This window comes from Elaeis guineensis, chromosome 6 (genome assembly GCF_000442705.2).
Source record: "Elaeis guineensis isolate ETL-2024a chromosome 6, EG11, whole genome shotgun sequence".
NCBI lineage: Eukaryota > Viridiplantae > Streptophyta > Magnoliopsida > Arecales > Arecaceae > Elaeis > Elaeis guineensis.
Window position 1 is genome coordinate 89,453,907 of NC_025998.2, and position 72,089 is coordinate 89,525,995.

General features: G+C 37.4%; 1 non-coding gene across 1 annotated transcript; it reads right to left on the reverse strand.

Moving 5' to 3' along the window:
• Positions 1 to 13,849: 13,849 nt before the first annotated feature.
• Positions 13,850 to 13,956, reverse strand: LOC140858931 (small nucleolar RNA R71). The gene has a single exon (XR_012142335.1). It is a non-coding gene; the product is annotated as a small nucleolar RNA R71 (small nucleolar RNA).
• Between the last annotated feature and the right edge of the window lie 58,133 nt (positions 13,957 to 72,089).

Here is a 72,089-nt window from a genome sequence, read left to right on the forward strand (position 1 = left end):
CACACGCCCCATCCTTCTCCTCTTTTTAAAACAACGTCGAACGTGTCTTATCCGCGTGAGAGGATAAAGACAAGTGGTTACACATTTGAATTCAAATCAAATTTGAATTCAAACTAAAACCAACTCATCCCTATCCACTTATGGCATGAGAAAAGAAGGGTGTGGAGTCTTTGTGCATGGAAAGGTTTCATGAGAAACCTTTTCTCGTGTAAAATGTGGGGCGCTAAAGTGGATAATGTCATGTAGGCGCAAGAGATAAGTTATCCATTCAAATTCAAACATGCTTTGAATTTGAATGGCTAACTAATCATCTTTACCCAAATATTAGTGCACAAGAATGGGTGTGAGAAGGGCTTTGCATGAGAAAAAATATATGAGAAGTTTCTTCTCATGAATTCAAATGAGCGTAGAGATTTAAGGTGGTGCAGGGATTCAAATTCAAATGGTAGTTTGATCTTAATTGAACCAACCTAATCAAAATAGGTTAAGCACAATTAGACTAAATTAAACCCAACTTAATTAGGCTTAATTAAGCTCAATAAAATCTTAATCAAATCAGAAATTGACTAAGCCCAATCCCTGATCAAATCAGGGACCAAACCATCTCGATGATTAGGTCAACTGTTAACCTAATCGGGTCAAACCCAACTGAATCCAATTCAATTGGACTTGATCCAAAAATAATTACTCAATCAAATTGAGTTAATTAGCGATCAAATCACTAATAAAATCTCTCATAAATATTGAGTCCAAATCTGATGGGCAATCGGGCATCAAAATTCATCGATATGAAATTCTGATTGAAAAGTCCCAAACCAGTGGGACTCTTGATCCCGATACCCAAAATGTGTGGGACTCATGATCAAAGAATCCTGATTCTCGATCACAGAGTCTCAGACACGTAGGACTCATAATCCATAAATATTAGGACTCTTCATCAGCCATCAGATCAGATAGGAACCTCTAATGTGTGTGACCCTGCAGGTTCGAACCTAAGCCGGTAGCACAGGAATCAATTCCTGTACTAATCGAAGTGACCATCTAGCAATGGTACCCGATATTCGGATAGGTCGAATAATCACAATCGTAACACTCAGAACCTACGTGAATATGGTTACTGTATAATTCATTCCTTTTGACCCCTATGTTTAGGATGACTCAAGGTTAAACTGTCAACCCTGATTAGATCATCCGAGTCGTGCTCAACTCAATCAGTCCTGTGACTCCTCACTAGGACTACCCTAGCCAAGGTTTTGCTAAATTAAAACATGACTGTACACAGCTTATGAACTAGAGTGGTCAATCCCATCTTGACACATGCACCGACAAGTCAAGTACTTGACTACACCCAGCAACCTTCCGTCACTGAATTAGAAATTCAGGTAGTCCAGTGCCTAAGTGCAATGAGTTGCTTGTAAGTCACCGTGGCGGTCTCAGGTCGGACGGACAGTTATACCCATATCCCATTGGAGCAAACTTTGACAGCAGAAAAAGCTTCAGAGTCGGTCACGTTCAGTGCAGATGTATCTTTACATCTCACCTGTATGCCATACCAGTGTCTCCACACTCTTTGGTTAAGAGGACAACCAACCTATATGGCACACAATGACCTATGCTCGATAAACATTATTGTCCTTGGTAACAATGTATCATTTGGTCATGAACAAATTTAAGGACTAAATGACAAATCCTCCTTTGTCGAGTCTAAATAGTCCTAAGGACTGCACCACAACACAGGAGTTCATTAGAAGATGATAATTTGTGATGAAAAATACCAAAATAATTTTTATTTATTTATAATTTATGTACTAATACAACAAAGAGTACAACCGTCAACAGACTGACGATTGGCTTTGGGATACTATTCCCAACAATCTTCCACTTGGCCTAAAGCCAATCGGTGCAGTATCTAATACCCATCTTCGACTTGAAGTCGTCGAACTCCTTTACCGCAATGGCTTTAGTGAATGGGTCAGTCAAGTTCTCCTTCCTGTCAATCTTCTGAAGGTCGACGTCTCCTCGATCCATGATTTTTTGGATGAGATGGTAGCGGCGTAGAATATGCTTCGTCCGCTGGTGTGCATTTGGTTCCTTCGCCTGAGCAATAGCTCCAGAGCTGTCACAGTAGAGCAGAACTGGACCAACAAGGGAGGGTGCTACTCCGAGCTCGGTGATGAATTTTCTCAGCCACACCGCTTTTTTGGTAGCATCTGATGCAGCGACATACTCCACCTCGCAAACTGAATCAGCCACTGTGTGCTGCTTGGAACTTTTTCAGTAGACAACCCCACCATTAAGGATAAAAATAAATCCCGACACACTCTTGCTGTCATCGTGATCAGACTGAAAATTAGAGTCTGTAAACCCTATAAGTCCCAAGTCTGATTCACCATAAACAAGCCACTGGTCCTTAGTATTTCTTAAATACTTCAGGATGATTTTAACAACCTTCCAGTGATTCTCCCCTGGATCAGATTGGTATCTACTCACTACCCCTAGTGAGTATGCCACATCTGGTCGTGTACATGTCATGGGGTACATGATAGATCTCACTGTCGAAGCATATGAAATCCTACCCATACGCTCTCTCTCTTGAGGTGTTGTCGGACAATCCCTCTTCGAGAGAGAAATTCCATGGCCTATCGGAAGATAGCCTTTCTTAGAATTCTTAATGCTGAACCTCTTCAGCATAGTATCAATATACGTGGACTGAGATAAATCAAGCAACCTTTTAGATCTATCCCTATAGATCCTCATCCCTAGGATATAGGAAGCTTCTCCCAGATCCTTCATGGAGAATTATGACGACAGCCAAATCTTTATTCCCTGTAATGCAGAGATATCATTTTCGATTAAGAGAATGTCATCCACATACAATACAAGAAATACTACTACTGGATCATTAGCCCACTTATAAATGCAGAGCTCTTCTCCGTTCTTAACGAAGCCATACGTCTTGATCCTCTTATCAAAATGTATGTTCCAACTTCGGGATGCCTGCTTAAGTTCATAAATGGACCTCTGTAGCCTACACACCTTAGACTCATCTGTGGATGTGAATCCTTCAGGTTGTATCATATACACCTCTTCGTCCAGCTCTCCATTTAGGAAAGCTGTCTTCATATCCATCTACCAGATTTCATAGTCCAGATGGACAGCTATCGCAAGCATAATCCGAATGGATTTGAGTATTGCCACAGGAAAAAATGTCTCATCATAGTCTATACCATAACGTTGACGATATCCCTTGGCAACCAGATGGGCTTCATAGGTTTCCACCTTTTCATCTGCGCCCCTCTTCCTCTTGAAAACCCACTTACACCCTATAAGTTTTACTCCTTCGGGTGGGACAATCAATGTCCATACATCGTTGACCTTCATGGACTCCATTTCAGATTTCATGGCCTCTAGCCATTTCTCAGAGTTAGGTCTCTGTATTGCATCCATGTAGGTGATCGGATCCTCATCATTTTCATCAAGTTCGATAGGATCGCCATCCCGGATCAAGAAACCATAGTATCTGTCCGATTGACGTGGTACTCTACCAAATCGCCTTAAGGGTGCAGGAATAATGGGCTCCGGATCTGATCTAATCAAATTCGGTTCAGGTTCAGCTACTTGTGTCAATTTTTCCACCTGTCGAACTTCCTCAAGTTCGACCTTGAGGCAACAGTTCCTTCACCAAAAAACTCCTTTTCTAGAAAGATTGCCTTAAGGCTGACAAACACCTTTTGCTCATCAGTTAGGTAGAAATAATGCCCTTTGATCTCTTTTGGATACCCTATAAAATTACACTTGTCAGACCTAGGTCCAAGCTTGTCCGTAATTAAATGTTTAACATAAGACGGACACCCCCAAACCCTAAGGTGCGAGAGTACTGACTTACGTCCTATCCATAACTCATATGGCGTTTTGGTTATAGACTTACTCGGAACCCTATTTAGAAGGTAACAAGCCAATTCGAGTGCATATCCCTAGAGGGAGATCGACAGACTAGCAAACCCCATCATGGATCGGACCATGTCTAACAAGGTCTGATTCCTCCTTTCTGACATATTATTATGCTGTGGTGTTTCAGGAGGAGTCTACTGAGAGAGAATCCTATTCTCTCCTAAATATGTCAAAAACTCATTGGAAAGATATTCACCTCCTCGATCAGATCGAAGAGTTTTAATATACTTTTCAGTTTATTTTTCTACCTCATTTTGAAATAGTTTGAACATTTCAAACGACTCCGACTTATGCTTCATTAAATAGACATACCCATACCTCGATAGGTTGTCTGTGAAGGTTATGAAGTAGAAATATCCACCTCTTGCACTTGAGCTCATGGGTCTAAATACATCAGAATGTATCAGACCCAAGAGTTCACTTGCTCTCTCACCTTTTTCAGTAAAAGGTGACTTGGTCATTTTTCTAAGAAGACAGGACTCACAGGTTGGAAGTGATTCACAATCACCAACTTCAAAAATTCCTTCTTGAGCTAACCTGTTGATCCTGTTCTTATTGATATGACCTAGCCTACAGTGCCAAAAGTAGACTTCTGACACATTATCTATTCTAGAGCATTTACCGGAGGATTGAACCACATTAACAGGCTGTGACAGTAAGTAAATTCTATTATTTATTTGTCCAACAGACATTGTAACACCATTCAAAATGATATTGCAAAATTTTTTTTATTAAAAATTGATAACCGTACATGGCCAAAAGGCCTACAGAAATAATATTTAATAAAAAGCTTGGACAAAAGTGACATTCACTTAGAATTACATTACGAGAATTGATTACAAGGTTTATGATTCTTAAAGCTGGAACTGGAACTTTGCTTCCATCTCCAATGTTCAGGAACCTCTCACCATCATCAAATCTCCTACTGACCTGCAGACCCTGCATTGAATTGCAAATATGATAAGGGCTTCCGATATCCAATACCCAGGCAGTAGTATCATAAATGAAAAAGTTACAAGGTGTTATCATATAATTACCTTGCTTCTTCTTCAGCCTGTTTGGGTCCAGGGAGGTAATGTATAGAGGATAGTTCCTCTTCCAGTACGCCTGCTTCTTACAAAAGAAGCACTCCGCCTGACTCTGGTCGGGCTTGTGCTTCTTAGTCTGACCCTGTGCAGACGTCCCAGCATGCGGCTGCACCTTCTTGTTCTTTTTCTTCTTGTTCTTCTTCCCCTTCTTAAAGGGTCGACGACCAGAAGAAGACCCTCTCACAACATTCACCGACTCCTTATGGAGCTGGTGGTCCTTCTCAAAATTCTGCAGCAACCCCAACAAGCCGTGGTAGTTCACTGCAGGCTTTGTCATTCGAAAATGAGTAAGGAAGGGGAGGAAGGACTTAGGCAATGAATTAAGGATCGCATCCTTATCGAGCTGCTCGTGCAGGGAAAAACTCAGTTTACTTAGGTGCTCAATCATTTCGATCATGTACAGTACATGATCAGTGACTGAGGCCCCATCCCTCATCCGAGCATTGAAAATCGCACAACTAGTTTTGTGCCTTTCAATGTCGTCAGGCGTGCCAAAGGAGTCGCTCAACATTTGAAGCATCTCCTGTGGTTGGGCGTTCTCAAACCTGTGGCTGAACTCATCATTCATTACCGCTAGCATTATGCACCGAACGGTGGTGCGGTCATTGAGCCACTTCTAGTAAGTGTCTCGGACCGTCCCTCTAGCGTTCGGAGCTGGCTCCTCAGGTGTCGGATCCGTTACTACATAAAGGATCCACTCATACTGAAGGACGATTTTTAATTTTTGATACCAACTATCAAAATTAGGTCCCATGAGCTTGTCATTATCTAATTATGACCGAAGCGACAGGGTAGTGGCCATAGCTGCATAAAGGAAAACCAGACCTCTATTAGTACATAAATTATTAATACTAAAGACTTGGACTTTAGTCTAAAGTTTCTCCCAATATTTTTACGAACTGGTAGCCTCAACCTCCAATTTGAGGAATTATTTTAATTCCTTAGTGGGTACTAGAATCCACACAGACTACACACGAGCCCAACTTTGGTTGGTCAACCCACGTGCATCTATGGGTAGGTTCATAACCAGTTGTTTCTCTAAACAACTTCTAGTAATCAATTTTGCCCCAGAACCAAATCATTAGGCTTTGGCCTCCACTGAAAAGATCTGGTTAGGTCCAACCATTAACATGACTTGATTTGGTGAATCGAACCAATAAATGACCAGGCCCGACTTTGGCCGACCAACCTGACCACCATCAGAAAGACTCAAACCAAATTATCATACTATGAATGATAATTTCATTAGTCAATAAGCACCAGGCCTTTGGGCCTCCAATGATTATTAAACTAATGGACTCATTATCACTCACTTAATGGGAGGCTATGACTTAGTTATCACTATAACTTAATCATTTTAGGGACCTAATAATTTTAAAGATTTTATTAAAGGATAGAAAAAAATAAATTAACCAGCCAATTTCAATCTTCCCACTGACTTCACCAAGTCAGATTAAAAAGGATTTAATTAAAGCCGACATTAGGAGCACCTAAATCAGTCACACTGATTTACCAATGACATGGGTGAGCCCTAATCACCAAGTGATCTAATCAAAACCTAACTCACCAGGTTGGCCAGGTAAGTGAGATCAGTGGTGGGGATATGCCATTAACTCGTCAGAGATCAAATCAATGCGAGTAGCTCCCACTTAAGAACCACTGGTCAAACTGCCGAACTTACCTTAGACACCAACCAGTTCATTAGTTTTAATTTGATCAACTTAGTAAATAGGGTTCCACCACATAGCCATGAATTAAGTCCATCTTGGTCTAGTTAAAGACATGGACCCATTCAACTACAACTATTGGAGTTGAGTCTAGAGTGTCCTTGACCTAATCTAATTCAACTTTTGATTAGATTTGACCAATTACTCTATTTTAGTCCATTTCTTTAAGCTAACCTTAGGTCTAACCCAATTATGGACCTAATCCATCTAACCCATTGACCCACTAGTTTATGCAATTATTTTAGGTCTTAATTCACAATTCTAGACCAACTTGACAACACTTAATTCTTTTAATTTAGTATTTTGGGCTGATGGGTCAGGGTTTGGCTTTTCGAAAGTAATTTTCAAATTTGAAAGGTTTTATTTTTTGTTCACCAAACATGTTGACTCATTTCACAAATAGATCAGCACATTTCATAAATAGCAATCCTATTGCTAATTACATAACAGAAAATAACTCAATCAAAATAAATCATGAATATTACTTTAGATCTAATCTAACACATTCATGATAAATTTTACAATTGAACCTTTACAATTAAGTCTTTTTGCTGCTTCATCTGCATGGGATATAATTGTAGTGGCACCCCTACCGCCAAAGGAGACCCCATCGAATGGGAGGAGAGGGCCTTTAAACCCTACTTTTCTCCTATGATCGGACGGCCATGGCAACCAACCCAATTCGATTACTTGCTACTTGGATCAAGTATATCTAAATATACCAATTTCAAAATTTAAATTTCAAATTTTAAATTTTAAATTTTTAAATTTCAAATTTTAAACAAATTTCAAATTTCAAATTTCAAATTTTTGAATTTCAAATTTTAAATTTTAAATTTTGAATTTCAAATTTGAAATTTCAACCAAATTTAAAATTTTAAATTTTAAAATTTGAATTTCAAATTTTTGAATTTTGAGTTTTGAATTTCAAATTTCAAATTTCAAATTTTAAATTTTGAATTTCAAACTTTTGAATTTTGAATTTCGAACAACTTTCAAAATTCAAATTTTAAATTTTAAATTTTAAATTTTAAATTTTAAATTTAAACTTTTAGATTACAACTTAATCTACGTATGCAAATTTATATATCATATCTTAGAACCTGCTCTGATACCATTTCATAGCGAAATTCAATGTAGGGGTAAAATGGTAATTTTAAAACTTTTTCAAAATTATGATTTTATAGTAAAAGATATTAATTAATCTAATTAATTAACATATATTTACCCTACACTAGGATCTAAATATGATATACAGCATGCATGCATTTAAATTTGAAATTCGAATTTAAACAGTAAACACTTTACTGTAATGTGTTCAGAACACATTACCTTTGTGTGGGTAGTAGATCACCGCAATCTGATCACTGTCAGAAGAGTCTGATCATCATGACATAGCCACACAGCACGTCTGACCTCTGTGGATCATCTACACGAGGCTCTCGGTCTGATCGGCTCCTCACGGGTGCTAGCTCGTTGTAGAGCCCTTTTGATGGCTGATGCTGATTGAACTCCTTCGATCGATATCTTTTGATTCATTGGATACTCTGGATCGTCAGCAGACGTGCTTGAGAGGATGTTAAAGATCTCCTTGAATTTTGGTGGGCTCACGATGTGGGAAAATTCAGTGCAGGGGTAAAATGGTAATTTTAAAACTTTTTCAAAATCATGATTTTATAGTGAAAAAATATTAATTAATCTAATTAATTAATATAAATTTATCCTACACTAGGATCTAAATATGATATATAGCATGCATGCATTTAAATTTGAAATTCAAATTTGAACAATAAACACTTTATTGTAATGTGTTCAGAACACAATACCTTTGTGCGGGTAGTAGATCGCCGCAATCTGATCACTGTCGGGAGAGTCTGATCATCGTGATGCAGCCACACAGTGTGTCTGACCTCTGCGGATTATCCACACGAAGCTCCCGATCTGATCGACTCCTCACGAGTGCTAGCTCATTGTAGAGCCCTTTTGACGGTCGATGCTGATCGAACTCCTTCGATCGATGTCTGTCGATTCTTTGGACACTCTGGATTATCAACAGATGTGCTTGAGAGGATGTCGAAGATCTCTCTGAGATTTTGTGGGCTCACAACACTCATAGCTCACTTTCTCACTTCTCGAACCCCAGGCTAAAACTCTAGGGAACTCACCGAAAACTTTGCACCCACTTTTCTTTCTTTTCTTTCTTTTTCTCTTGGAAGGATATGGACTTCCTTCTCATGCACAAGACTTCTCATGCCCCAAAATTTTTCTCCAAAAATCTTCTTCTTGCACGCCCCACTCTTCTCCTCCTTTTATAACAACATCAAACGTCTTATCCAAAAGAAGGGATAAAGATGAGTAATCGCACATTTGAATTCAAATCAAATTTTGAATTCAAATGGACACCAACACATCCCTTATCCACTAAAGATGTGAGGCATGGCTTAAATTATGCATGGAGTGATTTCATGACAAAACTTTTCTCATGTAATAAATGGGGCGTAAAAAAAGGGATAAGGCGCAAAGATTGATTGCCCATTCAAATTCAAACTTTATTTTGAATTTTGAATGGCCAACCAATCATCCTTATCCATTCATATGGCACATTAAAGTGGGGCATGGAGAGGGCTTGGCGTGAGGAAAAAATTCATGAGAAGTTCCTTCTCATGAATTCAAATGGGTGCAATGGAAGTGAGGTGGCGCATGGAGATTGGGTCAAGATGGTTTAATTATTTAAACCAACCTAATTGAACCAAATAAGTTAGGTCCAATTAGACTAATTTAAATCTAACTTAATTTGGCTTAATTAGGCTCAATAAAATTCTAATCAAATCAGGAATTGACTAAGCCCAACCCCTGATCAAATCAGGGACCAAACCATCTGGACGATTAGGTCAACTCTTAACCTAATCGGGTCAAACCCAACTGAATCCAATTTAATTGGACTTGATCCAAAAATAATTACTCAATCAAATTGAGTTAATTAGTGATCAAATCACTAATTAAAGCTCTCATAAATACTGAGTCCAAATCCGATGGACAATCGGGCATCAGAATTCATCGATATGTAACCCTGATCGAAAAGTCCCAACCAGTGGGACTCTTGACCCCGATACCCATAATGTGTGGAACTCGTGATCAGAGAATCTTGATTCTCGATCATCGAGTTCCAAATATGTAAGATTCTACATCAGCCATCAGATCAGATAGGAATCTCTAATGTGTGTGACCCTGCAGGTTCGAACCTAAGCCGGTAGCACAGGAATCAATTCCTGTACTAATCGAAGTGACCATCTAGCAATGGTACCCGACGTTCGGATAGGTCGAAGAGTCGCAATCACAACACTCAAAACCTATATGAATATGGTTACTGTATAATTCATCCTTTTGACCCCTGTGTTTAGGATGACTCAGGGTTAAACTGTCAACCCTGATCAGATCATCCGAATCGTGCTCAACTCAAACAGTCCTGTGACTCCTCAGAAGGACTACCCTGGCCAAGGTTTTGCTAAATTGAAACATGACTGTACACAGCTCCTAAACTAGAGTGGTCAATCTCATCTTGACACATGCATCGACAAGTCAAGTACTTAACTACACCCAGCAGCCTTCCATCACTGAATTAAAAATTCAGGTAGTCCAGTGCCTAAGTGCAGTGAGTTGCTTGCAAGTCACCGTGGCGGTCTCTGATCGAAGGGATATTTATACCCATATTCCATTGGAGCAAATCTTGACAGCAAAAATAGCTCCAGAGTTGGTCACGTTCAGTGCAGATGTACCCTTATATCTCACCTGTATGCCATACCAGTGTCTCCACACTCATTGGTTAAGAGGACAACCAACCTATATGGCACACAATGACTGATTTATGTCACAAATTGACATAAAAAGTATCAATTAATATCTAAATTATCTAACTTTATTAGGAAATTGATACTTGTTATTATATTTTAAAGAAGAAGAGGTCATCAATAGAAAGAACAAGGAAAGAGGATTTCAATGGCGTAAATTTTACGTAAAACGGAGTTAAATTGACCCAAGAATTGAAGAATGAAGAAAGAAAACTCAATTGAGTCAAACCCGAGTCAAATCAGGTCAAAATTGATTAAAAATCAACTGATTTGGTAATCTGGTTAGCCGCCTAATCCACAGCAACAGGCGCTTGGACCATGGACCCATCGGCGTACCATAAACCAGCCAATCAATGAGTCTCGGCTCACCGCAACGCATCGCGAGCCCGATCCATGCACGCGGTCCAGGGCTCATGAGGAGAGAGAAGAAGGTCCGAAGGGCAACCTGGTAACTTCACATCACTCGATGGTCCGATCTTCTCTGATCAAGATCCAATGCTCCACATTTTTGTGCCATCGGATGGCCACCATCGCTGCCAGTCAAGATCCAACCGTAATCAAGGCAATTGCAAGAATCAATAAACACTAGGACAACACGGGATCCTTCTGCAGCGCGATCCAATGGACGAAATCTTCCAGCGCCTTGATCGGACGGTCCGCGATGCATCTGACCTGATCCCATCTCTGCAGCACGATCCAACGGCAGCGCTTCACCCAGATCATGATCCGACAGCCCAGAATCGCTTCCGACTTGATTTGTTAGATGAATTGGGTCCTTTAGATGAAGATCGGATGGCTGAAACAATTTCTAGGATTTCTTGATGGATTTAAGTACTTTTTGAGCGAGATTTGAGCCCTTAAACCCCCTTAACAGCCCTCTAAAACCTCTTAGTCCCACATCTAAAGTTTTGAAAACCTTATAACCCCCAAATGCCTATAAAAAGCCCCCAAAGGCCCTTATTTTTTTGGGAGGGATTCTGGCCTTCCGATCAGGCTTGTAACCCTAGATAGTGGGGTTTTTAGCTTTCTTCTCAAGCCTCGAGCTTTGAAGTTTTTGTAATAATTTTTTTTTTATATAAAATCTTATTTTTATGTAATTTTATCTCTTTACATTATGCAATTTATTTTTCTTGTAATTAGGATAGTTTAATTTATGCAATTTAATTTTATGCAATTAGGTTAGTTTAAATTATGCAGTTTAAATTTATGCAATTAGGATAGTTTAATTTATGAAATTAGGGTAGTTTATTTTTCTACATTTAAATTTTGCAAGTAGATTTAGATCATGTCTAGCTAAGCATCCCTTCTAGGGTTTGCGGTGAAGCTAGATCATGAGTAGGGGTTTTACATAGGGTTCTTTCTTTTTCTTAGGGTTTCTTTTTCTTCCTCTTTTGCCAAAAATTTTTGGTGAACTACAATTGGGTCAGTGTCCCTTTATAGTTCATGCTTGATTCAGTGCATAGGAGGAGAAAACCCTAAGGGATCCTAGTTACTACTCCCCTGTAAAGAATCTTGATGGGTTATCGTTGGGCCTTAGTCCCTTCATAATCTATGCTTGGGAAAGACAAGAGGAGTAGTCGTTAGGATCAATAAAAAAAATTCTAGGTAGAATTTTCTAATCTAGATCTAGTGGATTCAAAAACCCTAGATCCTTAGTCTTATTGTCTTTAGCAAACAACTTTCGATTTTCGATTTTCGTTAAAGCTCGCTTGAGCATAGATTTGAAAATCATTTTTTAAACCAAATCTCTATGGGATCGACCCGTACTCGCTGGTCGTGCTACTCTGCACACTGTGCGCTTGCAGTTTTATTTATAAATTTTAAGATTTGCACATCAAGCTTTTGGCGCCATTGTCGGGGATTTGGCGTTTTAAATTGTTTTCAAATATTTGTTCTTCGTGCTTTATAACTCTCTTTCTTTTTCCTTTAGGTTTCTAGATTTAGTTGGTGATTGCTGAAAAACTTAGGTACGCTTCTAATTTCTCTTTTATTATTTTTAGTTAATTACTTTTCCTTTTAGACCTAATCATTTGAATTTACTTAATCACAAAAAATAAATAAATAAATAAATAAATAAATAAAACAAAACAAAAGACATTTCATAATCGTGAAGTAAAATATCAAAATAAAAAAAAATTCTAAATTAAAATCTTTTACATTCTTGGTCATCTTGTTTATTTGCATTTGTATTTTCATAATTAATCTAAGAGCATCAACCCATTAACAAGATAAGGTGGGGATTTCATTACCCTTTCTTAGCCCAAAAACCATCTCCATCATATTGCATTACCTAGACCTTTAATCTTAAAATCAATTAGACGTCAACCTTAAGGAATTCGAGCTCAATAGGACAAGGAACCCTAAGAGTTCTACCAAGTTTGAGTTGTTTGATTAGTTGGTGTCTAGGCAAGTCCCTGAGGGTGGTTTGTTAAATTGGTTCAGTTGCTGGCCTGGCCAACTCGTTTGGTGTCTAGAAAGGCAACGATGAGTGAACCTCCCACCTCTTATACTTACCTGGCTAACTAGTTGATCAATCTCCACTTGGAAGGCTTGAAGGGTCATCTTGGAACAGTTAGGAGCTGTCTAGATTTAGGTTAACCCTAGGATAGATTGAGTTTAATTTATTGTTTCACTTGTTTGAAAAATAAAAAAAAAATTATTAAAATTTAAATTAATTTGGTTACTTTTCCTTAGATTTAGGACTCCTTAGGATCTTTTCTTTAGAACTTTTTTTCTTTTCTTTCTTTTTCTTATACATAAAAATTATATAAAAAAAAATTGTATAAACATCAAGAACTGTACACCTCGTGTGTGGAGAAGAGTGTCGGGTCGTCTAGTTAGAATGGAGTCAATTTCTGTTGTTCCAATGGCTGAACCAATCCAACCCATGACCCTTAAGGATTTGTGTTATCCAGTTGGCTCCATCCAACCATCTTGTATCAGGTTGCCACAACCCACAGCTAACAATTTTGAAATCAAACCTCAAATCATAAATATGCTTCCAAAATTCACAGGATTAGAGGATGCTTATATATTTATTAGAGAATTTGAGGAGGTATGTGCAACCATGAAACTGCAATTAATAGAGGATGAGGTCAAACTTAGATTAATCAACTTTGCCCTTAAGGATAATGCTAAGAAGTGGCTTTATAGTCTGCCAAACCATTCTGTCACTACCTGGGAGGGCTTTGTGAGAATATTTTTGAAAAAGTATTTCTCCCATCATAAAACAGCTAGGATTAGGAATGAAATAAATCAATTTTACCAACTAGCTGGTGAATCATTTTGGAAGTACTTTGATCGTTTCAAGAATCTTTTGACCCAATGCCCACACCATGGAATAGAAACTTGGAGACTATGCCAGATCATCTATGAGGGGTTAGATTCAAACTCAAGAACCATACTAGAGTCCATGTGCCAAGGCCAATTTATGGACAAAAAAACTACTGAAGCTTGGCAATTCTTAGAAGACCTAGCCGAGAAAAATTTACAGTGGGAAACAACTAGGGAACCTGATAAAGCTACACCTTCAAGAGGAGGAATGCATCAAATTCAACCAACCCTAGCATCAGAGGCCAAGATTGCAACCTTAACACGTAGATTGGAAGCCTTAGAATTACAGAGACCAGCCAATGTAAATCAAATATCTGCACCCATGTGTAAAGGGTGCAATGCACCAGACCATGTTTTAGAAGAATGTTCCTACTCGAATGAGTGTGCACAGGTGAATGCCACCTATCAAGGATCATTGAACAATCCTTATGCACCCACATATAACCCAGGTTGGAGGAATCACCTGAATTTCTCATGGTCCCAGAATCCTAATGTAGGCAATCCAAATTTCAATCAGCAAAATCTAAGGTCCAACCCAGTGATAAACAACCCGCCAGGCTTCCATGATAATGACAAGAAAATTACCTCTTTAGAGAAAAGCCTAGAAGCCATGATGAAAACACATACCAGCTTTATGCAAACCACGGGTCAATTCATAAATAATAACACCCAAGCTATAGCCCGTCTGAAAATGCAAGTAAGTCAGCTGGCTTCGACCATTAGTGAACGAGAACATGGTAGGTTACCTAGCCAACCTGAGCCAAATCCTAGGAACCAAAATGGTCCACGACCCCAACAAGGAAACCAAGTTAATGGTGTAAATGCCATTCATACCTTAAGATCGAGAAAACAAATAGACAATAAGGTAGTTGCACTTGATGATATAGAGGACTCATCTGCCGAGTCACCTTCTAAAACTACTACCTTTCAACCTCAAGCACCAGAAACTGAAAATTCACCTAGTCCAGTACTTAAAAGTCCTAGAGCTCCTTTTCCAAACAGACTAAAATCCAATAAATCTGAATATTTAGACAAAATTTTAGAGGTATTTAAACAAGTCCAAGTTAATATTCCTCTTTTAGATATAATCCATCAGGTTCCAACTTATGCCAAATTTTTAAAAGATCTTTGCACTAGGAAAAGGACCACTAATGTACCAAAGAAAATATTTTTGGCTGCAAGTGTCAGTTCATACCTATCTAGCCATGTGCCAATTAAATATAAGGACCCTGGAGCTCCAACAATTTCTTATGTTATTGGAGAAACCAATATAAAAAAGGCCTTGCTAGATCTAGGAGCTAGTGTGAATATCCTTCCATATTCGGTGTATGAGCAACTAGGATTAGAAAAACTTCAACCTACTGGGATCACATTATAGCTAGCCGATAGATCTCTCAAGATCCCTAAGGGAATGGTCGAGGATGTTCTGATAAAGGTTGAAATTTTTATTTTCCCTATAGATTTTATTGTTTTAGAGACTGAGCCAGTTGCGAATCCTAAATGACATATACCTGTCATTTTAGGAAGACCATTCTTAGCTACGGCCAATGCTGAAATCAATTGTCGAAATGGTCTAATAAAGTTATCCTTTGGGAATATGACCATTGAGCTTAATGTTTTTAACTTAGAACAGGAATCCTCTTCTCATGCTGATGTCAATGTAGTCCAAGATAGTATTTATGAATCCATTGACATTAGTGATGATGAAGTCGATCTAGAGTCTAACCCCTGGTTAATCCATGAGTCTGAGGATGTCAATGAAATACTTAAAGAAAATCAGATTAATCAGGAATCGACACTTTCTACTGAACCAATCATTGAGATGGTGAAATCATCACCTAAACCATCGATAGAGGAAGCACCCATTTTAGAACTGAAACCCCTCCCAGAACATCTCAAGTATGCATATCTAGGACCCAAAGAAACTTTGCCTGTAATTATTGCATCAGACCTAGATCCCAAGCAAGAGGAGGAGTTAGTGTCAGTTCTAAAAGCAAATCAAGAAGCAATAGGTTCGACCATAGCAGATATCAAAGGAATAAGTCCTTCTATAGTTCAACATAGAATATACTTAGAGGAAGAGGCTAAACCAACAAGAGAAGCCCAAAGAAGGCTTAATCCAGCTATGAAGGATGTAGTTAAAAAGGAGATTCTGAAACTCCTAGATAGTGGAATAATTTATCCTATTTCTGATAGCTCTTGGGTAAGCCCAGTTGAAGTAGTACCCAAGAAATCTGGGGTAACAGTGGTCCAAAATGATGCAAACGAACTTATCCCAACTAGGACCCAAACGGGATGGAGGGTCTGTATAGACTATAGAAAGTTGAATGCTGCGACAAGGAAAGATCACTTTTCTTTGTCATTTATTGATCAAATGTTGGAAAGACTAGCCGGACAAGAGTTTTACTGTTTTCTTGATGGATACTCTGGTTACAACCAGATCTCCATAGCCGTTGAAGATCAAGAAAAGACTACATTCACCTGTCCATTTGGTACTTTTGCCTATAGACGAATGCCCTTTGGACTATGTAATGCACCGACAACCTTCCAGAGATGCATGATCAGCATGTTTTCAGATATGATAGAACGATTTCTAGAAATTTTTATGGATGACTTTTCTGTTTTTGGCCTAACCTTCTCCGAGTGTCTGAATCACCTGCAATTAGTTCTAAAATGATGTAAGGAGAAGCACTTAGTTCTCAACTGAGAAAAATGTCAGTTTATGATCAAACAAGGAATAGTTCTTGGCCATGTCATTTCTAAAAAGGAGATTGAAGTAGACAAGGCCAAAATAGATCTAATTGCAAGTCTTCCACCACCTAAATCTGTGAAAGAAATACGTTCATTTTTAGGACATGCTGGATTCTATAGAAGGTTTATTGCCAACTTTAGCAAAGTAGCACGTCCACTGACTAATCTTTTGGCAAAGGATACCAAATTTGAATTTACTCATGAGTGCTTGGAATCTTTTGAATTTCTAAAAAAAGCACTTGTATCAGCTCCAATCATTCATCCTCCTGTCTGGTCTGACCCATTTGAATTAATGTGTGATGCGTCCGATCATGTTGTGGGTGCAATCTTAGGTCAACAGATAAATAAGCTGCCTAGAGTGATATATTATGCAAGTAAAATCTTAAATGATGCGCAGCTTAACTACACCACAACTGAGAAGGAGTTCCTTGCCGTTGTCTTTGCTTTAGAGAAATTTAGATCTTATTTGGTTGGGACCCACACCATTGTTTACACCGATCACTCAGCCATTAGACATCTCCTAGCAAAGAAGGATGCCAAGGCATGCTTAATCAGATGGATTTTGCTCCTTCAAGAATTTGACCTAGAAATTAGGGACAAGAAAGGCACTGAGAACGTTGCAGCAGATCATTTGTCCCGAATTTCAGTCGCACCATCTAGTGAACCACCCATCAATGAATCTTTCTCAGATGAGCAACTCATGTCTGTGTCTACTGAACCTTGGTTTGCTGATATTGTAAATTATTTAGCCATAGGTAAGATACCTTCTCATTGGACTAAGCAGGATAAATATAAATTCTTTGCCCAAGTGAAGTATTTCATTTGGGATGATCCTTATCTTTTTAAATAATATTCTGATCAAATTATTAGAAGGTGTATCCCAGATAACGAAGTCATGAATATTTTATCTTTTTGTCATGATCAAGCATGTGGGGGTCACTTCGCATCTAAGAAAACTGCTGCTAAGGTTCTCCAATGTAGTTTTTATTGGCCCAATTTATTTAAGGATGCTCATGAATATTGTAAAAGTTGTGCTCAATATCAGAAAATGGGTCGAATCACTAAGCGACACATGATGCCACTCAACCCAATCTTGGTAGTTGAAGTTTTTGATGTTTGGGGGATCGATTTCATGGGACCATTTCCAAATTCCTTTGGAAATGAATATATTCTAGTAGCAGTTGATTATGTTTCAAAATAGGTAGAAGCAATTGCATGTAGAACACCCGATAGCAAAATGGTCATTAAGTTTCTTAAAGAAAATATTCTCTCCCATTTCGGTATTCCTAGGGCAATCATTAGTGATCGGGAAACCCATTTTTGTAACCGACCTTTTGCAACATTGATGAAAAAGTATAATGTCACCCACAAATTGGCCACACCATATCATCCTCAAACTAGTGGGCAAGTTGAAGTGTCAAACCGACAAATCAAACAGATCCTGAAAAAAACTGTTAGTGCCAATAGAAAAGATTGGTCTTTGAAATTAATTGATGCACTTTGGGCATACCGAACCACTTTCAAGACCAATCTAGGAATGTCTCCTTATAGGATTGTGTTTGGTAAACCATGTCACTTGCCTATTGAGATAGAACACAAAGCCATGTGGGCCATCAAACAACTAAATACAAATTTGAACGATGCTGGAAACCATAGGAAGCTTCAGTTGAATGAATTAGAAGAACTTAAAAATGAAGTCTATGAAAATGCAAGGATATACAAGGAATGAACCAAAACATTTCATGATCAATCAATTATGAGAAAAACTTTCAATATCGGACAAAAGGTGCTCTTATATAACTCTAGATTACATCTGTTTCCAGGAAAGCTTAGGTCTAAATGGACAAGACCATTTTTAGTAAAGGAAGTCTTTTCACACGGAGCTGTTGAGATAGAAAATCCAAGTAATGGTGTTATCTTTAAAGTTAATGGTCAACGATTAAAACCATTCTTGGAATTATCTGTCGAGACTGTTGAAGATGCCATGGTTCTTTATGAACCAACTTATTCTAATTAAATTGCTTCGAGGTTTGGTCTGGCTGAAGACATAAAACTTAGCGCTTCTGGGAGGCAACCCAGCTTATTTAATTTCTAATGCTTTCTTTATTTTCAGTTTGCTTAGGACAAATAAATTAGATAAACTCTATTGGGGACAATGTCGGTCAAGTTGGGGGTGGCTCCCTGATCAGAAGACTGCAGAGATTTGTCAAGAAGCTGCTACTCCAGTGAACAAAATCAGGTGTTATCATTTCTTTTTCCTTCCACTATGAGTTATTTCTTGCATTTAATATATTAAAAAAATAAAAATAAATTAAAATAAATTAATCTAGAAAAGAAATAAGAGTAAGTTAGAAAGTATTTGCTAATAAATGTAGTGAGTCATGGAGAAGATTAGCTGGTTGGACTCTTGGTGGCCTAGGTCATTTAAAGACTATTAGCACTTCCAATTGCACATGCACACTAACAAGGTAAAGTAGGTGTTAATTATAAGGCCAATTAAGGATTTGAGTATTATTTAAATTAGATAATTTTTTCTACACCCCAATTGAAGAAATTTGAATTTAAGGAAAGAGCTACCTGCCTAAAATAAAATGCAAAACACAGAGTAAATGTGGATTGCCCTAAGCCTAGTAACTGGGTCTCTTCACCTAAGTCAAGTGTTGAGATTCGCGTCAAATGGTGGTGGGAAGGCCAGGATGCTCAGCAAAAAAAAAAAAAAAAACAGTGTGAAAGCTACCTTAGTTCTTTGTTTAATTTGGGGTGTATAGAAAATTAATCGAACTAAGTTATGAAAAATGATACAATTGGCCTGTACAAGTTAATACTGAAATACTAAGTTAGTTATCACTCACACAAGTACTATAAAACTTTAAGTGTACTCTAAGAAAGCTCCTAAGTAGACTGACTACCGATTCTAATTCGAAGCTCATTACTTAGTAATACTAGAAAACTTCTTGAATTTTGATCTTAAATTAATTTGCAAAGGAAGGATCTTTTTGGAATATGATCTTATTTTGGTACATTGCTAAGGGACTAGCAATGATTAAGTTGGGGGGTGTGATTTATGTCACAAATTGACATAAAAAGTATCAATTAATATCTAAATTATCTAACTTTATTAGGAAATTGATACTTGTTATTATATTTTGCAGAAGAAGAGGTCATCAATAGAAAGAACAAGGAAAGAGGATTCCAACAGCGCAAATTTTACGCAAAACGGAGTTAAATTGACCCAGGAATTGAAGAATGAAGAAAGAAGACTCAATTGGGTCAAACCCGAGTCAAATCAGGTCAAAATTGATCAAAAATCAACTGATTTGGTGATCTGGTTAGCCGCCTGATCCACAGCAACAGGCGCTTGGACCATGGACCCATCGGCGTACCATAAACCAGCCAATCAGCGAGTCTCGGCTCACCGCAACGCATCGCGAGCCCGATCCACGTGCGCGGTCCAGGGCTCATGAGGAGAGAGAAGAAGGTCCGAAGGGCAACCTGGTAACCTCACATCACTCGATGGTTCGATCTTCTCTGATCAAGATCCAACGCTCCATATTTTTGTGCCATCGGATGGCCGCCATCGCAGCCGGTCAAGATCCAACCGTAATCAAGGCAATTGCAAGAATCAATAAACACTAGGACAACATGGGATCCTTTTGTAGCGCGATCCAACGGACGAAATCTTCCAGCACCTTGATCAGACGGTCCGCGATGCATCCGACCTGATCCCATCTCTGCAGCGTGATCCAACGGCAGTGCTTCACCCAGATCGTGATCCGACTGCCCAGAATCGCTTTCGGCTTGATTTATTAGATGAATTGGGTCCTTTAGATGAAGATCGGATGGCTGAAAAATTTCTAGGGTTTCTTGATGGATTTAAGTGCTTTTTGAGCGAGATTTGAGCCCCTAAACCCCCCTAACAGCCCTCTAAAATCTCTTAGTCCCACATCTAAAGTTTTGAAAACCTTATAACCCCCAAATGCCTATAAAAAGCCCCCAAAGGCCCTTATTTTTTTGGGAGAGATTCTGGCCTTCCGATCAGGCTTGTAATCCTAGATAGTGGGGTTTTTAGCTTTCTTCTCAAGCCTCGAGCTTTGAAGTTTTTGTAATAAATTTTTTTTTATATAAAATCTTATTTTTATGCAATTTTATCTCTTTACATTATGCAATTTATTTTTTTTGTAATTAGGATAGTTTAATTTATGTAATTTAATTTTATGCAATTAGGTTAGTTTAAATTATGCAGTTTAAATTTATGCAATTAGGATAGTTTAATTTATGAAATTAGGGTAGTTTATTTTTTTGCATTTAAATTTTGCAAGTAGATTTAGATCATGTCTAGCTAAGCATCCCTTCTAGGGTTTGCGATGAAGCTAAATCATGAGTAGGGGTTTTACATAGGGTTCTTTCTTTTTCTTCCTCTTTTGCCAAGAATTTTTAATGAACTACAGTTGGGTCAGAGTCCCTTCATAGTTCATGCTTGATTCAGTCATAGGAGGAGAAAATCCTAAGGGATCCTAGTTACTACTCCCCTGTAAAGAATCTTGGTGGGTTATCGTTGGGCCTTAGTCCCTTCATAATCTATGCTTGAGAAAGATAAGAGGAGTAGTCGTTAGGATCAATAAGAAAAATTTTAGGTAGAATTCTCTAATCTAGATCTAGTGGATTCAAAAACCCTAGATCCTTAGTCTTATTGTCTTTAGCAAACAACTTTCGATTTTCGATTTTCGTTAAAGCTCGCTTGAGCATAGATTTGAAAATTATTTTTTAAACCAAGTCTCTGTGGGATCGACCCATACTCGCTGGTCGTGCTACTCTGCACACTGTGCGCTTGCGATTTTATTTACAAATTTTAAGATTTGCGCATCAATGACCTATGCTTGATAAACGTTGTCGTCCTTGGTAACAACGTATCATTTGGTCGCGAACAGATTTAAGGACTAAACGATAAATCCTCCTTTGTCGAGTCTAAATAGTCCTAAGGACTTCACCACAACATAGGAGTTCATTAGAAGATGAAATATTTTGTGATGAAAAATATCAAAATAATTTTTATTAATTCATAATTCATGTACAAATATAAAAATGAGCACAACTGTCAATAGGCTGACGATTGGCTTTGGGACACTATTTCCAATAATCTCCCACTTGGCCTAAAGCCAATCGGTGCAGTATCTAATACCCATCTTCGACTTGTAGTTGTCAAACTCTTTCACTGCAATGGCTTTAGTGAATGGGTCAGCCAGGTTCTCCTTTCCGTCGATCTTCTGAAGAACGACGTCACCTCGATCCATAATTTCTCGGATGAGATGGTAGCAGCACAGAATATGCTTCATCCGCTGGTGTGCCTTTGGTTCCTTCGCCTGAGCAATGGCTCTAGAGCTGTCACAGTAGAGTAGAACTGGACCAACAAAGGAGGGTGCTACTCCGAGCTCGGTGATGAATTTTCTCAGCCACACCACTTCTTTGGCAGCATCTGATGCGGCGACATACTCTGCCTCACAAACTGAATCAGCCACTGTGTGTTGCTTGAAACTTTTCCAGCAGATAGCCCCACCATTAAGGGTAAAAATAAATCTTGACACACTTTTGCTGTCATCGTGATCAGACTGGAAACTAGAGTCTGTAAACCCTATAAGTCTCAAGTCCGATTCACCATAAACAAGCCACTGGTCCTTAGTATTTCTTAAATACTTCAGGATGGTTTTAACAACCTTCAAGTGATTCTTCCCTGGATCAGATTGGTATCTACTCACTATTCCTAGTGAGTATGCCACATCTGGTCGTGTACATGTCATGGCGTACATGATAGATCCCACTGCCGAAGCATATGGAATCCTACCCATACGCTCTCTCTCTTGTGGTATTATAAGACAATTCCTCTTCGAGAGAGAAATTTTATGGCCTATCGGTAGATAGCCTTTTTTGGAATTCTCCATGCTGAACCTCTTCAGCATAGTATCTATGTACGTAGACTGGGATAGACCAAGCAACCTTTTAGACCTATCCCTATAGATCCTCATCCCTAGGATGTAGGAAGCTTCTCCCAGATCCTTCATGGAGAACTGTGACGACAGCCAAATCTTTATTCTCTATAATGTAGGGACATCATTCTCGATTAAGAGAATATCATCCACATACAATACAAGAAATATCACTACTGGACCATTAGCCCACTTATAAATGCAGGGCTCTTCTCCATTCTTAACGAAGCCATACGTCTTGATCGTCCTATCAAAACGTAAGTTCCAACTCCGAGATGTCTGCTTAAGTCCATAAATGGACCTCTGTAGTCTGCACACCTTAGACTCATCAATGGATGTGAATCCTTCAGGTTGTATCATATACACCTCTTCATCCAGCTCTCCATTTAGGAAAGCTGTCTTCACATCCATCTGCCAGATTTCATAGTCCAGATGGGCAGCTATCGCAAGCATAATTCGAATGGATTTGAGCATTGCCACAGGAGAAAATGTCTCGTCATAGTCTATACCATAACATTGACGATATCCCTTGGCAACCAGATGGGCTTTATAGGTTTCCACCTTTCCGTCTGTGCTCCTCTTCCTCTTGAAGACCCACTTACACCCTATGGGTTTTACTCCTTCGGGTGGGTCAACCAATGTCCACACATCATTGACCTTCATGGACTCCATTTCGGATTTCATGGCTTCTAGCCATTTTTCAGAATCGGGTCTCCGCATTGCATCTATGTAGGTGATCGGATCCTCATCATTTTCATCAAGTTTGATAGGATTGTCGTTCCGGACCAAAAAATCATAGTATCTGTTCGGTTGACGTGGTACTCTACTAGATCGCCTTAAGGGTGCTTGAACAATGGTCTCCGGATCTGATCTAATCAAATCCGATTCAGGTTCAGCAACTTGTGTCAATTTTTCTACCTGTCGAACTTCATCAAGTTCGACCTTAGAGGCAACAGTCACTTCATCAAGAAACTCTTTTTCCAAAAAGATTGCCTTAAGTCTGACAAATACCTTTTGCTCATCAGTCAGGTAGAAATAATATCCTTTGGTATCTTTTGGGTATCCTATAAAATTACACTTGTCAGACCTAGGTCTTAGCTTGTCCGTAATTAAACGTTTAACATAAGTCGGACACCCCCAAACCCTAAAGTGTGAGAGTACTGGCTTACATCCTATCCATATCTCATATGGAATTTTGGTTACAGACTTACTCGGAACTCTATTTAGAAGGTAATAAGTCGATTCGAACGTATATTCCCAGAGGAAGATCGGTAGACCAGCAAACCCCATCATGGATCGAACCATGTCCAACAAGGTCCGATTCCTCCTTTCAGATACACCATTATGCTGTGGTGTTCCAGGAGGAGTCCATTTAGAGAGAATCCCATTCTCTCTAAGATATGTCAGAAACTCATTGGAAAGGTATTCACCTCCTCGATCAGATCGAAGAGTTTTAATATACTTTTCAGTTTATTTTTCTACCTCATTTTGAAATAGTTTGAACAATTCAAACGACTCCGACTTATACTTCATTAAATAGACATACCCATACCTCGATAGGTCGTCTGTGAAGGTTATGAAGTAGAAATATCCACCTCTTGCACTTGAGCTCATGGGTCCATATACATCAGAATGTACCAGACCCAAGAGTTCACTGGCTCGCTCATCTTTTTCAGTAAAAGGTGACTTGATCATTTTACCAAGAAGACAGGACTCATAGGTTAGAAGTGATTCACAATCACCTACTTCAAGAATTTCTTCTTGAGCCAACCTGTTTATCCTGTTCTTATTGATATGACCTAGCCTACAGTGCCAAAGGTAGACTTCTGACATATTATCTATTCTAGGGTATTTACCGGAGGTTTGAACCACATTAACAAGTTGTGATAGAAAGTAAATTCCATTATAAAGTTGTCCAATAAATATTGTAACACCATTCAAAATGATATTGCAAACATTTTCTTTTATTAAAAATTGATAACCGTTCATGGCCAAAAGGCCTACAAAAATAATATTTAATAAAAAGCTTGGATGATAGTGACATTCACTCAGAATTATATTTCGAGAATTGATTACAAGGTTCATAATTCCTAATGCTAGAACTGGAACTTTGCTTCCATCTCCAACATTCAGGAACCTCTCGCCTTCATCAAATCTCTTACTGATCTGTAGACCCTGCACCGAATTGCAAATATGATAAGGGCTTTCGGTATCCAATACCCAGGCAATAGTATCACAAATGGAAAAGTTGCAAGGTGTTATCATATAAGTACCTTGCTTCTTCTTTGGCCTGTTCGGGTCCAGTGAGGCAATGTATAGAGGACAGTTCCTCTTCCAGTGCCCCTGCTTCTTGCAAAAGAAGCACTCCGCCTGGCTCTGGTCGGGCTTGCACTTCTTGGTCTGACCCTATGCAGACGTCCCAGTATGCAGCTGCACCTTCTTATTCTTCTTCTTCTTGTTCTTCTTCCCTTTCTTAAAGGGTCGACGACCAGAAGAAGACCCTCCCACAACATTCACTGACTCCTTATAGAGCTGGTGGTCCTTCTCAAAGTTCTGCAGCAACCCCAACAAGCTGTGGTGTACACTGCAGGCTTTGTCATTCGAAAATGAGTAAGGAAGAGAAGGAAGGACTTGGGCAGAGAATTAAGGATCGCATCCTTATCGAGCTGCTCGTATAGGGAAAAACCCAGTTTACTTTGGTGCTCAATCATTTCGATCATGTAGGCTCCATCCCTCATTCGAGCATTGAAAATGGCACAACTAGTTTTGTGCCTTTCAACATCGTCAGGCATGCCGAAAGAGTCATTCAATATTTGAAGCATCTCTTGTGGCTGGGCGTTCTCGAACCTGCGGCTGAACTCATCATTCATTGCCGCCAGCATTATGCACCGGATGGTGGTGCGGTGTTGAGCCACTTCTGGTAAGTGTCTCGGACCATCCCTCTAGCATTCAGGGTTGGCTCCTCAGGTGCCGGATCTGTTACTACATAAAGGATCCGCTCATGCTCAAGGATGATTTTTAATTTTTGATACCAGCTATCGAAATTAGGTCCCATGAGCTTGTCATTATCTAATAATGATCGGAGCGACAAGGTAGTGGCCATAGCTGCATAAAGGAAAACCAGACCTATATTAGTACATAAATTATTAATACTAAAGACTTGGACTTTAGTCTAAAGTTTCTCTCAGTATTTTTATGAATTGGTAGCCTCAACCTCCAATTCGAGGAATTACTTTAATTCCTTAGTGGGTATTAGAATCCACACAGACTACACACGAGCCCAACTTTGGTTGGTCAACCCATGTGCATCTATGGATAGGTTCATAACCAGTTGTTTCTCTAAACAACTTCTAGTAATTAATTTTGCCCCAGAACCTAATCAGTAGGCTTTGGCCTTCACTGAAAAAATCTGGTTAGGTCCAACTATTAACATAATTTGATTTGATGAATCGGACCAATAAATGATCAAGCCCGACTTTGATCGGCCAACCTAACCACCATCAGAAAGACTCAAACCAAATTATCATATTATGAATGATAATTCCATTAGTCAATAAGCACCAGGCCTTTAGGCCTCCAATGATTATTAAACTAATGGACTCATTATCACTCACTTAATGGGAGGCTATGACTTAGTTATCAATATAATTTAATCATTTTTAGGATCTAATTTTTTTTTTTGAGGATTTTATTAAAGAATAGATGAGAAAAAAATATCCAGTCAATTTCAATCCTCCCACTGACTTCACCAAGTCAGATTAAAAAGGATTTAATTAAAGCTGGCATTAGGAGCACCTAAATCAGTCAAACTGATTTACCTAATGATATGGATGAGCCCTAATCACCAAGTGATCTAATCAAAACCTAATTCACCAGGTTGGTCAAGTAAGTTAGATCAATGGTAGGGATAAGCCACTAACTCGTCAGAGATCGAATCACTGCGAGTAGCTCCCGCTTAAAAATCACTGGTCAAACTGTCAAACTTACCTTAGAAACCAACCGGTTCATTAGTTTTAATTTGATCAACTTAGTAAATAGGGTTCCACCGTGTAGCCATGAATTAAGTCCATCTTGGTCTAGTTAGAGACATGGACCCATTCAACTACAGCTATTGGAGTTGAGTCTAGAGTATCCTTGACCTAATCTAATTCAACTTTTGATTAGATTTGACCAATTACTCTAATTTAGTCTATTTCTTTAAGCTAACCATAGGTCTAACCCAATTATGGACCTAATCCATCTAACCCATTGACCCACAAGTTTATGCAATTGTCTTAGGTCTTAATTCACAATTCTAGACCTACTAGACAACACTTAATTCTTTTAATTAAGTATTTAGGCTAATGGGTCAGGATTTGGCATTTCGAAAATAATTTTCAAATTTGAAAGGTTTTATTTTTGTTCACCAAATATGTTGACTCATTTCATAAATAGATCAGCATATTTCATAAATAGCAATCCTATTATCAATTACATAACAGAAAATAACTCAATCAAAATAAATCATGAATATTCCTTTAGATCTAATCTAACACATTCATGATAAATTTCACAATTGAACCTTTACAATTAATTCTTTTCGCTGCTTCATCTGCATGGGATATAATTGCAGCGGCACCCCTACCACCATAAGAGACCCCATCGAATGGGAGGAGAGGGCCTTTAAACCCTACTTTTCTCCTATGATCGGACGGCCATGGCAACCAACCCAATTCGATTCCTTGCTACTTGGATCAAGTATATCTAAATATACCAATTTCAAAATTTAAATTTCAAATTTCAAATTTTAAATTTTAAATTTTGAATTTCAAATTTCAAACAAATTTCAAATTTTAAATTTTTGAATTTCAAATTTTGAATTTCAAATTTTGAATTTTAAATTTTGAATTTCAAATTTGAAATTTCAATCAAATTTCAAATTTCAAATTTTGAATTTCAAATTTTTGAAATTTGAAATTTGAATTTTAAATTTCAAATTTCAAAAATCAAATTTTAAATTTTAAATTTTTAAATTTTGAATAATTTTCAAAATTCAAATTTTAAATTTTTAAATTTTAAATTTTAAATTTAAACTTTTAGATTACAACTTAATCTACACATGCAAATATATATATCATATCTAAGAACCCGCTCTGATACCATTTGTGAGGAAATTTAGTGTAGGAGTAAAATGGTAATTTTAAAAATTTTTCAAAATCATAATTTTACAGTGAAAAAATATTAATTAATCTAATTAATTAACATAAATTTGCCCTACACTAGGATCTAAATATGATATATAGCATGCATGCATTTAAATTTAAAATTCAAATTTGAACAATAAACACTTTATTGTAATGTGTTCAGAACACAATACCTTTGTGCGGGTAGTAGATCGCCGTAATCTGATCACCGTCGGGAGAGTCTGATCATCGTGATACAGCCACACAGCGTGTCTGGCCTCTATGGATCATCCACATGAAGCTCCCGATTTGATCGACTCCTCACGAGTGCTAGCTCGTTGTAGAGCCCTTTTGACGATCGATGCTGATCGAACTCCTTCGATCGATGTCTGTCGATTCTTCAGATGCTCCAGATCATCAACAAACATGCTTGAGAGGATGTTGAAGATCTTTCTGAGATTTTGTGGGTTCACGACACTCGTAGCTCACTTTCTCACTTCCCGAACCCCAAGCTAAAACTCTAGGGAACTCATCGAAAACCTTACACCCACTTTTCTTACTTTTCTTTCTTTTTATCTTGGAAAAATATGGACTTCCTTATCACGCACAAGACTTCTCACGCTCCAGAATTTACCTTCAAAAATTATGCATGGAGTGATTTCATGAGCAACCTTTTCTCATGTAATAAATGGGGCGTAAAAAAAGGGATAAGGCGCAAAGATTGATTGCCCATTCAAATTCAAACTTTATTTTGAATTTGAATGGCCAACCAATCATCCTTATCCATTCATATGGCACATTAAAGTAGGGTGTGGAGAGGGCTTGGCGTGAGGAAAAAATTCATGAGAAGTTCCTTCTCCTGAATTCAAATGGGTGCAATGGAAGTAAGGTGGCGCATGGAGATTGGGTCAAGGTGGTTTAATTATTTAAACCCACCTAATTGAACCAAATAAGCTAGGTCCAATTAGACTAATTTAAACCCAACTTAATTAAGCTTAATTAGAAATCAGGAATTGACTAAGCCCAACCCCTGATCAAATCAGGGACCAAACCATCTTGACGATTAGGTCAACTCTTAACCTAATCGGGTCAAACCCAACTGAATCCAATTCAATTGGACTTGATCCAAAAATAATTACTCAATTAAATTGAGTTAATTAGTGATCAAATCACTAATTAAATCTCTCATAAATACTGAGTCCAAATCTGATGGGCAATCGGGCATCAGAATTCATCGATATGTAACCCTGATCGAAAAGTCCCAACCAGTGGAACTCTTGACCCCGGTACCCATAATGTGTGGAACTCGTGATCAGAGAATCCTGATTCTCAATCATCGAGTTCCAAACATGTAAAATTTTATATCAGCCATCAGATCAGATAGGAACCTCTAATGTGTGTGACCCTGCAGGTTCGAATCTAAGCCGATAGCACATGAACCAATTCCTGTATTAATCGATGTGACCATCTAGCAATGGTACCCGACATCTGGATAGGTCGAAGAGTCGCAATCGCAACACTCAGAACCTACATGAATATGGTTACTGTATAATTCATCCTTTTGACCCCTGTGTTTAGGATGACTCAGGGTTAAACTGTCAACCCTGATCAGATCATCTGAATCGTGCTCAACTCAAACAGTCCTGTGACTCCTCACAAGGACTACCCTGGTCAAGGTTTTGCTAAATTGAAATACGACTGTACACTGCTCCTAAACTGGAGTGGTCAATCCCATCTTGACACATGCAACGACAAGTCAAGTACTTGACTCACCCAGCAGCCTTCCGTCACTGAATTAAAAATTCAGGTAGTCCAGTGCCTAAGTGTAGTGAGTTGCTTGCAAGTCACCATAACGGTCCCAGGTCGGAGGGATATTTATATCCATATTCCATCAGAGCAAATCTTGACAGCAGAAATAGCTCCGGAGTCGATCACATTTAGTGTAGATATACCCTTACATCTCACCTATATGCCATACCAGTGTCTCCACACTCATTGGTTAAGAGGACAACCAACCTATATGGCACACAATGACCTATGCTTGATAAACGTTGTCATCCTTGGTAATAACGTATCATTTGGTTGCGAACAGATTTAAGGACTAAACGATAAATCCTCTTTTGTCGAGTCTAAATAGTCCTAAGGACTTCACCACAACATAGGAGTTCATTAGAAGATGAAATATTTTGTGATGAAAAATATCAAAATAATTTTTATTAATTCATAATTTATGTACAAATATAAAAATGAGCACAACCATCAATAGACTGACGATTGGCTTTGGGATACTATTCCCAACACACGACACTCGTAGCTCACTAATTCACTTCCCGAACCCCAGGCTGAAACCCTAGGGAACACACTGAAAACCCTGTGCCCAATTTTCTTTCTTTTCTTTCTTTTTCTCTCGGAAGGTTTTGGACCTTCACCTCATGCACAAGGCTTTCTCACGCCCCATTTTCTCTCTCAAAATTTTTCTATGCACGCCCCATCCTTCTCCTCTTTTTAAAACAACATCGAACGTATCTTATCCGTGTGAGAGGATAAAGACAAGTGGTTACACATTTGAATTCAAATCAAATTTGAATTCAAACTAAAACCAACTCATCCCTATCCACTTATGGCATGAGAAGAGAAGGGTACGGAGTCTTTGTGCATGGAAAGGTTTCATGAGAAACTTTTTCTCGTGTAAAATGTGAGGCGCTAAAGTGGATAATGTCATGTAGGCGCAAGAGATAAGTTATCCATTCAAATTCAAACACGCTTTGAATTTGAATGGCTAACTAATCATCTTTATCCAAATATTGGCGCACAAGAGTGGGCATGAGAAGGGCTTTGCATGAGAAAAAATTCACGAGAAGTTTCTTCTCGTGAATTCAAATGGGCGCAGAGATTTAAGGTGGTGCAAGGATTCAAATTCAAATGGTGGTTTGATCTTCATTGGACCAACCTAATCAAAAAAGATTAAGTACAATTAGACTAAATTAAACCCAACTTAATTAGGCTTAATTAGGCTCAATAAAATCTTAATCAAATCAGAAATTTACTAAGCCCAACCCCTGATCAAATCAGGGACCAAACCATCTCGACGATTAGGTCAACTGTTAACCTAATCGGGTCAAACCCAACTAAATCCAATTCAATTGGACTTGATCCAAAAATAATTACTCAATCAAATTGAGTTAATTAGTGATCAAATCACTAATAAAATCTCTCATAAATATTGAATCCAAATTCGATGGGCAATCGGACATCAGAATTCATCGATATAAAATTCTGATCGAAAAGTCCCAAACCAGTGGGACTCTTGACCCCGGTACCCAAAATGTGTGGGACTCATGATCAAAGAATCTTGATTCTCGATCACAGAGTTCTAGACATGTAGTACTCATAGTCTACAAATATTAAGACTCTTCATCAGCCATCAAATCAGATAGGAACCTCTAATGTGTGTGACCCCGCAGGTTCGAACCTAAGCCGGTAGCACAGAAACTAATTTCTGTACTAATTGAAGAGACCATCTAGCAATGGTACCCGACATTCGGATAGGTCAAATAGTCACAATCGTAACACTCAGAACCTACGTGAATATGGTTACTGTATAATTCATCCTTTTTGACCCCTGTGTTTAGGATGACTCAGGGTTAAACTGTCAACCCTGATTAGATCATCCGAGTCTTGCTCAACTCAATCAGTCCTGTGACTCCTCACTAAAACTACCCTGGCCAAGATTTTGCTAAATTGAAACATGACTGTACACAGCTCCTGAACTGGAGTGGTCAATCCCATCTTGACACATGCACCGACAAGTCAAGTACTTGACTACACCAAGCAGCCTTCCATCACAGAATTAGAAACTCAGGTAGTCCAGTGCCTAAGTGCAGTGAGTTGCTTGTAAGTCACCATGGTGGTCTCAGGTCGGAGGGACAGTATTGGGAATAGTGTCCCAAAGCCAATCGTCAGCCTGTTGACGGTTGTGCTCATTTTTGTATTTGTACATGAATTATGAATTAATAAAAATTATTTTGATATTTTTCATCACAAAATGTTTCATCTTCTAATGAACTCCTATGTTGTGGTGAAGTCCTTAGGACTATTTAGACTCGACAAAGGAGGATTTGTCGTTTAGTCCTTAAATCTGTTCGCGACCAAATGATACGTTGTTACCAAGGACGATAACGTTTATCAAGCATAGATCATTGTGTGCCATATTGGTTGGTTGTCCTCTTAACCAATGAGTGTGGAGACACTGGTATGGCATACAGGTGAGATGTAAGGGTACATCTGCACTGAACGTGACCGACTTCGGAGCTATTTCTGCTGTCAAGATTTGCTCCGATGGAATATGGGTATAAATATCCCTCCGACCTAAGACCGCCACGGTGACTTGCAAGCAACTCACTACACTTAGGCACTGGACTACCCGAATTTTTAATTCAGTGACGGAAGGTTGCTGGGTGTAGTCAAGTACTTGACTTATCAGGGAAGGAACCTTATCTAGGGTTTCAGGGTTAGATCTTGAAACTTTTTCAAGATCATATAGCGGAAGACTAAAATAAATCAAAATTTATTTTCTAAAACCAGAGAATGCCTAGATCTAAGATCCTATTACATGATTATTACATAGCATTAAATCAAAAATTAAAATATATAAATATAGCATGAACTACATGTTGATCATATCAACATATTTCTATACCACATCTAATGTATGTATTAAACAATAGATCAGATCTATTACCTTGCAAGTTAGATGCTCTAACCTTGCTGATCCGGGCTTAAGGATGATGTTGCAAGCTGCACACACGTCCGGCCTCTAGGAGTCATCCACACGAGCCCACGAATCTCGATCAGAAGTCCTGCTTTAGGAAATCAGCACAGTATGCTAGTACTGCGCTGATCCTTCTTTGATGGTTGATCAGGTGCCTCCTTCTTCTTGATTTGGACTCTTTCAAAGATAGAAAGTAGAAGGAGGAGTTTCAGATCTGAGACGCTCTCAGAAAACTCAAGATGGAGGGAGGAAAGATATGAAAACAAAAACCCTAGAAGAAGACCCTCTTCTTCTTCACGTTTTTCTCTCTAGACACCCAAACTTGCATCTTTTATATCTCCATGACCCAAAGGTATTTCTCTCTGATTTTTGGATGCCACAAAGGCCTCTCAAATCTCTGACTTCTCCTAAAATTTCATAAAGAAACTCATCTTATATAGAGAGATATGATAGAGTCCTTGTCTAGGTCAAACACCTAGTCAAGGCTTATCCAAACATGGCAAGTTAAGGGACGCCCAACTCTTGAGCACCTCCCACATATTTTTGTGTATGGATCACCAAAAAAGGGTACACAATATATACCCTAAAAGCCACAAAAATTTCAAAAAAAATTTAGATAAATTCGGTGCAAAATTGAAAGAGTTTTGGATTTCTAAAACTCTATCTCATAGAATTCGAAATCCAAACTTATTCCTTTTAGATTTGATCCAAACTACCTTCCATGTAAGAAAGAAGAGAGGAGACCTTTTGTGAACGTGGGAGAGATTTGGGAGAGGGCTTTTGTCGCACAAAATAAGTGAAGATTGGCGTTGAATAAGAGAGAGGGCGTGGAGAAGGCTTATGTGGCGCAAGGTGGAATCCTAGTCTTACTAGGATTCTGTCTTATGACTTGTTTTAATTTGGTTTTCCAAACCAAATCAAATCAAAATTAGATCAACCCAATTAAAATAGATCTTAACCCAATTAAAAACCTAATTTAATCAGATTAAATTAGATTTAAATCTGATTTAATTTTCTAATCAAATTAGAAATTAGATTGACCCAAGTCCTAGTTGAACTAGGACTAGTTTTTCCTTGCACTTGGCTTATCCAATAAACCAATTGGACTTGATCCAATTAAGCCCAAACCAAATATAATTAAATCATATTTAATTAGACTTAATCTCAGCCCATTGGTTTAATCAAATTAAGCCAATCAGCAATCGAATTGCTAATAGATCCTCCTGCAACACTTGCACTGGGTTAAATGTCAATCGTATTGATCATTTAACCCTAGAATGATTCTTAATCGTTGATCAACCATCTGATCGGATCATGAACTCTAATGTGTGTGACCTCATAGGTCCGAACCTAAGTCGGTAGCATAGGAACAAATTTCTATACCAATCGAAGTGACCATCTAGCAATGGTACCCGACGACCGGATAGGTCGAATGTGTAGAACAACATCCTTAGAACCCATGCGGATATAGTTTTCATATAATTCATCCCCTTGACCAAAATGATCATAGGATACCCCAGAGTTCAACTGTCAACTCTGATCAGGTTGTCCACATTGTATTTCAAAATATCAAATCCATCTAATGGATTATCCTGGCCAAGGTTTTGCTAAATTGAAATACAGCGACTCATTCTTCTCCAACTCTTGGAGTGGTCAATCCCATCTCGATCATACTCTGACTTCGCAAGTACTTGACTATGCCCAGAAGCCTTCCGTCTCTGAATTAGAAATTCAGTTAGTCCAGTACCAAAGCACAGTGAGTTGCTTGCAAGTCACTGAGGCGATCTCAGGTCTAAGGGACACTTATACCTATATCCCATCAGAGACATTCTCGACAGCAGAATACTCTGGAGTTGGTCACGTTCAATGATGATGTACCCTTATATCTCACCTGTATGCCATACCAGTGTCTCCACACTCCTTGGTTAAGAGGACAACCAACCCATATGGCCTACAGTGACCTATGCTCGATATAAGCTGTCGTCCTTATTAACAACTTATCATTTGGTCGTGAACAGTTTTAAGGACTAATCGATAAATCCTCTCTTTATCGAACTTAAATAGTCTTAAGGACTTCATCATAACAACGGAGTTCATTAGAAGATGAAAGCTTATGATGAAGATGCCAAATATATTTTATTTATTAACAAATCAATTACAATACTTGGTTGCTCAACCGTCAACAACTTGATGATTGACTTTTTGGGACACATTTCCCAACAACTCCCACTTGTCTTAAAGCCACTCGGCACAGTATCTAATACCCATCTTCGACTTGTGGTTGTCGAACTCCTTTATCGCCAGGGCTTTAGTGAAGGGGTCGACTAGGTTCTCCTTTCCGTCGATCTTCTGAAGGTCGACATCACCTCGATCCACGATCTCTCAGACCAGGTGGAAGCGACGCAAGATGTGCTTCGTCCGCTGATGTGCTTTGGGTTTCTTCACCTGAGCTATGGCACCAGTGCTGTCACAGTAGAGCAGGACTAGACCATCGAGGGAGGGTGCTACTCCGAGCTCGTTGATGAATTTCCTTAGCCACACAGCTTCCTTCGCGGCATCCGATGCTGCGATGTACTCCATTTCACAAATAGAGTCTGCCACAGTATGCTGCCTGAAACTCTTCCAGCAGATGGCTCCACCATTCAGAGTAAAGATATAACCCGACATGCTCCTGCTGTCATCATGGTCAGATTGGAAGCTGGAGACTGTGAACCCCACAAGTTTCAGATCTGACTCGCCATAAACCAACCATTGGTCCTTAGTATTTCTCAAATACTTAAGGATGGCTTTAACCACTTTCCAGTGATTTTCTTCAGGATTAGATTGGTATCTACTCACTACTCCTAGTGAGTATGCCACATCTGGTCTTGTACATGTCATAGCGTACATGATAGATCCCACGGCTGAAGCATATGGGACTCTACTCATACGCTCTCTCTCTTCAGGAGTTGTCAGACAATCCTTCTTAGAGAGAGAAATTCCTTGGCCTATCGGTAGATAGCCCTTCTTGGAATTCTCCATGCTGAACTTCTTCAGCACAGTGTCTATGTACATGGACTGGGATAACCCAAGCATCCTTTTAGATCTATCCCTATAGATCTTCATCCCTAGGATGTAGGATGCTTCACCCAAGTCCTTCATGGAGAACTGTGATGACAACCAAACTTTTATTCCCTGTAGTGCGGGCATGTCATTTTCGATTAAGAGAATGTCATCTACGTACAAGATAAGGAATACCACAACTAGACCATTTGCCCATTTATAGATGCAGGGCTCTTCTCCATTCTTAATGAAGCCATACGTTTTGATCACCTTATCAAAATGCATGTTCCAACTCCGAGAAGCTTGCTTCAATCCATAAATGGATCTCTGAAGCTTGCACACCTTGGACTCATCTGTGGATGTAAACCCCTCAGGTTGTATCATATACACCTCTTCGGTCAGCTCTCCATTCAGGAAAGCTGTCTTTACATCCATCTGCCAGATCTCATAATCTAGATGGGCAGCTATTGCAAGCATTATCTGAATAGATTTGAGCATTGCCACAGGGGAAAACGTCTCGTCATAGTCAATACCATAACGTTGACGATACCCTTTGGCTACCAGATGGGCTTTATAGGTCTCCACCTTTCCGTCTGCGCCCCTCTTCCTTTTGAAGACCCATTTACAACCAATGGGTTTAACCCCTTCAGGTGGGTCAACCAATGTCCATACATCGTTGACCTTCATGGACTCCATTTCGGATTTCATGGCTTCAAGCTATTTCTCGAAATCAGATCTCTGCATTGCATCCATATAGGTGATCAGATCCTCATTATTCTCATCAAGTTTGATGGGATCACTGTCCCGGACCAAGAAATCGTAGTATCTGTCTGGCTGACGCGGTACTCTATCGGATCGCCTTAATGGTGCAGGTACATTGGGCTCCGGATCTGATCTAATCATATCTGACTCAGGTTCAGCTATTGGTGTCGGTTCTTCTACCTGTTGAACTTCATCAAGTTCAATCTTAGAGGCAACGGTTCCTTCACCAAGGAACTCCTTTTCTAAAAAGATTGCCTTAAGGCTGACGAACACCTTTTGTTCATCAGCATGGTAGAAAAAATATCCTTTTGTCTCTTTGGGGTACCCTATGAATGAGCATTTGTCAGACCTAGGTCCAAGTTTGTTTGTGACTAATCGTTTGACATAGGCCGGGCACCCCCAGACCCTAAGGTGTGAAAGTGCTGGCTTACATCCCGTCCATATCTCATATAAAGTCTTAATTACAGACTTACTTGGAACCTTATTTAACAAATAACTGGCCGATTCGAGAACATATCCCCAGAAGGATATCGGCAAGCCAGCAAAACCCATCATGGATCGGACCATGTCTAACAAAGTCCGATTCCTCCTTTCAGACACACCATTATGCTGTAGTATTCCTGGAGGAGTCCATTGGGAGAGAATCCCATTCTCTCCTAGATATGTGAGAAATTCACTAAAAAGGTATTCTCCTCCTCGATCAGATCGAAGAGTTTTAATACTCTTCCCAGTTTATTTTTTTACTACACTTCAGAATCGTTTGAACATTTCAAATGAATCCGACTTATATTTTATCAGATAGACATATCCATATCGGGATAGATCATCCGTGAAAGTTATGAAGTAGAAATATCCACCTCTAGCACTGGTGCTCATGGGCCCGCATACATCAGTATGTACTAGGCCCAAGAGCTCAGTAGCTCTCTCACCTTTTCCAGTAAAAGGTGACTTGGTCATTTTACCAAGAAGACAGGACTCACAGGTTAGAAGTGATTCACAATCACTGACTTCGAGGATTTCCTCTTGAGTCAATCTGTTTATTCTGTTCTTATTTATATGACCTAGCCTACAGTGCCATAAGTAGATATCTGACACACTATCTAATCTAGGGTGCTTGCCAGTAGAATAGACTCTTATCAGGCTTGATCTTTTTGGTCTGGCTCTGCACTGATGTCCCAGCCTGAACTTGCACCTTCTTCACTTTCTTCTTCTTATTCTTCTTCCCTTTCTTAAAAGGTCGAGAACCAAAAGACGAACCTCCCACTAAGTTCACTGACTCCTTGTAAAGTTGGTGATCCTTCTCAAAGTTCTGAAGCAACCCCAGTAACCCATGGTAGTTCCCTTCAGGCTTTGTCATTCTATAATGAGTGAGGAATGGAAGATAAGACTTGGGCAGCGAGTTCAGTATTGCATCTTTCTCAAGCTGCTCATGCAAGGGAAAGTCAAGCTTGCTCAATCATTCCATCAGCTCGATCATGTACAATACATGATCAGTGACAGAGGCACCATCCCGCATTTTGGCGTTGAAGATGGCACAACTAGTCTTGTGCCTCTCCACGTCATCGGGTGTGCCAAAGACATCATCCAACACTTGAAGCATGTCCTTTGGCTGAGCCATCTCAAATCTGTGACTGAACTCATCGCTCATGGCAGCCAGCATGATACAGCGCACCGTGGTCCGATATTGAGCCACTTCTGGTAAGTGTCTCTGACTATTCCACGTGCATTGACAGTTGGCTCCTCAGGTGCAGGATCCATTATCACATATAGGATCCGTTCATGCTGCAGGACTATCTTCAACTTTCGGTACCAGCTACCGAAGTTGGGTCCCACCAACTTATCATTGTCCAACAATGATCGGAGCGATAGAGAAGTGGCCATATTTGCACAAAGGAGAACCATAACCTAATTAGTAATTGATTCATTAAACCTAAAGATTTGGACTTTAATCAAAAGGTTTCTCCCACTATTTTATTCGAATTGGTAGCCCCTACCTCCAATTCGAGGAATTACCCTGATTCCTTAGCGGGTACTAGAATCCACTTAGACTGCACACAAGCCCAACTTTGGTTGGCCAACCCATGTACATCTAGGGGTAGGTTCATAACCAATTGTTTCTCTAAACAATTTCTAGTAATTTTAATTTTGCCCCAGAAACCTAATCAGTAGGCTTTGGCCTCCACTGTAAGGATCCAGTTAGGTCCAACCATTAACATGATCATACATGGTGTATCTAACCAACGAATGATTAAGCCCAACTTTGGTTGGCTCACCTAACCACCATTAAAGAGACACTTTCAAGTCGTCATATGATGAGTGATAATTTCATTAGTCAACAAGCACCAGGCCTTTGGGTCTGCAATGATTATTGAGTTAATGGACTCATTATCAAACACCTTAATGGGAGGCTATGATTCAGTTATCTCCATAACTTTATCATTTTAAGGACCTAATAATTTTAGAGGATTTAAATAATATAGAGGATGAAGTCAGATGATCCAGCTTATCATGATCCTCCCACTGGCTTCACCAAGTCAGCTTAAGGGAGACCAGGGCTGGTCTAGGAGCACCTAAATCAGTCACACTGATTTACCTAGCTGACATGGGTCAGCTCGAATAGTCAAGTGATCCGATCAAAACATAATTTCACCAAGAGGCCAGGTAAGTTCGATCAGTGGGAGGGTCTGCCAAAGCTTGCCTTAGACACCATCAGAAATGGCCAAGTAAGCGGGCTCCCAATTAAAAACCACCGGTCTGGTTTACCTTAGACACCAACTGGTTTAATTAGTTTCGATTAGATCAACCTAACAGTTCATGCTACACCGCTTAGCCAAGAATCAAGTCCATTTGGTTCTCGTTAAAGACATGAACTTGACCAACTACAACTATTGTAATTGATCTAGAGAATCTTTGACCTAATCTAAGACAATAATTGATTAGATTTAGTCAATTCTCTAATTAAGTCCATCTTCAATCTAACCATAGGTCTAACCCAATTAATGGACCTAATTTCTGCTAACCCATTAACCCAATGTGTTATGGTTTGTGTCTTAGGTTCTTCAATTCACAATCCTAGAACCTATTCAAACAACTTCTTAATTCTTAATTAAGTTTTGGGCTAAGGGTTGGGTTTGGCTTTCAAAAAAATAATTTTTATATTTGTAAAATAATTTTATAATATGATACTACCAACCATATTGCATGTTTGATTCATAATTAAGATGCAAGTGAAATAAACATGAAACTACTTTAGATCTAATCTAAACAGGTTCATATAATTGAAATAATTTCAACTTTAAACAATTTCTTTGCACAAAAATTATTTAACAAAGAGATTTTATTTCAGGTTTAAACATCTTTTAAATTTAATAAATCATAAATTTAATATAGATCATATCTAACAAATTTATGATTAAAGATAGATCTACACAAACTAGGACAACCTTTGCACTGTAAGGGTTAAACCTTACAGCAGGATAACCTTGCAGTTTGTGATTGATCTAAAATTTTAATTTTAGATTTAATAATCAGATTATAATTTAGATCTAATCTAAGAAATAATCTAAGCATGTATAAATAATCATGTAATAAAGAACCTGGACTCTGATACCAATTGAAGGAACCTTATCTAGGGTTTCAGGGTTAGATCTTGAAACTTTTTCAAGATCATACAGCGGAAGACTAAAATAAATCAAAATTTATTTTCTAAAATTAGAGAATCCTTAGATCTAAGATCCTATTACATGATTATTACATAACATTAAATCAAAAATTAAAATATATAAATATAGCATGAACTACATGTTGATCATATCAACATATTTCTATACCACATCTAATGTATGTATTAAACAATAGATCAGATCTATTACCTTGCAAGTTAGATGCTCTAACCTTGCTGATCCGGGCTTAAGGATGATGTTGCAAGCCGCACACGCATCCGGCCTCTAGGAGTCATCCACACGAGTCCACGAATCTCGATCAGAAGTCCTGCTTTAGGAAATCAGCACAGTATGCTAGTACTGCGCTGATCCTTCTTTGATGGTTGATCAGGTGCCTCCTTCTTCTTGATTTGGACTCTTCCAAAGATGAAAAGTAGAAGGAGGAGTTTCAAATCTGAGACGCTCTCAGGAAACTCAAGATGGAGGGAGGAAAGATATGAAAACAAAAACCCTAGAAGAAGACCCTCTTCTTTTTCACATTTTTCTCTCTAGACACCCAAATTTGTGTCTTTTATATCTCCACGACCCAAAGGTATTTCTCTCTGATTTTTGGATGGCACAAAGGTCTCTTAAATCTCTGACTTCTCCTAAAATTTCATGAAGAAACTCATCTTATATAGAGAGATATGATAGAGTCCTTGTCTAGATCAAACACCTAGTCAAGGCTTATCCAAACATGGCAAGTTAAGGGATGCCCAATTCTTGAGCACCTCCTTCATATTTTCGTACATGGATCACCAGAAAAGGGTGCACAATGTATACCCTAAAAGCCACAAAAATTTTAAAAAAAATTTGGATAAATTCGGTGCAAAATTGAAAGAGTTTTGGATTTCTAAAACTCTATCTCATAGAATTCGAAATCCAAACTTATTCCTTTTAGATTTGATCCAAACCACCTTCCATGTAAGAAAGAAGAGAGGAGACCTTTTGTGAACGTGGGAGAGATCTGGGAGAGGGCTTTTGTCGCACAAAATAAGTGGAGATTGGTGTTGAATAAGAGAGAGGGCGTGGAGAAAGCTTATGTGGCGCAAGGTGGAATCCTAGTCTTACTAGGATTCTGTCTTATGACTTGTTTTAATTTGGTTTCCCAAACCAAATCAAATCAAAATTAGATCAACCCAATTAAAATAGATCTTAACCCAATTAAAAACTTAATTTAATCAGATTAAATTAGATTTAAATCTGATTTAATTTTTTAATCAAATTAGAAATTAGATTGACCCAAGTCCTAGTTGAACTAAGACTAGTTTTTCCTTGCACTTGGCTTATCCAATAAACCAATTGGACTTGATCCAATTAAGCCCAAACTAAATCTAATTAAATCATATTTAATTAGACTTAATCTCAGCCCATTGGCTTAATCAAATTAAGCCAATCAGCAATCGAATTGCTAATAGATCCTCCTGCAACACTTGCATTGGGTTAAATGTCAATCATATTGATCATTTAACCCTAGAACGATTCTTAATCGTTGATCAACCATCTGATCGGATCATGAACTCTAATGTGTGTGACCTCATAGGTCCGAACCTAAGTTGGTAGCATAGGAATAAATTTCTATACCAATCGAAGTGACCATCTAGCAATGGTACCCGACGATCGGATAGGTCGAATGTGTAGAACAACATCCTTAGAACCCATGCGGATATAGTTTTCATATAATTCATCCCCTTGACCAAAATGATCATAGGATACCCCAGAGTTCAACTGTCAACTCTGATCAGGTTGTCCATATTATATTTTAAAATATCAAATCCATCTAATGGATTATCCTGGCCAAGGTTTTGCTAAATTGAAATACAGCGACTCATTCTTCTCCAACTCTTGGAGTGGTCAATCCCATCTCGATCATACTCTGACTTCGCAAGTACTTGACTGTGCCCAGAAGCCTTCCATCCCTGAATTAGAAATTCAGTTAGTCCAGTACCAAAGCACAGTGAGTTGCTTGCAAGTCACTGAGGCGATCTCAGGTCTTAGGGACACTTATACCTATATCCCATCAGAGACATTCTCGACAGCAGAATACTCTGGAGTTGGTCACGTTCAATGATGATGTACCCTTACATCTCACCTGTATGTCATACCAGTATCTCCACACTCCTTGGTTAAGAGGACAACCAACCCATATGGCCTACAGCGACCTATGCTCGATATAAGCTGTCATCCTTATTAACAGCTTATCATTTGGTCGCGAACAGTTTTAAGGACTAATCGATAAATCCTCTCTTTATCGAACTTAAATAGTCCTAAGGACTTCATCATAACAACGGAGTTCATTAGAAGATGAAAGCTTATGATGAAGATGCCAAATATATTTTATTTATTAACAAATCAATTATAATACTTGGTTGCTCAACCGTCAACAACTTAACGATTGGCTTTTTGGGACACATTTCCCAACAATCAGTGCGTGTGTCAAGATGGGATTGACCACTCTAGTTTAGTAGCTGTGTATAGTCATGTTTCAATTTAGCAAAACCTTGGCCAGGGTAGTCCTTGTGAGGAGTCACAGGACTGTTTGAGTTGAGCATGATTCAGATGATCTGATCAGGGTTGACAATTTAACCCTGAGTCATCCTAAACACCGGGGTCAAAAGGATGAATTATACAGTAACTATATTCATGTAGGTTCTGAGTGTTGCGATTGCGACTCTTCGACCTATCCAGACGTCGGGTACCATTGCTAGATGGTGACTTCGATTAGTACAGGAATTGGTTCCTATGCTACTAGCTTAGGTTCGAACCTGTGGGGTCACACATATTAGAGGTTCCTATTTGATCTGATGGTTGATGTAAAATCCTACATATTTGGAACTCGATAATCGAGAATCAAGATTCTCTGATCACGAGTTCCACACATTATGAGTACCGGGGTTAAGAGTCCCACTGGTTGGGACTTTTCGATCAGGGTTACATATCGATGAATTCTGATGCCCGATTGCCCATCGAATTTGGACTCAGTATTTATGAGAGCTTTAATTAGTGATTTGATTGCTAATTAACTCAATTTGATTGATTAATTATTTTTAGATCAAGTCCAATTGAATTGGATTCAGTTGGGTTTGACCCGATTAGGTTAAGAGTTGACCTAATCGTCAAGATAGTTTGGTCCCTGATTTGATCAGGGGTTGGGCTTAGTCAATTCCTGATTTGGTTAAGATTTTATTGAGCCTAATTAAACCTAATTAAGTTGGATTTAAATTAGTCTAATTGGACCTAACTTATTTGGTTCAATTAGGTTGGTTTAAATAATTAAACCACCTTGACCCAATTTCCATGCACCACCTCACTTCCATTGCACCCATTTGAATTCATGAGAAGGAACTTCTCATGAATTTTTTCTTCATGCCAAGCCCTCTTCACGCCCCACTTTAATGTGCCATATGAATGGATAAGGATAATTGGTTGGCTATTCAAATTCAAAATAAAGTTTGAATTTGAATGGGCAATCAATCTTTGCGCCTTATCCCTTTTTTTACGCCCCATTTATTACATGAGAAAAGGTTTCTCATGAAATCACTCCATGCATAATTTAAGCCACGCCTCACGTCTTTAGTGGATAAGGGATGAGTTGGTGTCCATTTGAATTCAAAATTTGATTTGAATTCAAATGTGCAATTACTCATCTTTATCCTTTCTTTTGGATAAGATGTTTGACATTGTTATAAAAGGAGGAGAAGAGTGGGGCGTGCAAGAAGAAAATTTTTGGACAAAAATTCTGGGGCGTGAGAAGTCTTATGCGTGATAAGGAAGTCCATATCCTTCCAAGATAAAAAGAAAGAAAAGAAAGAAAAGTGGGTGCAAGGTTTCCGGTGAGTTCCCTAGAGTTTTAGCCTGGGGTTCGGGAAGTGAGAAAGTAAGCTACGAGTGTCGTGAGCCCACAAAATCTCATGAAGATCTTCAACATCCTCTCAAGCACATCTGTTGATGATCTGGAGCATCTGAAGAATCGACAGACATCGATCGAAGGAGTTCAATCAGCATCGGCCGTCAAAACGGCTCTACAATGAGCTAGCACTCGTGAGGAGTCGATCAGACCGAGAGTATCGTTGGACGATCTGCAGAGGCCAGACACACTGTGTGGCTACATCGTGACGATCAAACTCTCCCGACGGTAATCAGATTGCGGCGATCTACTACCCGCACAAAGGTATTGTATTCTGAACACATTACAATAAAGTGTTTATTGTTCAAATTTGAATTTTAAATTTAAATGCATGCATGCTATATATCATATTTAGATCCTAGTGTAGGATAAATTTATGTTAATTAATTAGATTAATTAATATTTTTTTACTGTAAAATCATGATTTTGAAAAAGTTTTAAAATTATCATTTTACCCCTGCATCGAATTTCCCCACAAATGGTATCAGAGCAGGTTCTTAGATATGATATATATATTTGCATGCATAGATTAAGTTATAATCTAAAAGTTTAAATTTAAAATTTAAAATTCAAAAATTTAAAATTTGAATTTTGAAACTTGTTCGAAATTCAAAATTTAAAAATTTGAAATTCAAAATTTAAAATTTAAATTTTGAAATTTAAAATTCAAAATTCAAAATTTAAAATTTGAAATTTGGTTAAAATTTCAAATTTGAAATTCAAAATTTAAAATTCAAAATTTGAAATTCAAAATTTAAAATTTAAAATTTTAAAATTTGAAATTTGTTCAAAATTTGAAATTCAAAATTTGAAATTTAAAATTTGAAATTTGAAATTTAAATTTTGAAATTGGTATATTTAGATATACTTGATCCAAGTAGCAAGTAATCGAATTGGGTTGGTTGCCATAGCCGTCCGATCATAGGAGAAAAGTAGGGTTTAAAGGTCCTCTCCTCCTATTCGATGGGGTCTCCTATGGTGGTAGGGGTGCCGCTGCTATTATATCCCATGCAGATGAAGCAGCAAAAGAAATTAATTGTAAAGGTTCAATTATGAAATTTATCATGAATGTGTTAGATTAGATCTAAAGAAATATTTATGATTTATTTTGATTGAGTTATTTTCTATTATGTAATTAGAAATAGGATTGCTATTTATGAAATGTGCTGATCTATTTATAAAATGAGTCAACATATTTGGTGAATAAAAAATAAAACCTTTCAAATTTGAAAATTATTTTTGAAATGCCAAACCCTGACCCATCAACCCAAATACTTAATTAAAAGAATTAAGTGTTGTCTAGTAGGTCTAGAATTGTGAATTAAGACCTAAGATAATTGCATAAACTTGTAGGTCAATGGGTTAGATGGATTAGGTCCATAATTGGGTTAGACCTAAGGTTAGCTTAAAGAAATGGACTAATAGAGTAATTGGTCAAATCTAATCAAAAGTTGAATTAGATTAGGTCAAGGATACTCTAGACTCAACTCCAATAGTTGTAGTTGAATGGGTCCATGTCTTTAACTAGACCAAGATGGACTTAATTCATGGCTACGCGATGGAACCCTATTTACTAAGTTGATCAAATTAAAACTAATGAACCAGTTGGTGTCTAAGGTAAGTTTGGCAGTTTGACCAGTGGTTTTTAAGTGGGAGCTACTCGCAGTGATTTGATCTCTGACGAGTTAATGGCTTATCCCCACCACTGATCTCACTTACCTGACCAACCTGGTGAATTAGGTTTTGATTAGATCACTTGGTGATTAGGGCTCACCCATGTCATTAGGTAAATCAGTTTGACTGATTTTGGTGCTCCTAATGCCATCTTTAATTAAATCTTTTTTAATCTGACTTGGTGAAGTCAGTGGGAGGATTGAAATTGGCTGGATATTTTCTTCTCATCTTCCTTTAATAAAATCCTCAAAAAAAAAAAATTATTAGGTTCCTAAAAATGATTAAGTTATATTGATAACTAAGTCATAGCCTCCCATTAAGTGAGTGATAATGAGTCCATTAGTTTAATAATCATTGGAGGCCCAAAGGCCGGGTGCTTATTGACTAATGGAATTATCATTCATAATATGATAATTTGGTTTGAGTCTTTCTGATGGTGATCAGGTTGGCCGGCCAAAGTCGAGCCCGATCATTTATTGGTCCGATTTACCAAATCAAATCATGTTAATGGTTGAACCTAACCAGATCTTTTCAGTGGAGGCCAAAGCCTACTGATTAGGTTCTGGGGCAAAATCAATTACTAGAAGTTGTTTAGAGAAACAACTGGTTATGAACCTACCCATAGATGCACATGGGTTGACCAACCAAAGTTGGGCTCGTGTGTAGTTTGTGTGGATTCTAGTACCCACTAAGAAATTAAAGTAATTCTTCGAATTGGAGGTTGAGGCTACCAGTTCGTAAAAATACTGGAAAAAATTTTAGATTAAAGTCCAAGTCTTTAGTATTTATAATTTATGTACTAATAGAGGTCTGGTTTTTCTTTATGCAGCTATGGCCACTACCCTATCCCTCCAGTCATTATTAGATAATGACAAGCTCATGGGACCTAATTTTGATAGCTTGTATCAAAAATTAAAAATCATCCTTGAGCATGAGCGGATCCTTTATGTAGTAACGAATCCGACACCTGAGGAGCCAGCCCCGAACGTTAGAGGGACGGTCCGAGATACTTATCAAAAGTGGTTCAAGACCGCACCACCGTTCAATGCATTATGCTGGCGGCAATGAATGATGAGTTCAGCCGCAGGTTCGAGAACGCCCAGCCACAGGAGATGCTTCAAATGTTGAACGACTCCTTTGGCATGCCTGATGATGTTGAAAGGCACAAAACTAGTTGTGCCATTTTCAATGCTCGGATGAAGGATGGAGCCTCAGTCACTGATCATGTACTGTACATGATCGAAATGATTGAGCGCCTAAGTAAACTGGGCTTTCCCCTGCATGAGCAGCTCGGTAAGGATGCGATCCTTAATTCATTGCCTAAGTCCTTCCTCTCTTTCCTTACTCATTTTCGGATGACAAAGCCTGCAGTGAACTACCACGGCTTGTTAGGGTTATTGCAGAACTTTGAGAAGGATCACCAGCTCCATAAGGAGTCGGTGAATGTTGTGGGAGGGTCTTCTTCTGGTCATCGACCCTTTAAGAAAGGAAAGAAGAAGAACAAGAAGAAGAAGAATAAGAAGGTGCAGCTGCATACTGGGACGTCTGCATAGGGTCAGACCAAGAAATGCAAGCCCGACCAGAGTCAGGCGGAGTGCTTCTTTTACAAGAAGCAGGGACACTGAAAGAGGAACTGTCCTCTATACATTGCCTCCCTGGACCCGAACAGGCCGAAGAAGAAGTAAGGTACTTATATGATAACACCTTGCAACTTTTTCATTTGTGATACTACTGCTTGGGTATTGGATACCGAAAGTCCTTATCATATTTGCAATTCGATGCAGGGTCTGCAGGTCAGTAAGAGATTTGATGAAGGCGATAGATTCCTGAACGTTGGAGATGGAAGCAAAGTTCTAGTTCTAGCATTAGGAATCATGAACCTTGTAATCAATTCTCAAAATATAATTCTGAGTGAATGTCACTATTGTCCAAACTTTTTATTAAATATTATTTTTGTAGGCAAGAGGTGGATATTCCTACTTCATAACCTTCACAGACGACCTATCGAGGTATGGGTATGTCTATGTAATGAAGCATAAATCAGAGTCGTTTGAAATATTCAAACTATTCCGAAATGAGGTAGAAAAATAAACTGAAAAGTGTATTAAAACTCTTCGATCTGATCGAGGAGGTGAATACCTTTCCAATAATTTTCTGACATATCTTAGGGAGAATGGGATTCTCTCTCAGTGGACTCCTCCTGGAACACCACAACATAATGGTGTATCTGAAAGGAGGAATCGCACCTTGTTGGATATGGTTCGATCCATGATGGGGTTTGCTATTATGCCGATCTCCCTCTGAGGATATGCGCTCGAATCGGCTTGTTACCTTCTAAATAGAGTTTTGAGTAAGTCTGTAACCAAAATGCCATATGAGATATGGATAGGACATAAGCCAGTACTCTCGCACCTTAGGGTTTGGGGGTATCCAGCTTATGTTAAACATTTAATTACAAACAAGCTTGGACCTAGGTCTGACAAGTGTAATTTTATAGGGTACCCAAAAGAGACCAAAGGGTATTACTTCTACCTAGCTGATGAGCAAAAAGTGTTTGTCAGCCTTAAGACAATCTTTTTGGAAAAGGAGTTTCTTGGTGAAGGAACTGTTGCCTCTAAGATCAAACTTGACGAAGTTCGGCAGGTAGAAAAACCAACACAAGTTGCTGAACCTGAACCGGATTTGGTTAGATCAGATCCGGAGCCCATTGTTCAAGCACCCTTAAGGCGATCTGGTAGAGTACCACGTCAACCAGACAGATACTATGGTTTCTTGGTGCGAGACGGCGATCCTATCGAACTTGATGAAAATGATGAGGATTCGATCACCTACATGGATGCAATGCAGAGATCCGACTCTGAGAAATGGCTGGAGGCTATGAAATCCGAAATGGAGTCCATGAAGGTCAACGATGTGTGGACATTGGTTGACCCACCCGAAGGAGTAAAATCCATAGGGTGTAAGTGGGTCTTCAAGAGGAAGAGAGGTGCAGACAGAAAGGTGGAAACCTATAAAGCCCGTGTGGTTGCCAAGAGATATTGTCAACATTATGGTATAGACTATGATGAGATATTTTCTCCTGTGGCAATGCTCAAATCCATTCGGATTATGCTTGCGATAGCTGTCCATCTGGACTATGAAATCTGACAGATGGATGTGAAGACAGCTTTTCTAAATGGAGAGCTGGATGAAGAAGTGTATATGATACAACCTGAAGGATTCACATCCACAGATGAGTCTAAGGTGTGCAAGCTACAGAGGTCCATTTATGGACTTAAGCAGGCATCACGGAGTTGGAACATATGTTTTGATAAGACGATCAAGATGTATGGCTTCGTTAAGAATGGAGAAGAGCCATGCATTTATAAGTGGGCTAATGGTCCAGTAGTAGTATTTCTTGTATTGTATGTGGATGATATTCTCTTAATCGAGAATGATATCCCTGCATTACAGGGAATAAAGATTTGGCTGTCGTCACAGTTCTCCATGAAAGATCTGGGAGAAGCTTCCTACATCCTAGGGATGAAGATCTATAGGGATAGATCTAAAAGGTTGCTTGGTTTATCTCAGTCCACGTACATTGATATTATGCTGAAGAGGTTCAGTATGGAGAATTCCAAGAAAGGCTATCTTCCGATAGGCCATGGAATTTCTCTCTCAAAGAGGGATTGTCCGACAACACCTCAAGAGAGAGAGCGTATGGGTAGGATTCCATATGCTTTGGCAGTAGGATCTATCATGTACGCCATGACATGTACACGATCATATGTGGCATACTCACTAGGGGTAGTGAGTAGATACCAATCTGATCCAGGAGAGAATCACTGGAAGATTATTAAAACCATCCTGAAGTATTTAAGAAATACTAAGGACCAGTGGCTTGTTTATGATGAATTGGACTTGAGACTTATAGGGTTTACAGACTCTAGTTTTTAGTCTGATCACGATGACAGCAAAAGTGTGTCGAAATTTATTTTTACCCTTAATGGTGGGGCTATCTGCTGGAAAAGCTTCAAGTAGCACACAGTGGCTGATTCAGTTTGCGAGGCGGAGTATGTCGCCGCATCAGATGCTGCCAAAGAAGTGGTGTGGTGGAGAAAATTCATCACCGAGCTCGGAGTAGCACCCTCCCTTGTTGGTCCAGTTCTGCTCTACTGTGACAGCTCTGAAACCATTGCTCAGGCGAAGGAACCAAAGGCACACCAGCGGACAAAGCATATTCTGCGCCGCTACCATCTCATCCGGGAAATTATGCATCGAGGTGACGTCGATCTTCAGAAAATCGACAGGAAGGAGAACCTGGCTGACCCATTCACTAAAGCCACTACGGTGAAGGAGTTTGACAACTACAAGTCGAAGATGGGTATTAGATACTGCACCAATTGGCTTTAGACCAAGTGGGAGATAGTTGGGAATAGTGCCCCAAAGCCAATCGTCAGCCTGTTGACAGTTGTGCTCATTTTTATATTTGTACATGAATTATAAATTAATAAAAATTATTTTGGTATTTTTCATCACAAAATGTTTCATCTTCTAATGAACTCCTATGTTGTGGTGAAGTCCTTAGGACTATTTAGACTCGACAAAAGAGGATTTATCGTTTAGTCCTTAAATCTGTTCGCGACTAAATGATACGTTATTACCAAGGACGACAACGTTTATCAAGCATAGGTCGTTGTGTGCCATATAGATTGGTTGTCCTCTTAATCAATGAGTGTGGAGACACTGGTATGGCATACAGGTGAGATGTAAGGATACATCTGCACTGAACGTGACCGACTCCGGAGCTATTTCTACTATCAAGATTTGCTCCGATGGAATATGGGTATAAATATCCCTCCGACCTGAGACCGCCATGGTGACTTGCAAGCAACTCACTGCACTTAGGCACTGGACTACCTGAATTTTTAATTCAGTGACAGAAGGCTACTGGGTGTAGTCAAGTACTTGACTTATCGGTGCATGTGTCAAGATGGGATTGACCACTCCAGTTTAGGAGCTGTATACAGTCGTATTTTAATTTAGCAAAATCTTGGCCTGGGTAGTCCTTGTGAGGAGTCACAGGACTGTTTGAGTTGAGCACGATTTGGATGATCTGATCAGGGTTGACAGTTTAATCCTGAGTCATCCTAAACACAGGGGTCAAAAGGATGAATTATACAGTAACCATATTCATGTAGGTTCTGAGTGTTGCGATTGCGACTCTTCTACCTATCCAAATATCGGGTACCATTGCTAGATGGTCACTTCGATTAGTACAGGAATTGGTTTCTGTGCTACCGGCTTAGGTTCGAACCTACGGGGTCACACACATTAGAGGTTCCTATCTGATCTGATGGCTAATATAGAATCTTACATGTTTGGGACTCGACGATCGAGAATCAGGATTCTCTGATCACGAGTTCCACACATTATGGGTACCGGGGTCAAGAGTCCTACTGGTTGGGACTTTTCGATCAGGGTTACATATCGATGAATTCTGATGCCTGATTGCCCATCAGATTTAGACTCAATATTTATGAGAGATTTAATTAGTGATTTGATTGCTAATTAACTCAATTTGATTGAGTAATTATTTTTGGATCAAGTCCAATTGAATTGGATTCAGTTGGGTTTGACCCGATTAGGTTAAGAGTTGACCTAATCGTCAAGATGGTTTGGTCCCTGATTTGATCAGGGGTTGGGCTTAGTCAATTTCTGATTTGATTAGGATTTTATTGAGCCTAATTAAGCCTAATTAAGTTGGGTTTAAATTAGTCTAATTGGACCTAACTTATTTGGTTCAATTAGGTTGGTTTAAATAATTAAACCACCTTGACCCAATCTCCATGCGCCACGTCACTTCCATTGCACCCATTTGAATTCATGAGAAAGAACTTCTCATTAATTTTTTTCTCACGCCAAGCCCTCTCCACGCCCCACTTTAATGTGCCATATGAATGGATAAGGATGATTGATTGGTCATTCAAATTCAAAATAAAGTTTGAATTTGAATGGGCAATCAATCTTTGTGCCTTATCTCTTTTTTTACGCCCCATTTATTACATGAGAAAAGGTTTCTCATGAAATCACTCCATGCACAATTTAAGCCATGCCTCACACCTTTAGTAGATAAGGGATGAGTTGGTGTCCATTTGAATTCAAAATTTGATTTGAATTCAAATGTGCAATTACTCATCTTTATCCTTTCTTTTGGATAAGACGTTTGACGTTGTTATAAAAGGAGGAGAAGAGTGGGGCATGCAAGAAGAAGATTTTTGAAAAAAAAATTTGGGGCATGAGAAGTCTTGTGCGTGAGAAGAAAGTCCATATCCTTCCAAGAGAAAAAGAAAGAAAAGAAAGAAAAGTGGGTGCAAGGTTTTCGGTGAGTTCCCTAGAGTTTTAGCCTGGGGTTTGGAAAGTGAGAAAGTGAGCTACGAGTGTCGTGAGCTCACAAAATTTTAGGAAGATCTTCAACATCCTCTTAAGCATATCTGTTGATGATCCAGAGCATCCGAAGAATCGACGACATCGATCGAAGGAGTCGATCATTATCGACCATCAAAAGGGCTCTACAATGAGCTAGCACTCGTGAGGAGTCGATCAGACTGGGAGCTTCATATGGATGATCCATAGAGGTTAGACATGCTGTATGGCTGCATCGCAACGATCAGACTCTCCCGACGGTGATCAGATTGCGGCGATCTACTACCCGCACAAAGGTATTGTGTTCTGAACACATTACAATAAAGTGTTTATTGTTCAAATTCAAATTTCAAATTTAAATGCATGCATGCTATATATCATATTTAGATCCTAATATAGGATAAATTCATGTTAATTAATTAGATTAATTAATATTTTTCCACTGTAAAATTATGCTTTTGAAAAAATTTTAAAATTACCATTTTACCCCTGCACTGAATTTTTCCACAGAAAGTTATATCCATATCCCATCGGAGCAAATCTTGACAGCAGAAAAAGCTCCGGAGTCGGTCACGTTCAGTGCAGATGTACCCTTACATCTCACCTGTATGCCATACCAGTGTCTCCACACTCCTTGGTTAAAAGGACAACCAACCTATATGGCACACAACGACCTATGCTCGATAAACATTGTTGTCCTTGGTAATAATATATCATTTGATCGCGAATAGATTTAAGGACTAAATGACAAATCCTCCTTTGTCGAGACTAAATAGTCCTAAGGACTTCACTACAACACAGGAGTTCATTAGAAGATGATAATTTGTGATGAAAAATGCCAAAATAAATTTTTTTTATTTATGATTTATGTACTAATACAACAAAGAGTACAACCGTCAACAGGCTGACGATTGGCTTTGGGATACTATTCCCAACAGGATTCACAAGCTGGATACGACTCTGGATTAAGAGAGCTAAGGATTTTTTCCTTTTCTAGTCTGTTTATCCTGCTATCTCCAATATGGCCTAGTCTATGGTGCCACAAATACTTCTGGTTAATCTCATCTCTGGATTTCTTTTAACCTACGGTACTCACTATTTACTCGTTTAGGTTCATATTCACATCAACATGCAAATGATAAAGACTGTCAATTAAAAGATCTCGTGCAACCAATTTATTTTGTAAATAAATGAAACAAAAGTCTTTATTGAAATTAATTTTAAAACCTTTCTATGCTAGCACAAACACGAAAATTAAATTCTGACTAGCAACAGGAATATAATAACAGTCTTTTAAATCTAATCTAAAATCAGATGGTAATCAGAGAGGATAAGTGCCAATGGCCTCTGCAGCAATCTTTGCTCCATTGCCGACCCAAAGGATCATGTCACCTTCTCTCAACCTTCTACTTTTTATTAGACCCTACATTGAGGTACATTTGTGAGCACTTGAGTCAGAGTCCAATACCTAACCAGAAGCAAAAAAAATCGTAAGGTTACATTCAATTACGAGCATACCTTCGGAAGGTTTATCACTTTTTTTGATCTTCAGGCTCTCCAGGTATTTCGGACAGTTTCTCCTTCAGTGGCCTTCAGCATGACAGTGGAAATACTTTTCCTTTGCCTCAGCCACCTTTGGACCATCCTTCTTTGGCTTGCTCTCTTTCTTCTGCTTCTTTGCAGATTTAGCCTTCTTCCTTCCAACATACTTTCTCTTGGAAGAAGAAGTCCGCTCCATAGTGAGAATAGTACCCCTTGAACTCTTTAAGGTACCCTCCGTTGTGACCAACATGTTGACAAGTTCAGAAATAGTGCAGTCAAATTTGTTCATATGAAATTCATGATGAATTGACTATATGAACTGGTAAAGGATTGAAGGATCAGATCTATCTGTAATTTTTTTTGTATATCAAGCCCGAGCTTCCCAAGCTCCTCAACATCCTTGATCACCGTCATACAATACTCATGGACAGACGGCCCCTCACGCATCTTGAGGTTGAAGAATCTCTTGGATACTTTGAAGTGTGTGGTATGATTTTGCTCACTATACAACTCTTGCAGGTGAGTGATCATAGCCTGGACAGTAAGCATATGCTCGAGCTGGCTTTGCAACTCATTTGACATGGATGCCAGCACGTAACACTTGATCTGACTATCTTCATTCATTCACTTCTCAAAAGCAGCTCTCTACTCAGTAGTAGGATGGTTTGGTAATACAATGGGATCCTGATTGAGAATATGGCTTAATTTTTTTGAGATCAAGATAATTCTAAGGTTTCTGAGCCAGTCTTTGTAATATTATCGATTAAACAATTGGTTTCAAGGATGCGACCTAGAGAGTTTGAGGCTGACATGATGGTTTAACTGTAAGAGTAGATATTCAAGTTAGATTTTTGTACTTAATATTTTAATTTGCTTCTAGTGACTTTAAGATATAAATAATAACTCTCACTAATTTTTTGGATCCCTCCACTCCCGTAAAAGGAAACAAAAATTCTAATGTGATAAAGGATTCCTAATGGGTGCTACGGTCCCACCGATGACATACACCTCACCTAAGTTATTGGTAATATCATACCGATGCATAGGCAACACTTTGCCCAGATGCTTCACTAAGCATGTTGCAGCCACTTGGTCTCTAAGTCATATGGGCTCACCTAACAATTATTGTCTATACTTCTTAGTTAAGCCCGACCCATCGTTCACAAGCAGGTGCAAAGCCGTCATTGAATCCCTCACCTAACAGTTATTGGGCCCAACCCCATCTCTACCCTGGAGCAACTCCTTGCTAATAGAGTAGTTGCATATTTTCGATGAAACTGAACCACTGTGACCAGTCGAGAATAATCAACATCGATAACACGTCCGCACATCTACAACGATGGAAGACCTATGGACTTAATATTTATAGAAAGGTTTGAATTTAGATCTCATCTAATTAGTCATCATATGACCAATCTGACCAGCATGGGCTAAACCAGATTGCTAAGTGACCTAATTCAAGACCCAATATTTCAAATTGATCAGGTAAGTAAAGATCGGTGGGGGTCCCCCCGTTGCCTTCCTAAGATATCAATAAATTAGCCAGATTGGCTAACAAAATTAATTAAATAATTATGTCTCATTAACTTACCTTAGACACCAATAGGTTGATTGATCATAATCAATTAGCTCAAGCAGATCGGGCTCAAACCAATGAGCCAAATTAGGTTCTTAGATTAATCGATTCTACATATAGAACTCAATCAATTTGATCAATAATAATTGTATGATCATTAACTTAATTGATCTAACTAAATTCAATATTTGACTCAGTTTGACCAATTACTTAATCGAATTAGACCCGTATGACTCAAATCAAAAATCTTAGATGTAATTCTATTACATGACCTAATTTTTTATTTTCTCATGATCAAAACTCTCATGCACAAATATAAATTTTAAATTCTAAAATTATATTTTAGATCTAAATTTTTTATATAAAAATAAATTTTAAAATATAAAAATAATTTTTAGATTTTAATATACAAACATATATCATATATATGCATGTATAATTAGATCTAAACAAAATTTCAAATCTAAACATGATATCATATATCTCATACACTAATCATGAATAAGATTAAAAATAAATTTATAATCTAAATATATAATCATATATTATATATATGAATCAAAATGTAGATTATAAAAAAATTTTAGATTTCATGCATGCATCTATATTTCACATGAACATTAACTAGAACTCTTTCTAGATCAAAATTCAGATCTATGCATGCAACAACATATCAACTATATATTCTAAAACTAAATTTAAAATTAAATTTTAAATTTGAAGATCCATCTATACGTCTTATATATTAAGAAAAAAATTAATTTTAAATTTTTTTCAAAAATATGTATATCAAAATTTAGCATATGAAAACTCGTGGCTCCGATATCACTATTGAAATTCTAGATTTGGTGCATGCATATGTATTTCAAAATTTTTATTTTCTAAACACCATAGTGGAGAATAAGATTGAAATAATTTTAATCTAAATTATATATATATAAAAATATAAAACCATATGGATCTATTTCATATGCTGAAATTGATATATGCTAAAATTCAGATTGTGATCAAATCACATACCTGTTTCACAATCTCTTTCTTCAAAATTGGATCTGAAAGAGATAAAATTTTTTGTTAGCCGCACATGTATCTAACCTCTATGAGTATCTACTCGAGATCAGTCTGAAATAGCCCTCTATAATCTGAATTTTAATTCTCCAAGATTCAGCCTGCTGAATCTGAACGAAGCCAAGATCACGATCAACACTTGATCTTTCTTCTTGATCTTCTTTTTCTCCTCTTTTCTAGAGTTTTTCTATGCTATGTGCTGCTACCAGATGCTAGAAACTAGCAAAAAAGAGGTACCCAAACTTCTTTGGGCATGGAACTCCTTGGGATGCGCATCCCAAAGAAGGGGTATATAGAACACCCAAGAGAAGAGAAAGGGAGAGGAAGAGAGGGCATAGAGAGAGCCTTTGGGTGTAAGGGGCTGCTAGTTTTGATGCTCTAGGGACTTTAGGGGAGGTCTCTTTAAATAGGCATAAGGATTGAATCCTATTCAATCTCATAATACAAGTCCTACTTGCATTAGGATTCCTATTAACTTAAGTTATCCAACTTACATTAGGAAGCCCATTAGGTGCCAACTATTGGAGCCCTTACACTCATAATTAGACACCCTCTTTTGCACCCAAGAGATACCCTATATGAAAATCAAAGGCCCTCTAATTAATAGATGTGCCCAAATTGATCAAATCAAAGTGGCATCTCATAATAACTATCAAGAAGATTCATAAGGGTCTTGCACCCTTAATTTATACGATCCATAACTTTAGACACCCAACAATTAGAGTCTCATGAATCTTATTCATGTAAGTTATTAGCAGATAATTAAGTTAGAATTATCTTATCAAATAAGTAATTCCAACGAAAAGAGAAATTAGATCCAACTATGTGCTAGCAAGGTTACCATGAACCCAATGGATTTCTCTAAACCCAATTGATACTTCATAAGCTCAATTACTTATTTCAGGCCTAATCTCTTTGTTGTGTGACCTCATAGGTTTAATTCAGTCTGGTAGTAAAATATACAATGATCTCTCTCATTGTATCATTGAAACTCTTTTCAATGGGTCAGAATAATTCCACTCTAACTTAATAAGGATTGTCGATCCAGAATAATCCTAGTGAGTTCTCACAGTCCACCAGTGACACCTAGCAGTACGTAGTGACAACCCAGTAGAACTAAAATATACCTCTAAGTATAGTTAACGTATGATTTAGTCCCTCTATCATGAGTCCCGACTAGATGGTAGGTCATGGATAAATCGTCAAACCTCAACATCAATCATATGATAGATTTGATTAGCTCAAGTCTAGATGTAACTTTTATGAAAACTCTTTTCCATCAATCACACTACTGTGGCCACAGACTCTTGGACATAGCCTTTCAAATCCCATAGGACCAATCCTCTCTATCAAGGTCGATAGATCCTATCTTGATGTGCACCCCGCTCCTACAGTGGACCAACTATCACCAACATCCACTATAAGGGTTCATTGAGACCTATGTTTATGTGTCAATCAAATTTTAACAGCCTCATTGTGAGTAGTAGTACCATCTCAAGTCAAAAGACTAATCACACAACTACAGCATTGAGATAATCACTGACAATTAAATAGAAATCTAAGTGATCTCTCGTACGATCATGCTCAGTGTCAATTGTTCTCTAACAACCACCCACACTTATCATCCTATGTCTCTACATAGTAGATTAGAGATCCATCTATCTCGAAAGAAGTAATTTGTGTGTCAGTCTATTCAGATCTAATATCGCCCTCATGATGATCCTATGATCGAGAGCCTTTAGGAATTAAATACATATCTCTAATTCTCAACACTTTGAGAATATGTATCGAAACTAATTTCATAAATATTTCAAGGATACATTACACTTGAATGAAAAAGAACTTGTCCTTTTATTGATCATATCAATATATTAAGTATAAATTTATGCCCTAGATATATTACAATGTGTCAGTCATATTGGCTTCTAGGATATACCTCTAACATAAAGATCTATAGAGATAGATCTAAGAGGATGCTAGGCTTATCCCAGTCACAGTTCATAGATCTCATGTTAAAAAGATTTAATATGGAGGCAAGTAAGAGAGGTTACCTGCCTGCAAGTCTTTGTATACAACTCTTTAAGAAAATGTATCCTAAGACACCAGAGGAGAGGAAGAGAATGAATGAAATCCCTTATGCTTTGGTTGTGGCATCAATTATGTATGCCATGCTATGTACCAGACCTGATATAGCTTATGCTTTAGGTGTAGCTAGTACATTTCAGACTGATCCAGGGGAAGATCATTAAAAAGCTATGAAAAATATTCTGAAATACCTAAGAAGGACTAAAAATATTTTTCTCATATAAGGAAGAGGATCAGAGTTGAAACTAGAGAGATATACAGATTTTAGTTTTCAATCTGATCCGGATGATAGTAAGTCAATATCAAGATATGTGTTTATCCTAAATGGTAAAGCAGTGAGTTGAAAGAGTTTTAAATAGCAGACAGTAGCTAACTTAACCACTGATGCAGAGTACATCACTACTAGTGAAGCTGCTAAGGAAGTTGTCAGAATAAAGAAGTGCATCATAGAATTAGGAGTTATTTCTGAGATTGAAGGATCGGTGCCACTCTATTATGATAACACTCAGACTGTTATTCAAGCTAAGAAATCTAGGTCTCATCAAAGATCCAAGCACGTCCTCAAATGCTTCCACCTTATTCGAGAAATTATAGAGAGACAAGATTATTGTCCTTGAATGAGTTGACACAAAGAATAATAAAGCAGATCCATTTACTAAGGCTATACCATAGTAGCTATTTGATCGCCATCTTGATTATATGGGATTGAAATACAAAGGCGATTGGCTTTAGTGCAAGTGGGAGATTGAAAGAAGAGTATCCTAAAAGCCAATTGTAAGTATGTTACGATGGAACTTTTCTTTTGTAATTTTTCAACTCATGTAATGATATTTATTATTTGATAATAAAATGAGATATTGATTCATCATTTTAGCTACATCTTATTAAATCTAAGATTATGATGAACCCCAAAGATTAGGCAATAATTTTAGGAGACATCAATGAGTCATGTCAGTGAGACCTAAAATCCTAATCTTAAATATTTCTGATCGTAGGAATATTGAGTCAGAGATCAATATTTCAGATAGACTAGCACATCCTATGTATGTTCGATGGAGAAGATGGCTGATCTCACTAGCCACTTGTGTAGGGACACTAATACAAGGATATGGGTGCTCATTTGGATATGAGTCTACTAAATTGACTCGACGACAGAAAACATCTTATAAAAACTTTACTTGCATATCAAAGATGGTTCTCTAAGTGAGAGTTGTGCAAGTGATCTTTAGACCTAAGATCATCATGGAATCTTATGCACATAAACCTATATTTTGATTCATATCTAGGCATGGCAGAAGACATATACGAGATGTTCTGTATATGGTGGAGTGTATATGAAGATTATGAGTAGGTCAATATAGAATCGATCAAATTAATTTTGATTTTAATAAAAATAAAAAATATATAGAAAGTAGTGAGTCAGATCGAATCTACGGAGAAAGCAAAATTTTAATTTGAAATCTTTAATTTTATAAAAAAATAAAATTTTAATGAAAGCAATTTAAATCAAAAAATAGAAATTAAAAGTGCGAAAAGTAAATCAGATACTAAGATCTACTATTTAGATCCTAGCTTTTACTTGCAATAAAAATAAATAATAAAAATTTAAAGAGCATAAAATAAATTGATACTAAGATCTACTAACTAGATCCTAGTATCTACTTGCAATAAAAATAAAAGATAAAAATTTAAAGTGCTATAAAATAAATTTTATATTAACTAAAATTAAAATTTAATTATAAAAAATTTAAAAAAATAATAAAATAAAATAAAATTATAATAAAGATCGGAAGTTGATCAGCACAGCCTCATCAGGAAGATGGTTGATGACCTCTCCTTCCTTCGTACTCCATAGAGCGAACCATCTTCTCTACTTCTTCCCCTTGAATTTCTAAACTTATCTAATTTTTTTTTAAATTTTTTTTATGTTTCCACTGATTTTTTCTTCTCCCTACTCTTATTCCCTAACCTCCTATTTATAGATAATTTTTTTATTTTTTTCTGATCACAAAAAGAGTCCTAAAATTCTTAAAAATCATATTAAACATATAGCATTTAATTCTGGCCGTCGGATCTTCATTGGACCACCCTGATCATCCAAAAAATCATTGATCAAATCCTTATCACGATTGGGGATGATAATAGCCTTCGGATCAGGCTTTTGATAAGTTTTTAGCCATTGGATTGTGCAAAACTCTTCCTATTCTCAGTCAGGATGAATACCAGCCGTCGGATTGAGCGATGGATTGAATTTTGACCATCAGATCGCATAAAAAATTTTCTCTTTTCAACCGATAATGAACAGCAGTTGTTGGATCCCGTTTCACATCAATCTCTACCATCCATTCACGAAAACTTTTCTTCACCCACCATAGACTGTGCCAAAGACCGTGAAGCATTTTCGATGGACTGCGCCATTGCTTTTGTGGACCGACTGGTCGGTCCCCCATGCATCGAAGACTATTTTAAATATTTTTTAAGATATTTTAAGTTGATTTTCACTCTGATTTATGCCTAAAAAATTGAAAAAAATATACATTAAATTACACAATAATTCTTCATCATTTTGATACTTAAATTACTCAATTAAATTGATATTTATTTTTTATAAATATATTCTAATTTTATATTTTTTTAAAATTATCTATATTTGTAAGAGAATCTAATTTATTTATGAAATTAAGTTTTCTAGAAGATGTTAGCACTATAAATTATTAAAAATACTTAAAATAAATATAAAAATATATCACTTATCACACTTTCCAACTTGAACTTTGCTCGTTCTTGAGTAAAAAAAGAATTTAGAATTAAGTACCATTTCACTTAAAGTTTTAAATTTTATCAAGTAATTTTTAAAAAGGCCATTGATATTCAGTAGAGCGTGAGTGAGGTATTTCATTGGGATATTAATACTAATCAATATGAGAGTTAAACTAAGAATACTAAACTATTTTTGAACTTTTTTTAAATTATCCTTATCTTTATCTCCAAATCATTAACCTTCATATGGACAAGTATATTATTACTTCCATCTTTTATTTATTGATTCAATTTTTTTTTTTAAATATTATACCGCTATTGAGTGTCTTAACTCTTTAAGCTTTCTATTTGACCCATGTAGTGAGTTTTCAGTCAATGACTCTCGAACCAGATCGCTTTAGGATACTAGGTATAGAATATCCCTTGGACCTACTTGCTCGAATCAAATAGGCTAAGAGTTAAAACTAGCTTTACAATAAAGCTTCTTTGCCCTTCATACCTTTTAATGCGAAACTTAATGCTTACTTAGGCAAAAAGGCCCAGTTATCCAGCATAAAGTACTTGAAAACTCTTTTTTTTTTAATATATATGAAAAAATATATAGTTATCCTATACAAGCCTATAGGAAGCAAATTCTTCTTTGATGCTAATAAAAAAATTTAAAAATACTCAAAGAAAACTGTTTAAGTTCTAAACTTAACTCTTGATTGAGTTTTCTTAATACTTGATCTCTCGATATCTCACAAACTCTTTGGTCTGTACATCAACTTTCTTTTAAAAATACTTCGTTTAACTCGATTCTTAAGTATAATCTAGTGCTTAAATACTAAATACTTAACTTACTTGAGGACTTAAAAATTTTTATTATTCTCCCCTCCAAGTTAATCAACATTGTCCTCAATGGGGTAGAAAAAATGAAAGGTGCATAAAAAGAGAAAGAAAAGGAGAGATGTCACCTAACCCAGAAGTCTTTTCAAAATTAATTTTTTCCTTAACTTAGCCAATATTATCTTCAAATTTCTATAAAAGATATTAAGTAAGACTCCATTAACCTAAACAAAATGCAAAAGATATCAAAAAGCAAAAGTTGAAACTAGGTTGCCTCCCAGAAAGTGCTAAATTTACCATCTTCAGCTAGACCATACTGATTCTCTTACCTATCCTGTGTCGAATATAGGATTGATAAATTTTAATGATTTTGGATTACCAATATCAGAAAGATGTCTTATAATAAATTTTAATATTTTATTACCAATCTTCAGAAAGAAGTTCACATCCCTATTCTTAATTTTAAGAAGATAATTTACAAACCCATTCACAGACCTTTGTTTGTTGAGAATTTCTCCTATTTGTTCTTCTAAAATACTCATGAATTGAGTTTTTTGGTTAGAAGTTGAGTTTGAAGTAATAGATATTGAAAGGGTGTCCCTTAATTTTAAACATGCATACTCAGGTTGAAAGAAAAATAGATAGTTCAAAGCATGTATTTTTAAAATTTTACAGTAGAATAATAAAAGATTAAATATTTTAATCTTTTAAACATATCTTAGATTAGATCTAAAGTATCATTAAAGATATATAACATAAAAAATTTATATATAAAATCTAAAATAAAATAGAAAACTACATCGATCACATCGATGCCCTGAATTTGATCTAACCTTTAGATTATGTCGGTAGAGTTCAGAACTCATCACCTTTTTATGGGTTAATGATCTTCATTGTTGGTAAGCATGCTATGAAGCTCTTGTTGATGCTGAGCAGTCACACAAGCATCTGACCTCTACGGATGGTCCACACGAAACCCTTCGGACTGATCAGCTCTCCATGGGAGTGCTAGCTCGCACAGTCGGCTTCTAATGATAGATCTATCTTGATCTCCTTCTTCGATCATCTCGAACCTTTTTGATGTCGAAGATAGATCAGAGAAGGATGCTGGATGGTAGAGAAAATTGAGATGAAGACTCTCTTCTTTTTTTTTTTTTCCTCACCCAAAAACCTAGAACAGTTCTAGGTCTCTCACCCAAGAGGAGAATGGTCTCCTTTTTTGTTCACGCCAAGGAGGAAGGAAACCCACCCAATCCTCACATCTCAAAGAAATATTTTTGACCCTCTTTTTCTTTGGTATCTCATGGTGAAGAGCTCTCTTTTCTTTGGCACACAAAATTATGGCCTTTTTATGGTTATCGCACAAACTAGATAAAACAGGATAAGGGCTGGAGTTTGTTGTAATTCAAACTCTTTTGAATTTCAATTTGACTCTAACTTTTTTTTACCCTTATCTAACTTAAAGAGAGACTTATCAAAGAAACTTGGGCATGAAAATCAGTTTAGAAGACCTCCTTTGCTCGTACACAATAAACCCCTTCAAAAGTAGCCAACGTGTAGAAGGATATGGATAAGGTTTTAAGTTGAAATTCAAACTAATTTGAATTCAAATCAAAATCAACCAATTTCTATCCTTAATGAGTGACAAAAAAAAATTATTTTCTAATTTTCTTATATACAAACTGATTTTATATGGTGAGAAAAAGCATGAGACAATTTAGGTAGTGCAAGGGATAGAGTCCAACTCATTTGGGACTCTAGGGTTTAACCAATTAGATTTCTTTCAAACCCAATCCAATTAGATCCAAATAAAATATGATGAACCTAATCTAATTAGACTATTATAATATTAATTAAATTTGATCAAATTAATAAATTAATTGAGCCATAGATCCAATCAAATCAGGATTATTTCTTTCTTACGATTGATCATCTCATAACCTAATCAGACTTGACCTGATTGAATCAAATTCAATCAGACTTGATCTAGACTTTAATGCTCAATCAAATTAAGCTAATTAGTGATCTAATCACTAATTAATCCTCCATTAAACATAGAGTCTAAGTCTAGTGGGACTCTTCCCTAGAGTCCCCATCCAGTGGGACTCTTCAGTAGAGTCCCCGTCAAGTGGGACTCTTCATCAGAGTCTCCATTGACTGAGACTCTTTAGATTAGCTATATGATCGAAAAGAAACTTCTAATGTATGTGACCCCATAGGTTCGAACCTAAGCTAGTAGCACAGAAACTAATTTCTGTACCAATCGGAGTAACCATCAGTAATAGTACCCGATGTCCGGATAGGCCGAATGAATGCTACGCAACACTCAAGAACCTATTTGAATATAGTTACCGTATAATTCATTCCTTTGACCCAAATGCTCAAGGTATACTACCAACCCTGATATGGTCATCCACATTGTATTTTAATTTTCAAAATCCATCATATGGATTACCCCGGCCAAGATTTTACTGAATTGAAACACACTGATACATTAACTTCTACTTATTCAGAGAGATCAATTCTATCTTGACTCACACACCGACTTCACAAGTACTTGACTATGCCCAAAAATCTTTCATCACTAAATTAGAAATTCAGATAGTCCAATATCAAAGTATAGTGAGTTGCTTGCAAGTCACCGTAGTGATCTCATGTCAAAGGGATAGTTATACCTATATCCCTTCGGAGTGACTCTTGACAGCAGAGTACTCTGGAGTTGATCACATTCAGTGAAATGTACTCTTATATTTCATCTGCATGACATACCAACATCTCCACGCTCCTTGGTTAAGAGGACAACCCACCTATATGGCACACAATGACCTACACTTGATATGTCTATCATCCTGATAATAGCATATCATTTGATTGCGAACTCATTTAAGGACTAAACGATATATCTACCTATATCAAATTAAATAGTCCTAAGAACTTCATCACATAATAGGAGTTCAAAATAAGATGTACACAGTGATGAAAAAACCAAATAATATTTATTAATTTAATAATTCATATACAATTATAATAATAAGCACAACCATCAACAAGCTGACGATTGACTTTAAGACACAATTTTCAACAACTCCCACTTGGACTAAAACCAATCGGTGCAGTATCGTATACCCATCTTTGATTTGTAGTCTTCGAACTCCTTGATGATAAGGGTATTAGTAAATAGATCAGTCAGGTTCTTCTTTCCGTCGATCTTCTGAAGCTCGATATCATCTCGATCCATGATCTCTCGGATCAGATGGTAACGGTGTAGAATATGCTTGATCTACTGATGTGACTTCGGTTCCTTTACTTGAGCAATGGCACCAGTACTGTCGCAGTACAACAAGACGGGGCCATCAAGGGAGGATACCACTCTAAGCTCGTTAATGAACTTTCATAGCCACACAACTTTCTTCGTAGCATCAGATGCCGCGATATATTCCACCTCACAAGTAGAGTCGGCCACAGTGTGCTGCTTGAAATTTTTTCAGCAAATTGCTCCGTCATTCAGGATATAAATATATCCCGACATACTTTTACTGTCATCATGATCCGACTGAAAACTGGAGTCTATAAACTCCACAAGTTTTAAGTCGGATTCTCCATAGATAAGCCACTAATCCTTAGTATTTCTCAAATACTTAAGGATGATCTTTACGACCTTCCAGTGATTCTCACTTGGATCGGACTGGTATCTACTTACTACTCCTAATGAGTATGTCACATCCGGTCGCATATATGTCATGACATACATAATAGATCCTACTGTCGAAGCATATGAAATTCTACTCATACGCTCTCTCTTTTGAGGAGTTGTCGAACAATCACTCTTCGAGAGAAAAATTTCTTGACCTATCGAAAGATAGCCTTTCTTGAAATTCTTCATGCTGAATCTTTTCAGCATAGTATCAATATACATCGACTGAGATAATCCAAGCAACTTTTTAGATTTATCTCTATAGATCTTCATCCCAAAGATGAAGGATGCTTCTCCCAAATCTTTCATCGAGAACTATGATGACAACCAAACTTTTATTTCCTGTAATGTAAGGATGTTATTCTCGATTAAAAAAATATCATTAACATACAAAACAAGAAATACTACCATAGAGTTATTAACCCATTTGTATATGCAGGGTTCCTCTCCATTCTTAATGAAGCCATACGTTCTGATCACTTTATCAAAACGTATGTTCCAACTCCGAGATACCTGCTTAAGTCTATAAATGGATCTTTGAAGCTTGCACACCTTAAACTCATTTGTAGATATGAAACTTTTAGGTTGTATTATATACGTCTCTTCTTCTAGCTCTCTATTTAAGAAGGCTGTTTTCATATCTATTTGCCAGATTTCATAGTCCAGATGTGCTGCTATCGCAAGCATAATCTGAATAGACTTGAGCATTACCACAGGAGAAAATATCTTGTCATAGTCAATACCATAACGCTGACAGTAATCTTTGACAACCAGATGAGCTTTATAGGTCTCCACCTTCCCGTCTGTGCCCCTCTTCTTTTTAAAGATCTACTTACACCCTATGGGTTTTATCCCTTCAGGTGGGTCAACCAATATCCATACATTGTTGATTTTCATGGACTCCATTTCGAATTTTATGGCTTCCAGCCATTTATCGAAGTTAGACCTCTGCATCGCATCCATATAGGTGATCAAATCCTCATTGTTCTCATCGAGTTCAACTGGATCTCCATCTCGGACTAAGAAATCATAGTATCTATCCGGTTGATGTGGTACTTTATCAGATCTCCTTAAAGATGTTTCTACAATAGGTTTCAAATTTGATCTAATCAAGTCTAACTCCATGAGTTTACTAGATTGTGTCGGTTCTTCTACCGATTGAACTTCATCAAGTTCAATCTTTGAGGCATTAGTTCCTTCACCAATGAACTCATTTTCTAACAAGACAGCCCTATTGCTGACGAATACCTTCTGTTCGTCAGCAAGGTAGAAGTAACATCTCTTGATCTCTTTTGGGTACCCTATAAATAGATATTTGTTAGACCTAGGTTCAAGTTTATCAATTTTCAATCGTTTGACATAAGCTAGATACCTCCAAACCCTCAGCTAAGAGAGTGCTTGCTTATGCCCTATCCATATCTCATGTGATATTTTACTTACAGACTTACTCAAAATTTTATTTAAAATATAACAAATCGACTCGTGTGCGTATCTTCAAAAAGAAATCGACAGACTTGTAAAGCCCATCATGGACCAATCCATGTCTAACAGGGTTTGATTTCTTCTTTCCAATACACCATTATGCTGTGGTGCTCCAGAAGGGATTCATTGTGAGAGAATCTCATTCTCTTCTAAGTATGTCAAAAATTCACTAGAGAGGTATTCTCCTCCTCGATCGGACCAAAGAGTTTTAATACTCTTTTCAGTTTGTTTCTCTACTTCATTATAGAATCATTTGAATATTTCAAATAATTCTGACTTATGTATCATTAAGTAGACGTGCCCATACCTCGATAGGTCATCTGTAAATATAATGAAATAATAATATCTACCTCTGGCACTAGTGTTTATAGGTCCATATACATTAGTATGTATTAGACTTAGAACTTCACTAGCTTACTCACTTTTTTCAGTAAAAGGTGATTTGATCATTTTTCTAAAAAGATAGGACTCACAGGTTGGGAGTGATTCACAATCACTAACTTCGAAGATTTTCTCTTGTATCAACCTGTGTATTCTATTTTTGTTAACATGACCTAATCTATAATGCCAAAAGTAAATATCAGAGACATCACCAATTCTAGGGCATTTGTTGGATATGTATATTATACTAACAGGTTGTAATAATATATAAATATTATTGTTTAGTTGTCCATTCATCACATTAACACCATTTATAATGATATTAAAATTATTTTTTTTATTAAAATTTTATAACCGTACATGACCAAAAGATCTACAGAAATAATATTCAATAAAAAAGAAGGACAAAAATAACATTCATTTAGAACAATTACTTTAGACTTGAATACAAGCTTAATAGTCCCTAATGCTAGAAGTGGAACGGGTCTTCCATCTCCAACATTAAGAAATCTTTCATCTTCTTCAAATCTCCTACTGACTTACAAACCCTACAATGAATTGCAAAATTAAAAGGGCTTCTGGTATCTAATATCCAGGTAGTAGAATCATAAATTGAAAAATTACAAGGTGTTATCATATAATTACCTTGTCCAGCAACAACTTGCTTCTTTCTCGATCTGTTCGGATCCAGAGAGGTAATGTATTGAGGATAATTTCTTTTTCAGTGCCCCTGCTTCTTGCAATAGAAGCATTCTACCTAACTCTGGTCGGACTTGGATTTCTTAGTCTGAATGGACTTGGGTGCCCCAGCACTTTGCACTCTTTTTTTGTTCTTCTTTCCTTTCTTAAAGGATCGACATCTAGAAGAAGATCCTCCCACAACATTCACTGACTCCTTTTGGAGTTGATGATCTTTCTCAAAGTTTTGCAGTAACCCCAGCAAATCGTGATAGTTAACTGTAGGCTTTATCATTCAAAAATGAGTAAGGAAAGGGAGGTAGGACTTGGGCAGAGAGTTTAGAATAGCATCTTTCTCCAACTACTCATGCAGAGGAAAGCCGAGCTTGCTTAGATGTTTAATCATCTCAATCATGTACAATACATAATCAATGATTGATGCTCCTTCCCTCATTTGAATGTTGAAGATGGCACAACTAGTCTTGTGCCTCTCAACATTGTCGGGTGTGCCAAAGATCTCGTTCAATATTTACAATATATCTTGTGGCTGGGCATTCTCGAAACGATGGCTAAACTCATCATTCATCGCCACCAGCATAATACAATGAACCGTAGTTCGATCATTGAGCCACTTCTGAAAAGTGTCTCTGATCGTGCTACGCGCATTCGGAGCTAGCTCCTCAGGTGCTAGATCTATCAATACATACAAGATCCGTTCATGCTCCAGGACTATTTTGAACTTTTGATATCAGCTATCAAAATTTGGTCCCATCAATTTATCACTATCTAATAGTGATCAAAGCGACAAAGTGGTGGCCATAACTGCAAAAAAAAATCAGAACCTAATTAGTATATGAATTGATTAAGCCTAAAGACATAGATTTTAGTCTAAAAGTTCTTCCACTATTTTATTCAAATTGATAGCCTCTACCTTTAATTCGAAGAATTACACTAATTTCTTAGTGGGTACTAGAATCCACATGGACTGCACATGGGTCTGAGTGTGGCTCGGCCAACCCTTATGTACCCACGGATAGATTCTTAACCAATTATTTCATCAAATAATTTTTAGTATTCAATTTTGCCCCAGACACCTCTTCAGCAGGCGTGTGGTGCTCCAGTGAAGGTTTTGGTTAGGTCCAACCATTAACATGCCAAAATTTAGTATATCTAACAAATGAGTGATCAGGTCCGAGTGTGGCTCGACCAACCTGACCATCATCAGAAAGATACAACTAAAACAACATATTATGAATGATAATTTCGACAGTCAGATGAGAATCAGATGTGTGGTGCCTCCAATGATCATCTAAACCATTAGACTCTTTATCATCCAACTTAATGAGAGGCTATGATCTAGTTATCGCCATAACTATTTCATTTTAAATATCTAACAATTTTAGAAGATTTAATTAGTTAAATTGAGAGATGAGATGAGACTTGACCAGGTAATCTTAATCCTTCCACTGACTTCACCAAGTCAGATTTAAGAAGATCAGGCATAAACTGGTCCAGCCAATCAGTCATGAATCCTCCTATTGGCTTCCCAAGTCATAAAGAGGACTCAAGACAAGTTGAACTAAGGACACCTAAATCAGTCATATTGATTTCGTAGTTAGCATGGGTCAACTCCAATCATAAAGTGATTTAATCAAAATATGATTCACCATGTTGGCTAGGTAAGTGAGATCGATGAGAGAGATATGCCATTAACTTAACATAGACTCAATCTATGTGAGCAGCTCCTATTTAATGATCATCGATCAAAGCTGCCATACTTACCTTAGACACCAATTGGTTAGTCATTTGCAATTTGATCAACTTATAGACTTGGATTCGATCATAGAGCTATGATCAAAATCCATATTGGTCTAATCAAAGACATAGACTTGACCAACTACAACTATTGAAATTGATCAAGAGAAGAAATTGACCTAATCAAAATTAACTTTTAATTAGATTTGATCAATTACTAACATGATCCATTATCAATGATTTCTAATCCTAGGTCTAACCCAGTTAAATGGACTTGACTCGAGCTAACTCATTACCCCATGAGTTATGAAATTAATGTCTTAGATCTTTGATTCTTAAATCTAGATCACTTAATTCTCAATTAAGTTTTGGGCTGATATAAGTTCGGGTTCGGTGTTTGAAAATAGTTTTTAATTTTGTAAAATATTTTTACAATCAATCATCTAATGATCAAAATTTTAATTTCAGATCTAATATACATTATTTTAGATGTAAAATAAAATTTTAAAATTTTTTTCATTATTCATCATCATGAAAAAGATCGTGCAGCATCCTTACACGCCATAGGAGATCTCATCGAATGGATAAATAAGATAGTGAAATCCTGATTTCTTCTATGATCGGACGGCTATGAGGATCTATCCAATCAGATTACTATACTATTCAGATTCAAAATTAACTATTTAGATCTAATCTAAATAATTAAAATCAGATTATATGCAAAAAATTTATGTCATAAGAAATCTGGCTCTGATACCATATGAAGAAAAAATGGATAGTTCAAAGCATATATTTTTAAAATTTTACAGTGAAATAATAAAAAATTAAATATTTTAATCTTCTAAACATACCTTAGATCAGATCTAAACTACTATCAAAAATCTATGACATAAAAAATTTGTATATAAAATTTGAAATAAAATAGAAAACTGCATCGATCACATCGATGCCCCGAATTTGATCTAACCTTTAGATTATTTCTGTAGAATTCAGAACTCATCACCTTTTCATGGATTGATGATCTTCACTGCTGGTAAGTATGGAATCAAGCTCTCACTAATGTCTAACAGCCACACAAGTATCCGGCCTCTACGGATGGTCCACACGAAGCCCCTCAGACTGATCAGCTCTCCACAGGAGTGCTAGCTCACACAGTCGGCTTCTAATGGTAGATCTAAGTTGATCTCCTTCTTCGATCACCTTGAACCTTTTTGATGTCGAAGATGGATCAGAGAAGGATCTGGATGGTGGAGAAAATTTAGATGAAGACTCTCTTCTCTTTGGTTTTTTCTCTACCCAAAAAAATAAAATAGTTCTAGATCTCTCACCCAAGAGGAGAACGGTCTCCTTTTTTGTTCACGCCAAGGAGGAAGGAAACCCACCCAATCCTCATATCTCAAAGAAGCATTTTTGATCATCTTTCTCTCTGGTATCTCATGGTGAAGATCACTCTTTTCTTTGGCACACAAAATTATGGCCTTTTTATGGTTGTCGCATAAAAGAGATAAACTAAGATAAGGGTTGGAGTTTGTTGCAATTCAAACTCTTTTGAATTTTAATTTGACTCCAACATTTTTGACCCTTATCTAACTTAAAGAAAGACTTACCAGAAAAAATTGGGCATAAAAATCAATTAGGAAGATCTCCTTTTCTCATACACAATAGATCCCTTCAAAAGCAACCAACGTGTGGAAGGATATGGATAAGATTTTAAGTTAAAATTTAAACTAATTTGAATTTAAATTAAAACCACCCAATTCCTATCCTTAATGAGCAACAAAATAAGAATTATTTTTTGATTTTCTTACATATAAACTGATTTTGTGTGGTGAGAAAAGGCATGAGATAATTTAGGTGGCACAAGGGATAGAGTCCTACTCATTTGGAACTCTACGGTTTAACCAATTGGATTTCTTTCAAACCTAATCCAATTAGACCCAAATAAAATATGATGAACCTAATCTAATTAAGCTTTCATAATCTTAATTAAATTTGATCAAATTAATAAATTAATTGAGCCATAGATCTGATCAAATCAGGATCATTTTTCCTTTACCGATTAGGTCATCTCATAACCTAATCAGACTTGACCTGATTGAATCAAATTCAATCAAACTTGATCTATACTTTAATGCTC